Source organism: Tachypleus tridentatus, unplaced genomic scaffold, assembly GCF_004210375.1.
Source record: "Tachypleus tridentatus isolate NWPU-2018 unplaced genomic scaffold, ASM421037v1 Hic_cluster_2, whole genome shotgun sequence".
NCBI classification, from domain to species: Eukaryota; Metazoa; Arthropoda; class Merostomata; order Xiphosura; family Limulidae; genus Tachypleus; species Tachypleus tridentatus.
The window spans coordinates 47,142,666-47,194,815 of NW_027467782.1; the positions used below are offsets into that span (position 1 = coordinate 47,142,666).

At 35.6% G+C, this 52,150-nt stretch overlaps 1 protein-coding gene across 2 annotated transcripts; it reads right to left on the reverse strand.

Moving 5' to 3' along the window:
- Nucleotides 1–2,400: 2,400 nt before the first annotated feature.
- Nucleotides 2,401–20,566, reverse strand: LOC143243044 (venom protease-like). Of its 2 annotated transcripts, none has more exons than XM_076486679.1 (9): nucleotides 20,397–20,566; nucleotides 19,589–19,668; nucleotides 16,422–16,618; nucleotides 14,912–15,140; nucleotides 8,862–8,935; nucleotides 7,244–7,359; nucleotides 6,045–6,325; nucleotides 3,354–3,493; nucleotides 2,401–3,224 (listed from the first exon to the last, which is right to left on the reverse strand). In XM_076486679.1, the coding sequence occupies exons 1-9, from the start codon at nucleotides 20,399–20,401 to the stop codon at nucleotides 3,063–3,065; spliced, it is 1,284 nt and encodes a 427-aa protein (XP_076342794.1). In that variant the 5' UTR covers nucleotides 20,402–20,566; the 3' UTR covers nucleotides 2,401–3,062. The 2 variants fall into 2 exon arrangements, with proteins under 2 accessions (XP_076342794.1, XP_076342793.1); XM_076486678.1 differs by having other exon boundaries at nucleotides 8,862–8,938.
- Between the last annotated feature and the right edge of the window lie 31,584 nt (nucleotides 20,567–52,150).

Consider the following 52,150-nt stretch of genomic DNA (forward strand, 5'->3'; position numbering starts at 1 on the left):
GGGAAAGGAGGGGAGATTATATGTTCATCTGTAACTTTGAAAGCTATTCGAACATCTTCATGTTTCAGACGTGTTTTTCTAGTACATTTAATTTTTTGTATATTATACAGGGTGGCCCGTAAGCCCCTACCCATCCATATGTTATAAAAAGCATTGTGTCTAAACAACGTTATAACCCTCACGATGAGTTGAAGGCAGCTGTTACCGCGACATTTGGAACAATAACCCCTGCTATGTTGAGGAAAATGTCTCACAGAACATGGCGTCCCATAATATTATGTAGCGACAATGAGGGACAGCACACAGATACACTGGATATATAAGATATATGGATGGGTAGGGACTTAGGGCCACCCTGTAGTATCTTACAGTTTATTTTAAGAAACTCCATTTACTTATCTATTTATTTATTTTCTGGTGTTTAAGAGATATCTTCGGTACTGTTAAAAGATTTTGTAACGCCAAAATTTAAGATTGAATCGTATATTTTATCAGAATACGAGGTCGTGTATTTATTTCGAAATTCTACGAAGCGATATAAACACTTTTCTTCAATTTAAATTGGCCCGGCATGGCTAAGCGCGTTAAGGCGTTCAACTCCCGGTCGCACTAAACATGCTCGCCGGGGGGGGCGTTATAATATACGGTCAATCCCACTATTCGTTGGTAAAAGAATAGCCCAACAGTTGGCGGTGGGTGGTGATGACTAGTTGCCTTCCCTCTAGTCTTACACTGCTAAATTAGGGACGGCTAGCGCAGATAGCCCTCGGGCAGCTTTGCGCGAAATTCAAAACAAACAAACACTTTAAATTAGCTAAACCGTACTTTAATGTGTGCATGAAACGTTATAAAAGTACTCGCATTTTGTATCCATATGCGAAACCGTCCAATCTACAAAGTTTCATAGTGAATACTCTGTCAAAACAATCTATCAAAGAATACCTAATAAAACTATCTGACGCCGTTGAGAGGGGAAGGCAGCCAATCAGAATCATGCTCAGAGATTGACCGACACTCATTCCAGCAGCATTGTGGGGGCTGCATCTGTTTCATGGTATTCCATAGTTTGGAACCTCACTAGGGAGCGCTGACATCAAACTTGAAACACAAGGCAACCCACATTTTGGAGATATAAATATATGCTTTAACAGTAACAACAGTGATAACTGGTTTTGTAGATGTGATGACACTAGTTATTAACAGTGATAACTGGTTTTATAGGTGTGATGACACTACTTATTAGCAGTGATAACTGGTTTTATAGGTGTTATGACACAACTTATTAGTTGTGATAACTGGTTTTATAGGTGTGATGACACTACTTATTAGTTGTGATAACTGGTTTTATAGGTGTGATAACACTACTTATTAGCAGTGATAACTGGTTTATAGGTGTGATAACACTACTTATAAGCAGTGATAACTGGTTTAGAGGTGTGATAACACTACTTATTAGCAGTGATAACTGGTTTTATAGGTGTGATGACACTACTTATTAACAGTGATAACTAGTTTTATAAGTTTGATGACACTACTTATTAACAGTGATAACTAGTTTTATAAGTTTGATGACACTACTTATTAACAGTGATAACTAGTTTTATAAGTTTGATGACACTACTTATTAACAGTGACAACTAGTTTTATAAGTGTGATGACACTACTTATTAACAGTGATAACAAGTTTTATAGGTGTGATAACACTACTTATTAACAGTGATAACAAGTTTTATAGGTGTGATAACACTACTTATTAACAGTGATAACTGGTTTTATGGGTGTGATAACACTACTTATTAACAGTGATAACTGGTTTTATAGGTGTGATGACACTACTTATTAACAGTGATAACTGGTTTTATAAGTTTGATAACACTACTTATTAACAGTGATAACACGTTTTATAGGTGTGATGACACTACGTATTAACAGTGATAACTGGTTTTATGGGTGTGATAACACTACTTATTAACAGTGATAACACGTTTTATAGGTGTGATGACACTACTTATTAACAGTGATAACTGGTTTTATGGGTGTGATAACACTACTTATTAACAGTGATAACTGGTTTTATAGGTGTGATGACACTACTTATTAACAGTGATAACTGGTTTTATAAGTTTGATAACACTACTTATTAACAGTGATAACACGTTTTATAGGTGTGATGACACTACGTATTAACAGTGATAACTGGTTTTATGGGTGTGATAACACTACTTATTAACAGTGATAACACGTTTTATAGGTGTGATGACACTACTTATTAACAGTGATAACTGGTTTTATAGGTGTGATGACACTACTTATTAGCAGTGATAACTGGTTTTATAGGTGTGATGACTCTACTTATTAACAATGACTGATACTTAGTTCGTACTAGAAAGAAAACACATATTGGTGGATAACACGTTTATTTTGTCACGAAACCAGTTTCGTAGTTAATATAATATTTAATATGAGACAGTATAAACTAACTTTTATACAATTCTACAGGCTTAATGAGATATCTAATCGAATATATATTACATGAAAATATGTCAAGGAGCTACAGTAAAATTGTAGTAAACAACCAGATACAGAACTGTTTATCTTCACACCAGGTTATAAGTCATCAGTTATCTATTTTCAGGACATCTGATATGAGTATTTTCACCTGAAGATGACCTAAGAAGGTCACAATGTTATTGTGTACTGCATTTAAATTAAAGTTTTAACACCCGTAGCAGCCGTATTGAGAATACATTTTTACTTCAAGTAGGTGTCTCGTTATCACTGAGTCATTACTGAGTGAACCTGCATGCCACTTTTTAAAATGTATACAAAAACAACAGCTGGTAATCCGGAAGCTATTATTATATAAATTCAGTAATTTATATATTTCTGTTTTTAAACATTTTAATCAATATATCGCATTGATTACGGTTTGTTTTTGTAACATATTTAGAAAAGGTTAATGAATATGTTTTATAGACAGTATCATATGTGCGATAAAAATATTTAACTGATAAACAATCACTATCATTGCCAACCCAACAGAGAAGAAATTAATTGAGAACTCACATCTCAACATTTTTTGTTACCCAGTCTATATACTCTGTAATTCGAGTGTAAACTCCGGGATATCCAGCTTGGGCACATCGACTGCCAAACGACACCACACCGACCAAAGTCCATTTTCTGTTTCTATTTCTAACCATTAGGGGGCCTCCTGAGTCTCCCTGTCATGACGTAGGTGTATAATGATTACGTAATATTTTAATGCTCATCAAATTGTTAAAAATATAATTGAATAATAAAACGTACTATTAAAAACGTGAGAAGGTGAACAGATATTTTATTTAACGTACCTGACAAGCGTCTTTCCCGCCTTCAATAAATCCTGCGCATAAAAATCCGCTCGTGATTCGTTGGAAATACCTTCGGTTACAATCGTCATTGTCCCAGATTGGCATGGAAACTTGGTGTAAAGCGCCACTGTTGCGCCCTCCTGTGTTCATAATAATAAAAATTATTTTCTCGAGTTAATATGATACCAGGAAGAAAAAAACTAAACAGTTGAAAATAAAGTTATTTTAGTTCTCGGGAAATTTTGCTTTAAACCAAAACTAGTCTAGTGTACAAAATTATTATGAGCACAACGAAGACATCCATATGTTTAGTTGTCTAGGACACTGACGTCTAATTTTAGGTTTTTAACCACCAAATTAGCGATGTTTGCATACCGTTCTTTAGTGGTAGGGATCCATATATATTAAAAACCTTATGTTTTTGCCTGTAACAACCCTCAATGTAAAGAACTTAAAAAATGTTTAAAATCATCCATTATCTACACACAGTTCACAGGGGATTCAATCGGTAATAGTAAAATTACTGTACAGGATTTGGACAGAATCTAATATTATGAGGTCTTCCCTTAAGTAATAGTTTTATTCTCTTTAGGCCTATTACTTTTCAGCCATAATGTATCATTGATACGACAAGAGGTAAACATTACAACTACTTTGATTCCCTTGAGGTAAACTACATTTATAAAATGATAGCTTTATTGTAGATATACTTTAGGGAAAAGAGTGCATGTGTCAACATAGAATAAACCAAACGAAATATAAACTTTAAAACCCAGCCATTTCACCGTATTGCGTCAGAAGTAACATACAGTATAGATACTTTAAGATTCGTAAGCCAAAATTCCACCTAGTGGATGAAGTGCGCGAAACTATTAATAAGAATTTTACTTTCTAGAATTATTTATCCAAATTTTACGACACATGTGAAACTATTTTGACATTTTAGGCGGTCTGGCATGGCCAGGTGGGTTAAGGAATTCGATTTGTAATCTGAGGGTCGCGGGTTCCAATCCCCGTCGCACCAAACATGCTCGTCCTTTCAGCCGTGGGGGCGTAATAATGCATCGGTCAGTCCCACTATTCACTGTTAAAAGAGTAGCCCAAGAATTGGTGATGGATGGTGATGACTAGTTCCCTTCCCTCTAGTCTTACACTGCTAAATTATGGACGGCCAGCGCTTACAGCCCTCGAGTAGCTTTGCGCGAAATTCAAAACAAACAAAATTTTGACATCGTAGGCTAAAACCATCCATAAGACATACTTTAGTTTATAACGCCACCACCTTTTTTTAGATTCTCAGCTACAAAAAAATAAAGTTTGATTTTTTGACAATAACTTCCAAACTTTTACTCATAGACTAGTAAAATCTTTCAACAAGGCTTAACGACCATTGGGTGTGCAAGTCCTACAAGATAATACGAAGTGCGTACAACATAAATGGTTTTCCCCAGGCTTGTAAAAATTTTTTTGAAAGGAATTACACAAAGAATTAGCTACATTCTATTTTAATATGCAAATTAGCAAGTCACGTGAAAGACCACAGTCGGGATGGAACGGGATGAATCAGAACTTTATTTTGATGTTGTTACGTAGGAGGTGTAATACCACAAAAATTAATCACTGTTGAAAGTAGTATCTAACAGCTATTTCAAAAGTGAAATATTCATACACTCCGACCATAAAGATGTCCCTTGTACTTTACTGAATTGAAAAACGAAGGAATATCGATAAGTTGTGTATCAGGACTATTTTAAGAGTTGTGTATCAGGACTATTTTAAGAGTTGTGTGTCAGGACTATTTTAAAAGTAGAGTATCAGGACTATTTTAAAAGTTGTGTATCAGGACTATTTTAAGAGTTGTTTATCAGGACTATTTTAAGAGTTGTGTATCAGGACTATTTTAAGAGTTGTGTGTCAGGACTATTTTAAAAGTAGAGTATCAGGACTATTTTAAAAGTTGTGTATCAGGACTATTTTAAAAGTTGTGTATCAGGACTATTTTAAGAGTAGAGTATCAGGACTATTTTAAGAGTCGTGCATCAGGACTATTTAAAAAAAAAAACTTTCATAACTGGTTCTTCTGTTGTAATAAGAATCCACGAATATAAATGTCAGTGTCAAAAGCCGTCTACGTGCTCCAGGTTACATTATGCAACGTAATGAAGAAGACTATCCGCCTGGTGAAGCGACACAAGTCACGTGTACACATAGCAAAACCATTCAACCATCAGATATATTCAGCAGGTGGAAAATGAAACGAGTTTTTGTAGTATTTCATATGAATACAAATTGGTCAAATCACCCATGGATCTCTATGTGATTGAACTGTTGAAACAAGCGCTACAAACCGTCGTTCTCATATTTTAGATGGATTTTAGAAAGCATGCAGAAACTATGTCTACTTGTAACATGACAACCTTTTGACAGAACCTTTTGCAAAGTAAACTATAATGCAAAGCTATTATCAGGATGCACGGCCGTCAGGTAGAGCATCACCGGTATGGACTGTAACATCATGGTGAGATTTTGAAATCGTTTTATTATAATGTACTAAATCTCTCTAATCTGCTGGTCTGTAGACCTGTATTGACCAAATGACCAGAATCTAAAGTGTGCTAAAATAATAATGGCTTCCTTCCTACACCCAAACTGTTACCTTTGTAATGATTGACATACGTACCGATTACTTACCATAAGATGTGGTTCCCCAGCCTAACACAGTTCCAATCTGTCCGACCAAGTCGATAGGACGAAACTCGTCTGGGGTTGGTAAACAAATAGGATCTATGAACGTATTAAATTGAACTTGTTCCTCTAATTTGATGAGACCAATGTCGTTATAAAATCCGTTTCTAACGAACTGTGGGTGTTGAACTGAACTCTGAACTCGATATTCACGTGGAGCACCAAAGTCTTGATCAGAATACAGATGGTGATCTCCGAGTCGTACCCTCATCTGACTCGGGCTGTACCTAGAGTTTAACACAGAAATTAGTCTGTTTTCCTAGCCAACTGAGTCAACCATCAATGTAACAATCGATAGAAATTTTAAAAAACAGAGAAAACATAATAATGAAATGGAAGTTAGTAAAAATTTAAGTTTATAGAAGGATTTTAACCTGAAAATTTGTCTGTGTGGTTCGAAGTAAGTACAAAGCTACACAATGAGCCACCTGTACTCTGCTTACCACGGGTATCGAAACCCAGTTTCTTGCGGTCTGAGTCCACAGATATATTGCTGTACCTCTGGGGTAAGGGGCTGAGAGCCTGAATGTATAATGTACTGTGGTCATATATATCTATACATAGTGACCTTAAGAGTTCTACTTTGTCCACTTAGAAAGATTAGTTTGAACTGTTGAAAGCGATTGCGTTTTATTTTAATGTTTTATTATTTATTTTTATCTGTTGTGAAATGTCACGTTAATGCATTCTTTTATTTAACTTGTTTACTGCCAAGTATTTCAGTTACTACAATACAATTCTAATGCTTCTTCATTTTGTAACTTTTTTCGTGACGCCATTTTGGCGTCAATTTGTAAGTAGGTCAAATGCATGATGCTGACATCTAGCGTTGAAGTTAGGTATTATTGAGAACGAATTAACTCGCCCGTGGCACTGTGTTACCGATCGGCTTGGACGAGTTATGTCGTCTTCGGCACTGAACAGGTTAATGAATTAGTACAAAAATTACTATTTCTTCATCATTTTCTATTTAAACATATTTACAAATGAGGTGAAATATATAATACTATTATATTTATATGCTAATATAGTAATATCATGAACAGTGTGCAATATTACTTCACTCTCACGGTTTTGGTTTATGAAGTAAGTATATATAGATCTTGAAGATTAGGCTTCACAGTCTAATATCACGTAGGCCTTACTTGAAACCATTAGGATGCGACAAACAGTGAGCTGCTGTCACGATAACATTGTCGCTGACCAGAGCGCCTCCACACCAAAATTGTTTTCCCCGTCTCGTCTGCAAAAATATTGCCGCCTGTAGAAAAAACGAAACATATTAAACTATACAGTTACGTTGACCCGCAAGCAAGAACTCATAACACCTTCAATAGTATTTTATAGTTTCCACAATATTTATCGTCTAATTTTTTATGAATATTAATTATTATATTTTTTCTTCGTAACTTCTTACATTTGTTATCACCATAAATATTTATATTTATTTTGAATTTCAGCTGATAACGTCAGTGTCTCCAAATTTAAATAAAGTACCTGCAATTACTACCCCTCTCAAATATGTTAAAAGGGTTCATTATACTAAGATAATAGTTTCCGTTTTCTTTTAGTCTTGCACTGCTAAGTTATATATGGCTAGCGCAGATAGCTTTGCGCAAAATTCTAAAAAACAAAGTAGCTAGTCATAACCACACACAGCCAACTTTTGGTTTACAACAAATAAGACAGGTGGTTAAGGCCATCGACTCGTAATCCGAGGGTCGCAGGTTCGAATCCCCGTCATACGGAACATGCTCGTCCTTTCATCCGTGGGGACGTAAAATGTAACGGCCAATCCCACTATTCGTTGTTATATATTTTTTTGAATTTCTCGCAAAGCTACACGAGGGCTATCTGCGCTAGCCGTCCCTAATTTACCAGTGTAAGTGTAGAGGGAAGGCAGACAGTCACACCACCCTCCCTCAACTCTTAGGCTACTCTTTTACCAACGAATACTGGGATTGACCGTAAAATTAAACCGCCCCCTCGGCTGAAAGGGTGAGCATGTTTGGTGTGAACGAGGCTCAATCCTGCAACCCTAAGATAATAAAGAAAAGATACTAAGTGAGGTATTGAAATACTACCTGAGATACCAGTTGAGATTTTTGTAACCAGTTGAACACGTATAATAAAGAAGAGATACCAAGTGAGGTATTGAAATACTACCTGAGATACCAGTTGAGATTTGTGTAACCAGTTGAACACGTATAATAAAGAAGAGAAACCAAGTGAGGTATTGAAATACTACCTGAGATACCAGTTGAGATTTTTGTAACCAGTTGAACACGTATAATTTTTGACAGTTTAATCAATCTGACAAATGGTTAAGATTAACTTAAATAAACAGCGAGTCAAAATAATGTTAATTTATGGTTAGAATAATAAATATATACTTAACTAAAGCAAGGGGCGTAGCTAGTACTACAAAGTGGGTTTCTTCCCCGGAAAAATATGGACCTTTTTGTTCTGCAGTCAAAAAATGATAAATTAAGTGATCCACAGAACATTTCTTTAATCGGGAAAAATGGACCTTTTGGATTTTTTAGAATATTGGAGTAGTAGTTCAACACCCCTTCACCTGTCCATGATCCTGTGTTCGAATCAAATAAAAAACTTAAACATTACAAGACCAAGGTGCTTGTATGTTACTATTTCTATATCATCTAAAATAACTTGCCCAATTCCTGCAGGTTTATTTTGATATATTAAACATCAATATTTGATGAGTTACATAGTTAAAGAATGCATTTGTAAAGTTCATACCATCCATGGCCACTGCCCCGGATTTGCTTCGTAGCCTCCAACAATTCGAGAATTTCGACTTTCCAAGCCACATACTGCTGTGAACAGAAAGTATTTTGTATTTTAGTATGCGAAACTATGGTGTCTAAAGAATTAATACGCTATGAACGTTTAAGTTTTGTTAGACACAAATCAACTCTGATCGGGTATCGAAATTCGAATTTTAGCGGCGTAAGCCCCCAGACTTTCCGCTGAGCCACTGGGATGTCTGGATTATAGAGCTAGCGATTTGGTGTCATTATTAGACGGTGTTAGTTGGTCGTCGTAGTAATAAGTTTAACCCTTAAATGGCGGACATGTTTTTATATCGCTCGCTGTTGGTAGAGTTACTTGAACGTTTTGTTTGATACAACATTGTGTGTGAAGAAGTCATGAAACCTGTAAGGTAAAATCTCTCTATAGAGAATCCCAACAGCACGGACTAGGGTTGATTGTAATATTTAAAATGTTTGTTTTAGCCATATGTTTGTAATTAGGTATCACGTTACCGATGAAATTGTGGATCCAAACCCACTTTAGTAAATAAAAATATTTTTAATAAACTTAAACATCTAGTTGCAATCCATATTAAATCCATTAGTAATTTTACGGTTAAAGTCAATAAATGTTTGCGATCATAACATTATACTACTGAGCGCCACCTTGTGTTTGGTTGTTTTATTTTTATATTTTTTTATTTTTTTTTGAGGTAGAGAAAAGCTATTTTGTCATATAAATAATGTGAATGTAACTGATACTTGTTTATAAACAAGACTGATAGAAAATAAAACACGTAAGTATTGCCCTCTGGTGAGGTCAAAGGTACCTTCAACTGTAAATCTGACGTTTAAGAAAGTGATAACAATAATAAATATAGGGGGTTTCACACTCGCACACTCAAATGGAACTTGGTGAAAACGTTATCTTTTAAACAAATATATTCACTAAACCTACTCAGAAACACAGAACCTAGTATCAAGACTTCCCACCAACTACAAACATGTATGAATTAACATTTCTTGTTGTTAGAATCAACAGAGCTCCCCTGGTGGCTCAGCTTGATATTTTCTTTCTTAATCATAAAGATATGTAATGGTCTAAGTGTTCTATACCTATCACATGTATCGAAACCCTGTGGGCAGCTCAGCTAGAAGGCTCATAACTATAAAAATGGTATTCGATGTCAGAGATGGGTACAGCTCAGTAAGCCTACTCTGGAATTACCAAGAATGATAGGTTTTATATTAGTAGCTACAAATGCGTAAATGTTTGTTGAAGTCAATTGTAAGACTGTTTTAAGTTTGTAATGAGGTAATTACCTAAACTACACAGAAAATCATAGAAATATATCTTTCACATTAATAAACATTGAAGGCAAAATATTATGTGTTCATACGTCACATTTTCTAAACAAATGTTTACAATAACCTCACTTTGATTAGATCCCTCAAGGACATTTATGGTATCATATTAACAATAGCCTTACTTTGATTAGATCCCTCAAGGACATTTATGGTGTCATATTAACAATAGCCTCACTTTGATTAGATCCCTCAAGGACATTTATGGTATCATATTAACAATAGCCTCACTTTTACTAGATCCCTCAAGGACATTTATTGTATCATATTAACAATAGCCTCACTTTGATTAGATTCCTTAAAGACATTTATGGTATCATATTAACAATAGCCTTACTTTGATTAGATCCCTCAAGGACATTTATGGTGTCATATTAACAATAGCCTCACTTTGATTAGATCCCTCAAGGACATTTATGGTATCATATTAACAATAGCCTCACTTTGATTAGATTCCTTAAAGACATTTATGGTATATTAACAATAGCCTTACTTTGATTAGATCCCTCAAGGACATTTATGGTGTCATATTAACAATAGCCTCACTTTGATTAGATCCCTCAAGGACATTTATGGTATCATATTAACAATAGCCTTACTTTGATTAGATCCCTCAAGGACATTTATGGTATCATATTAACAATAGCCTCACTTTGATTAGATCCCTCAAGGACATTTATGGTATCATATTAACAATAGCCTTACTTTGATTAGATCCCTCAAGGACATTTATTGTATCATATTAACAATAGCCTTACTTTGATTAGATCCCTCAAGGACATTTATGGTATCATATTAACAATAGCCTTACTTTGATTAGATCCCTCAAGGACATTTATGGTATCATATTAACAATAGCCTCACTTTGATTAGATCCCTCAAGGACATTTATGGTATCATATTAACAATAGCCTTACTTTGATTAGATCCCTCAAGGACATTTATTGTATCATATTAACAATAGCCTTACTTTGATTAGATCCCTCAAGGACATTTATGGTATCATATTAACAATAGCCTCACTTTGATTAGATCCCTCAAGGACATTTATGGTATCATATTAACAATAGCCTTACTTTGATTAGATCCCTCAAGGACATTTATGGTATCATATTAACAATAGCCTTACTTTGATTAGATTTCTTAAGGCAGTGGTGCACAAAGTCCGGCCCGCGATGTCCAACGAGAAAGTCAAACATAAAGAGTTCGCGCCTGCGCGAAGATTAAGCGCTATAGAAGAATATGCATTAGATTAGATACTAAATGGTTCCATATTTGTGTCGAGCAATACAGAAAATTTAATAAACAAATCTCTTTAATGTATAGGTATTTAATCATTGGCGCAATGACGTAATATTTCCGTAATTACGAAATCTCACGCGTTCCAATTGTTCTTCGAGATTTACTTATGAGCCCAATTTTGATATTATTTCGTAACAAAAATGGCAGCTAATCGTAAAAGTAAAGTTGACGACGAAAATCGACAGTTTCATGATGATTGGACTGCGCGATACTGTTTTGTTCAACAACAGAAGAACGTGATTTATCTGCTGTGTCATTCGACAGTCGTCCAATATAAAGTGTCGTTGTGAGTCGAAGCATAAAGATTTACACAACGTTGTCTGTGATGAACGAACAGCTCGAATTGAATCTCTGCGGCGGTTGCTGAATCACCAGCAGAACGTTTTCTCAAAGCAGTCAGCAGATTTCGGTGCAGCTTGTGAGGCCAGTTACGATATTTCATTGATGATAGCGAAATCTGGCCGACCGTTCACTGATGGTGATTTTGTCAAGCAATGTATGATTACTGCATCGGAAAAGTTGTATCCGAAAGCAGTTCGCAAGCTACAGACGGTGGCTCTGAATCGTATGACAGTTCAACGAAGAATTTCACACCTCTCAGCAGACGTGACAAGGCAGCTTACAAATAAAGCAGCCAACTTTGTCTGCTTCTCTTTGGCAGCAGACGAGTCGACTAACATCAGTTCAACATCACAGCTACTAGTTTTTGTTCGTGGTGTGTCGTCATCGTTTAATATCACAGAGGAACTAATCGGCATGGGTTCCATGAAGGGTCAGACAACTGGGTCTTCTCTATTCGAGGAGACAATACGACTGTGTAGTTGTGTTTCATTAGATTTCACGAAACTGGTAAGTGTGACAACTGATGGAGCACCAGCCATGACCGGAGAAAGTAGCGAGCTGGTAGCGATGTTGATGAAGCATCGAGGAAAGCAGGACAGACAGTTGGTGAAGTTGCACTGTAATATTCACCAACAGAACCTGTGCAGTAAAGAACTTGGTTTTTAGGCACTGATGGCATCAGTGACGAAAACCATTAATTTCATCAAATCACGAGGGCTCAATCACCGTCAGTTTCGAAGTCTTATTGAAGAAATTGATTCAGACTATGGTGACCTTGTGTATCACTGTGAAATACGCTGGCTGAGTCGATGGAAGATGTTCAGAAGATTTTGGGAGTTGATTGATGAGGTGATAGAATTCCTCAGAAGCAAGAACAAAGACAGAAGTGATTTCCATGACTGATCCAATTTGATTTGACCTTTGTGGTCGACATGACACAACACTTGAATGATCTGAATTTGAAGTTGCAAGGTCAAAAATCGACTTGTCTGTCAGCTTGCAAGTCACGTCTCAGCTTTCAGGACAAAGTTGCAGTTGTTCCGGCAGCAAGCAGCATCAGGTAACTTCGTGCACTTTCCCACTTTTCAGTCACAGCTGCAGAAGAATCAGGACATTGACACAAGTTTATGTTGGGAAGCTAGATACTTTGATTCAGTCCTTCAACTCACGGTTTCATGACTTTAATCAATGCAGATTGTTGATGAAACGTTTTGCTGATCTGTTCAGTGTGTCAGTGGATGACTTGTCAGCAGAATATCAGGTCGAACTTACTGATCTCCAGGCATCTGACTACGTGCTATTTACCGAGAAAACAGTTTCCTTGACTTCTACAAAACGTTGCCTGATACATTTGCTAATCTGAAAGAGAAAGCACTTGTCCACACCAGCATGTTTGACAGCACGTACTGCTGCGAACAGGCTTTCTCGCATATGAAACTGAACAAAAACAACACTCGCAATCAGCTGACTAATGATCATCTGGAAGCAGTCTTGCGTCTTTCAACGTCAAGCATCAAGCCGGACATTTCTAAGCTTGTAGATGACATGCAGAACCATCCATCGCACTGACTTTGTGACAGTTGACGTATCATAACATTTCTTAGACAATTTTCTCGCATTGACTAGATCTCTCTAGGTCATTTATGGTATTATAATAACAACTGCCTACTTTGACTAGATTCCTCAAGGACATTTGTGGTATTATAGTAACAATTTTCTCACGTTGACTAGATCCCTTAAGGAAATTTGTGGTATTATAATAACAATTGTCTCACTTTAACTAGATCCCTTAAGGACATTTGTGGTATTAAAATAACAATTTTCTCACGTTGACTAGATTCCTTAAGGACATTTATGGTATCATATTAACAATAGCCTCACTTTGACTAGATTCCTTAAGGACATTTATGGTATTGTAATAACAATTGCCTACTTTGACTAGATCCCTTGAAGACATTTGTGGTATTATAGTAACAATTGCCTACTTTGACTAGATCCCTTAAGGTCATTTGTGGTATTATAGTAACAATTGCCTACTTTTACTAGATTCCTTAAGGACATTTGTGGTATTATAGTAACAATTGCCTACTTTGACTAGATCCCTTCAGGTCATTTGTGGTATTATAGTAACAATTGCCTACTTTGACTAGATCCCTTAAGGTCTTTTGTGGTATTATAATAATTTTCTCACGTTGACTTGATCTCTCAAGGTCATTTATGGTATTATAATAACAATTGCCTCACTTTGACTAGATTCCTTAAGGACATTTGTGGTATTAAAATAACAATTTTCTCACGTTGACTAGATTCCTTAAGGACATTTATGGTATTGTAATAACAATTGCCTACTTTGACTAGATCCCTTAAGGTCATTTGTGGTATTATAGTAACAATTGCCTACTTTTACTAGATTCCTTAAGGACATTTGTGGTATTATAGTAACGATTGCCTACTTTGACTAGATCCCTTCAGGTCATTTGTGGTATTATAGTAACAATTGCCTACTTTGACTAGATCCCTTAAGGTCTTTTGTGGTATTATAATAATTTTCTCACGTTGACTTGATCTCTCAAGGTAATTTATGGTATTATAATAACAATTGCCTCACTTTGACTAGATTCCTTAAGGTCATTTATGGTATTATAGTAACAATTGCCTCACTTTGACTAGAACTCTTAAGGACATTTGTGGTATTATAGTAACAATTGCCTACTTTGACTAGATCCCTTAAGGTCTTTTGTGGTATTATAATAATTTTCTCACGTTGACTTGATCTCTCAAGGTCATTTATGGTATTATAATAACAATTGCCTCACTTTGACTAGATTCCTTAAGGTCATTTATGGTATTATAGTAACAATTGCCTCACTTTGACTAGAACTCTTAAGGACATTTGTGGTATTATAGTAACAATTTTCTCACGTTGACTAGATCCCTTAAGCACATTTGTGGTATTATAGTAACAATTGCCTCACTTTGACTAGATCTCTTAAGGACATTTGTGATATTATAGTAACAATTGCCTACTTTGACTAGATCCCTCAAGAACGGGTTTCACTGGATTCGAAGGTTGTAATGTCAAGAAGAAGGGAGTTTTTTCTGTTGTGATTATGAAAGGCTTTCTTGTTGTTTTGGTTGTTGTGGGTCTCGGTGTCGTTGTGGTTGTTGTCGACGGTTTGACAGTTGTTGTTGACGTAATCGATACGGTTGACGAGACACTTGGTCGAGGTCTATCATTGTTGATGGAGGATACTTGCTGTAATAATAAAATATTTTGTAATTAACAATACCAATCAGCACGAGCGTACAACAAATCTCATGGTAAATAAACAGCTTTGTTCAGAGTTGATCTACAATAATCCGTTACTAAACATTGGAATATATACATATTTTCGCACTTTCTGGATAACTTATTGCTATAAAATGGTCTTTCAGGAAATGTTAGCATCCATCGCCCATAGGTGGCTGGCTCGAATACCCTAGTGTTTGGTATGGTAACTAGAAATTGTCCGGCTTTGTGCAAGGCTATTTTGTTTTACGATTATTGACCGAGAAAGGGACAAACAAATAAATAAAAAATACCCTGAAATACGACGTACTTTTATTTTTTAATACAATTTTTGGTTGCATCGCCAGAGTTGGTTGTCTCGATTAGTTTCATTTTCATAAGGTAACTGGAAACTGTCTGTCGGTGCGTACGGATGACTCTGTTTATGATTTTTTTATTCAAAATGGGGAATGAAAACCTCATGAAATAGGACACATTTCCAGATGTTTATAGACTGCCTCCCCCCACAAGTACAGCGGCACGTCTCCGGATTTACAACGCTGAAATCAGAGGTTCAATTCCCCTCGGTAGGCTCAGCAGATAGCCTTTGCTATAAGAAGACACATACACAGGTTTATAGACTTTTAATTTGAAGATAAAATTTGTTAATTGGTTAAATTAATCAATTATTATATTCTACAAAGTAAGACATGTTATTGTTATCTAATGAGGTCATTACGAATTTAATTACAAAAGATTGAATGGAGAGAAGACGATATCTGACGTCGTCCGTCATACTGTTTCCTCAATGTTTACCCTCAGCTAATATATGTGTATTTTCATTCTTTCATTAATACATTACACATATGATAATTTATGTGAATAATTTATCGATTCAGGTAATAGATTTCAAGCTTGACGTTTGGTTTCTTATTGCAAAGCCACATCAGGCTATCTGCAGAGTCCACCGAAGGTAATCGAACCCGTGATTTTAGCCTTGTAAATCCGTAGACTTACCACTGGATCAGCAGGGGACAGATTTCCACTACAAAAAATAATTATAAAATCAGGTTTGTTTTGTTTTGTTAATATAATAAATATAAATAATTAGTTACTGGTGTTTCTTTTCAAGATACAATTTCCAAGCTTTCATAATTGAAATTTATTTCTTTAGATAAATTTTATTAAACTGTAAATAACTGAAAAACTGAAATTCAAAAACCAGAAATCTTATCTGTTTCTCTGGAAGGATAAGAACATCGAATTTACTTGACTTATAGGGCAACAAATTCCAGGTATGACGTAGAAACGGAAGCATATGGACTGTCGGAGTTTATTCAAGTCGAAGATTAGATAAGAACAGTTGGCTATGTTTCCACAGACACCTTTACGACCATCTGGTGTTAAACAGCTGTTGACATTCGAGATTCCTGACTGAAGGAAACTGCCAACGTCACCCAGGACAACTGAAAGTAATGACGTCACGTTAAGACTTGGCTTTAAAAACTGTAATAACTACTAGCTGTTGTTTTCAGTGACGGACTCTATGTATCTTTCTGTTTACATGACAACGTATTCAGGATAAAGGAAAAAAAACTCTGAAATTATGCTTTAACTACATTGGAAAATAATTATTAAGTTCACGTGATCTCAAGGAAGAAATACGAAGCCACAAACCATGTTAATCGAACAGTTACTTTAGAACGGTATTGTAACCACTGAACCTAGAGTAACAACGTGATTGGTGTTAGTAAAATCAAATACTCACTGGTTGTTATATCTTTTGTATTGTATACAAACTAAATACAGTGTACAACATAAAGTATTAACCACTGACTACATATCGTGTACAACATAAAGTGTTAACTACTGACTAAATACAGTGTACAACATAAAGTATTAACCACTGACTAAATACAGTGTACAACATAAAGTATTAACCACTAACTAAATACAGTGTACAACATAAAGTATTAACCACTAACTAAATACAGTGTACAACATAAGGTATTAACCACTGACTAAATACAGTGTACAACATAAAGTATTAACCACTGACTAAATACAGTGTACAACATAAAGTATTAACCACTGACTAAATACAGTGTACAACATAAAGTATTAACCACTGACTACATATCGTGTACAACATAAAGTGTTAACTACTGACTAAATACAGTGTACAACATAAAGTATTAACTACTGACTAAATACAGTGTACAACATAAAGTATTAACCACTGACTAAATACAGTGTACAACATAAAGTATTAGCCACTGACTAAATACAGTGTACAACATAAAGTATTAACTACTGACTAAATACAGTGTACAACATAAAGTATTAACCACTGACTAAATACAGTGTACACCATAAAGTATTAACCACTGACTAAATACAGTGTACAACATAAAGTATTAACCACTAACTAAATACAGTGTACAACATAAAGTATTAACCACTAACTAAATACAGTGTACACCATAAAGTATTAACCACTGACTAAATACAGTGTACAACATAAAGTATTAGCCACTGACTAAATACAGTGTACAACATAAAGTATTAACCACTGACTAAATACAGTGTACACCATAAAGTATTAACCACTGATTAAATACAGTGTACAACATAAAGTATTAGCCACTGACTAAATACAGTGTACAACATAAAGTATTAGCCACTGACTAAATACAGTGTACAACATAAAGTATTAACCACTGACTAAATACAGTGTACAACATAAAGTATTAACCACTGACTAAATACAGTGTACAACATAAAGTATTAACCACTGACTAAATACAGTGTACAACATAAAGTATTAACCACTAACTAAATAATTGTGCATGCGTAACACCAATATTTCTCGAACACTGCCGAATGAATTTGGACGAAAGCTAGTATACCTTTGAACTATGTCCCATCTTTGAAGTGGTCAGTTTTTGAAGGGTTAAGATAAAGGCCACGAAAATATAAATATCCCCCTCCTGTTAACCACAGATTTCTCACACTTTGTTTTTCTCTATAATTCACCAAAACATGATCGGATTTTGACGAAACTTGATGTACGTATGTTGAGTATTATTCATCATTGTCCTTCCATAAAAGGCCTGGCATAGCCACGTGGTTAAGGCACTCGATTTGTAATCCGAGGATCACGGGTTCGAATCCCCGTCATATCAAACATGCTCGCCCTTTCAGCTGTTGGGGCGTTATAATGTGATGGTCAATGGTGAAAGAGTAGCCCAAGAGTTAACGGTGGGTGTTGATGACTAGCTGGTCTCCCTCTAGTCTTACACTGCTAAATTAGGGACGGCTAGCGCAGATAGCCGTCCTGTAGCTTTTCGCAAAATTCAAAACAAACCGTCCACTGGTAACGACGGACTTACTGACACGTTTTCCAATTTTTTGAGGGACAAGGGTATACGCTGTACTAAGCGCCATCTAGTTTTATATTATAATTTAATTCTAGTCACGTATATCTGGGAATGCCATACAAGGTTCTTTGTCTGAAGTTCACATATTTATTGACGTTGCAACAAGCCAAACACAAACCAAAGATATTTTAACACCAGCTTATTCAGATCAGAAAACTAACAAAAAAGTGTTTCACATGATTGAAAGTAAACAAAAGTTAATAACTCGCTTTCACTGTTTAAAATTATTAGGTTTTGAAAATTATCTTTCTGACGAGGAACTAACTGTTTCGCTTCATTGTACAGAATCACGAAAACAGAAGCCAGAAAATAGTGTTATATATATATATAAATAATAACATAGTTGTTTGTAATGTACCATCGACTATGAAAGTATGTCTGTGGCGGTTACTAAAAAGACCTATTGTTTCACAACAAAAAGGGATGCTGTAACTGAATTTCGTTTAGATTTGAAATTAACTCGTGTAAGTCAGAAATTATATTCTAAGACTTGGGGGCGGAGTTATATTGTAAATCCATTTTAACCCGATGGATCTAAAACTGTTTAGCGTATCACGCTTTCTATGAAGTCGAGTCCCACTGTCTTCTTTCCTCTAGTTACACTTTGTGAGCCAAACATAAGATTCCAATAAACACTAAATTCATTCAAAATCGAAGTACGAGCCAGGTGGGTTAAGGCGTTCGACTCGTAATCTGAGGGTCCCGGGTTCGGATCCTAGTCGCACCAAACGTGCTGGCCCTTTCAGCCGTGGGGGCGTTATAATGTTTCGGTCAATCCCACTATTCGTTATTAAAAGAGTAGCCCAAGAGTTGGCGGTGGGTGGTGATGACTAACTGTCTTCCCTCTAGTCTTGCACTGCTAAATTAGGGACGGGTAGCGCAGATAGCCCTCGAGTTGCTTTGTGTGAAATTACAAACAAATTACTTCCACCCTCTTTGTAAGTCCTAAAATAATGCATTTTGATACAGAAAACAAGTGTTATTACAAGTACTTACGTTGTCTTTTCTTCAGGTGGCGCAAAGTGAGAGTTTTGCCAAAAACAGCGAGGAGAACCAAAACCCAGAATCCACCAAACCTGGTTGGAGAAAACGAAAACCAAAACTGATGAGATGACTTGTATCTAAAAACTACGTTAACTTATGATATTGTTCATGTAATTTGTTGCAATAGTTCGAGTTGTTCTGTTAATTGGTAATTACATTAATATCTTTGAATATTCCAGTGGACGAAAAACTTGGGTGAAACGAAAAGTCGATATTGCAAAAATAATATTTAATGTCGTATTTATACAAATAATAAGATAGTGCACAAGGTGTTCTGAAACTCTGACTTTGTAAAGAAATGTTTTGCGCAATGATACACAACGTACTGTTTGTTCTGTGTCCACCAAGGGTATGGAAGCCAGGTTTTTAGCGATGTAAGACTTCAGACTTATTGCTGGGCCACAAACTGACAAAGGTAACATGAGTTGTGTTTTAAAATCCTCGTAAACTGAAACAAAACCCTTGAAGCTGTTTTTTTATCTACTTTTGTTTCTTTTTTTCCCTAGGGGGCAGCAGTAAGTGCACGGACTTGCCACGATGTAGTCCGGGCTTCTAGCCTCCGCAGTGGACACAGAAAATAATCCAAGATGGTTTTATTATAAGACCAACAAACAATCGCTTCTGAAACACCCTCTATATTAAAAGATCGAATCCTAGAGCATAGCTTGAGCGTGGGAACATAGATCGTTTTGAGGTCAAGCAGGAATTTTTTAAGTTATCCAATAACCTCAGGAGATTTGAAAAACGTAAATATGATTACCTCATCTTTCAATCGGGCATGTCGGTGGACAGACAAATACGGCCTTGTCCAGTTGATCATCTAACACTGACCATCTGCATACTTCTTACGTCGGCCATACACATCCAGAATTTATGACTTTTTGGAAATTCTAAACACAGTCTTGGATGCGCTAGTCAGCTCAGCTCAAGATGTAGGCCTACTTACAGGTGACAGAGTCAGTGCTCGTGCTAGTGACCCACATTTTCTTCGTCCTAGGGTGGTTGTCCGCCAATAGTAGCTACGCTCCACAGAGAACGGGATTAATAGTTTCTTCTTTCAACTTTCTAAACCTGTATAAGGTTTACCCCAACCCCCCGAAAGAAGCGGTCAGTGACAGTGCTTTTGTCTCATGAGAGGACTTCAGAAACCGTCATTGATGTATTTGTTAAATATATATAATTAAACTAAAATGTATATAAACATAAAATAGAAAACAATTACACATATATATATTTACTATAAATATTGCAATTTCTAATCTTTTATCAAACTAATTAAAGATTTGTTAACCTGTTTCATTTCTACCACAATGACAATCGTTCGTATTTTTCCACACAAAAAATCGACAATTTAACAAAGCTCACCAGGTGACGCGGAAGTCTGAATGATACAATATCCTGCGATTGGCTAAATGGCTTACGAAGTTCGCGCAAGCGCAGATTAGTATGTATGATTTTCGCTGTTACAGGTCGCATGCCACCCTGGAACAATGTTGCTTATACCACATGTTTTTGTGTTTGTTTTTTTTCAAACTCTAATTTAACATCTGAAAATATCTTCCAACCTAGTTACGTGCTTCGGCCATACTGAAGTGATCATTTTATTATCAGTGATGTGTACTGTTGCACTCGTTGGTCGCGCTGTTTAATTACACGACTTTATCATAGATGGAGCTTCTAAACTAATTGATTTTTTTTTAATTGCAGAACTTGGCGTCGTGTTTCAATGATAAACGCTTGACTCTCCATAAGAATGTTAGGCCTACGAACCGTGAAATCCAGATCCTTTATGTGTCCGAAACAATGGAAAATTGCACACTAGGCCTACATCGGCATAGAAATGTCTGTAGTTCAGAAACCATGTTCTGAATAAACAAAGCTTGTGTATGATTTCCTTTAGCGTACTTATCAATTTATTATATATAAAAAGAAAGGTATATAACAAAATAAAAAACCATGACGATCCATAATTCGAGTGACTGAAACACTGTGGAACCATTTCTAATCAACTGATGAAAAATATGTTGTGTTTTTTATGTTTGCCAGCTACAATTGGTTCCATTTTAAGAAAAACTGCCACTCACACAAGTAAATCACGTGGCTTACTGTGACGTCACAGCTCGTCTTAATTAATTTGAAACTGTCGGATTGTTAGAGCTTCTGAGTGATATTTTTATTTACTGCTTGTCAGAGGGTTAAAGATACAGTCACCTGAACGTGATACATAAAACATACGAAGTCTCTGGTGTTTCGAAACAGATCACACCAGTATATAAACATATTTATATATTTAATTGGCACTACCAATTCTATACTGTATGATTGAAACAAATAAACCCAAGAGCTGATTACTATAGCATACTCGGTCATCTATCTTATACTTTCTTTAATGGTGGGTTTTTTTGTTAGTTTTGAATTAGGCCCAAAACTACAAGAAGGCTATCTGCGCTAGTCGTCCTTAATTTATCAGTGTAAGACTAGAGGTAGAGCAATTAGTTACCACCCCCAGCCAACTTTTGGTCTACTCTTTTCCAACAAATAGTGGGATTGATCGAACGTTATAACGCCCCCACGGCTAAGCATGTTTGGTGTGACGGGGATTCGAACCCGCGAATTACGAGTCGAGTGTCTTAACCACCTGGCCATGGCGGGTCTATAATGGCGGATGCTTGATTTGTGTCCCACTTTAGTCTACCTTAACCATCTGGCCATGCCAGGTCTACAATGGCAGATGCTTGATTTGTGTCCCACTTTAGTCTGCCTTAACCATCTGACCATGCCAGGTCTATAATGGCGGATGCTTGATTTGTGTCCCAGTTTAGTCTGCCTTAACCACCTGACCATGCCAGGTATATAATGGCGGATGCTTGATTTGTGTCCCAGTTTAGTCTGCCTTAACCATCTGGCCATGCCAGGTCTATAATGGCAGATGCTTGATTTTTGTCACACTTTAATCTGCCTTAACCACCTGGCCATGCCAGGTCTATAATGGCGGATGCTTGATTTGTGTCCCAGTTTAGTCTGCCTTAACCATCTGACCATGCCAGGTCTATAATGGCGGATGTTTGATTTGTATCCCACTTTAATCTGCCTTAACCGTCTGGCCATGCCAGGTCTATAATGGCGGATGCTTGATTTGTGTCCCAGTTTAGTCTGCCTTAACCATCTGACCATGCCAGGTCTATAATGGCGGATGCTTGATTTGTGTCCCACTTTAATCTGCCTTAACCATCTGGCCATGCCAGGTCTATAATGGCGGATGCTTGATTTGTGTCCCAGTTTAGTCTGCCTTAACCATCTGGCCATGCCAGGTCTATAATGGCGGATGTTTGATTTGTATCCCACTTTAGTCTGCCTTAACCACCTGACCATGCCAGGTCTATAATGGCAGATGCTTGATTTTTGTCACACTTTAATCTGCCTTAACCATCTGGCCATGCCAGGTCTATAATGGCGGATGCTTGATTTGTGTCCCACTTTAGTCTGCCTTAACCACCTGGCCATGCCAGGTCTATAATGGCGGATGCTTGATTTGTGTCCCACTTTAATCTGCCTTAACCATCTGGCCATGCCAGGTCTATAATGGCAGACGCTTGATTTTTGTCCCACTTTGTCTGCCTTAACCATCTGGCCATGCCAGGTCTATAATGGCGGATGCTTGATTTGTGTCCCAGTTTAGTCGTACTCACGTTCTTACAATTTAGTTTCAAGTGCTGTTAGGGGATAATTCCACGTAATATTACGTGATTTAATGCTAATGTCAGAACAAAAGAGGAAGAATCCATATATTCATTGATGGTGTTTTCTTTTATTTTGTGCATCATACATCATGTACATAGAAACATGTTTCATGGAGCAATATTAATGTTTCCTGGAACATAAATGTGTTTCATATAAACATGAGGATTTTGACTTTCCTCAACATTCCACTAATTTATTTAAACGGGTTGCTTTATATTTTACTTTAAATACATGAGTTATTTAACCTTCCTGATCACTGAAGTGATTTTAAAACTATGATGTTTCCGATTCTTCAAGAACCGATCGTGGTCTGATGGTTATTGAGCTAAGACTACGAATCTGACAATTCACGGTTTGCGACCCGTTGTTTCAAAAAATCTGCTCGCACTTGAAGGTTGCAGGTACTCCGTAAGAGTGTAGTTAAATCTCACTGTTACGTCGGAAATTAGTAACCATAGAGGGCGCTGTTAACTAGCTGCTTTCCGTTTAGCTTCTCATTGATAATTATGGAAAACTATACGTTGACAGTACTTGTTTATTGTTACTTAAATAATCCCCAAAGAGATTATAACTTGTTTCTATTCAAAATGCATAACACCACTGTATGAGGACCGATATATCTCAGAAAATAGAAAAATGGTCCACAGGTTGCTCAGAGATAATTTATTGTGTTTGTAGTTAAGCGCAAAGTTACACAGTGGGATATTTATGCTGTTTTTACCACGGGTTTCGAGACCCGGTTTTTTAGCATTACGAATCCGCAGACTTACCGTTGTTCTACTGGAAGGTGCTCAGTGATGAGCTTGAAGACTTACTCTACTAAACTTTAGGTTCGATCCCTGATATCGACATAGCACATCTTTGTGTTTAACAACACGTAACGAGATACATAACTTACAAGAGATGTAAACTAATTGGATGCTTTGTTTACTGTACTTTTCAGGGTAAGCACTCAACCCTAACACCAAGCACATTCTTTACAAATCGCTTTTTAATTTTTACACGAAGGTTTTATATCCATATCGTTTTTTTAAAAAAATGACAATAAGTTAGAGCTGATATCAACTTATTTACAATAAGTTGTGGATACGTTTTCGTGATGTGAATCAAAAGTTGCAAATAAAACAATACATTCGATACACACTTTTAGAACAGTGATGCTGCCATCTATTGATTTGCAATTAAATTAATTTAAAAAAGTATTCTACATGAGAGAAATTTTTCGGATTAGTCCACTTTTGACTTTTAAATATCACAACTTACAAAGACTTGATAAAGTTTTTAATTGCATATTTTTCATAAATTAGAAACTAGCGTGACTATGTAGTTATAGTTAATAAGAACCTTTGGTTCAGTTTTCACCTTAGTTCGGTAGATGAAACTTTCGAATCTCAGGAAGTGTGTATGTTTGTGTTTTCTTATAGCAACATTGCGCTATTTGCTGTGTCTGCCGTGGACAAACGAACTCATGAGATTTGCCGTTGTTTCACCAGGGGACTTTAAGAGATAACAGTTTTTGTGGTTTTTTTTTAGTTAAGCACAAAACTACACAAGGGGCTATCTGTGCTGTGCCCACCACGGGTGTCGAAACCCGGATTTTAGCGTTGTAAATCCGCAGACATATCGCTGAGTCACAGCGGGAGATAACAGACAGTTCGATGAGTTGAGACATATCAGTAATTATCTCATTCCGATAACGAATTACTCTCGACAATAGGGCATAATACAGGGTGTTCGGAAAGCCACTGTGCAGTTTTGTAATCAGCATTCATTCAGCCTATTTCAAGCCAGCAACTGATAGCGGTGTTTAGAAACAAAATAAGAAGGATCCAAGCCTGTATTGATGCCAACAGGGGTCACTTTCATCACTGTTTATAATTGTCATTCATATTTACCTCCTGTATTCTATATTGAAACATGTCTGTTAATAAATATATAAGTGCACAGTGACTCTCCGAACACCCTAAAAACGTTAGGAAATTCTATTTTGAAATGTTTATATTTGTATCGTTTAATTATAATTCGTTATGTTTTGTATTATATTTAACACATATTATTTTTATTCGTGTATTATTATTGTTAATATATTTTGTATTTCACTGTTTTATTTCGTGCTCTTGTTTGGAATATCTCAATGTTTCTGAACATCATTTCTTCCACAAACAAGTCTCTTTGTAAGCCTTTCTTATTTAACAATTACAGTTTCCTCTCTGTCTTTTATTACTTCTCTTGAACTCCCGAGTGACACAGCAGTAAGTCTGTGGGTTTACAAAGATAGAAATTGGATTTCAATACCCGTGGTGGACAGAGCACAGATAGCCCATTATGTAGCTTAATTACAAACAAGCAAAAACTTCACCCGGATGGTCAGTGGAAGGTGTATTAACTTACAACATTAAAATCTGGGGTTCAATTCCTTGAATATCCTGGTGGTTAGGGAAATCACCGCGCAATCTGAGAGTCGTGGGTACGAATCACCGTCAGTAAACAGGCTTGCCCTTTCTGTCGTAGGGACGTTGGTAAGAGAGTGCCCTAAAACTTGGCGGTAGGCATTGTTTATTAGCTGCCTTATCTCTGGTCTATCATTGTTAAGTTAGGAACGTGTAAAATAAATAGGCCTCGTGCAGTTTGGAGCGAAACTCAAAGCAAACAAATCTGTCAAACTCGCGGTTGACAGGTAAGATAGTGCACTATGTGGCCTTGCTTGTTTTTTGTTTGTTTGTTTAGAATTAAGCTCAAAGCTACACAATGGGCTATCTGTATTCTGCCAACCACGGGTATCGAAACCCGTTTTTTTGCACTGTGAGTCCACAGACATGCCGCTGTGCCACTGGAGGGCGTTTGGCTTTGCGATGAGAGAAATAAACAAACACTTTTTTTACGACAAAGAACTCATTAAATATGATAAAATACAGTTTCGAAACGGCTTGAAAGAAACGGCTTGTAAGATTCGACAAGCCTATGTCTTCATCAGCTTTATTTCATGTCATTTAATACTGGGTCAGAATTTTAGGTCACGTGTTTAAAAGCACGTGGTATACACTACAGGAATAATAACCACAAGAAGAATAATCAACAGTGGACATTTATTGTATGCCCATATCAAAGGTCAAGTTTCCGAAAACGCTTGGGTTAACGAGTTGATTCTGCGTTCTTGTTCATATCGTGCGCTTTCATAGTTTTCACCCCCCCCCCTCCCACACACACAAAACAACAAACAATAACTGTACTTCCACTGTACAATAAACTAAAAATTGTTTTACACAAACTAAAAAACGACAGCACAAACAAACAGAGGTCTTCACATGGTTGTCACGCTACTTTTATAATAATGGAACTATACGCGTGATAAACCATTTACACTGAGCTAATGTTCCGTAACTCAAAAAAGCCCTGTAAACAAGTGTGAGCGTAATTATTTTTGTGTGTCGCCATCTGTTAAACGTTTTTGTAGTTAGTGGAGTGAAAAGTTGCTACTAAAATAGGTCTCCACACTACTTTCTTGGACGAGTTTGTGTGACTTTACGCTTGATTTTTACTGTTCCTTTGGAAAATTACGCTTGCAGAAACAGTGTTTATCAAAAGAGGGCGCACAAGTTTCCCAAGAGACATAGCGAACATTTTAGAAAGCTATGAAGTCTGAGATTAAAGCACCGTGTGTTAAGCCAATAAAAAGGACGGAACACAATAATCCATGATTATTTAAGCAATTGGCGTTAATCAGAGATAATATTAAAAAGAAAGGTAATAGCGTAAAAGACAAAACAAAATTACATAAATAAAAAATAGGTGAGACATCTAGCGATAAACTAGTAAACCAATAATTACAACATAAATCAGGGCCTGAAAACATTTGTAGCAGACATTACCTAAGTGATGATAGAACCTTCTTGTAGCTTATCCCTTATAATTAAGATAATTTATTATAACATAATTGTTACAGTTTTTGGTAAACGTATTTACCCAAATTTGGCATTTTTTGTCACTTAAATAATTCAGTAAAAGCTTGTTTTTAACAAAAGTTTCTGTGTTAATTCCAGTGAGAAGCTATCATTCTTATCGGTATATATACATATGCTGTTGTCGCGCAATTATTTAATTTATTTGTTAAAAACATTTGGCTTAAAAATGTTCCACATGTGATGTCACGTACCTCAGTGTGTCAGTGACTGTGAGATAATGTTTATCTATAACTAAAACAAAAACAAATTGACAGGTAACTAACATAACGCAGCCGTATTAAACACGTGTATTTAACACACTGTATTTATAAATTAACGAATTATCTGAGCTCAGTATCAAGACACATTTCTTTTATTTCTTTGACGTTGATGACAGTGGAGTAAATAAAAAATGAGGTAACAAAGACTTGTGTGTTTTTTCATGACAGCCCATTAATTAAATGAATTTAAGTAACCGAAAGTGGAATTATTTGTTAATAAATCGATAGCCTTAACGCTGCTGCCCTCTATGTTCTAAAATGTTAAGAGGAAAATAAATTTAAGTGACCGAAAGTGGAATTATTGTTAATAAATCGATAGCCTTAACGCTGCTGCCCTATATGTTCTAAAATGTTAAGAGGAAAATGAATTTAAGTTACCGAAAGTGGAATTATTTGTTTCAAAGAATCTTCAAGGAAATACTTTTCTCAAACTAATCTAATATTCTGTAAATAATACTTAATATTTAAAGATGTCGTATCTGTCGGTCAACAAGTAACCGCTAAGAAGTAAAGTTTACCAGATTACGACAGACACGATGAGTAAAATGTTACAAATATAGTTATGAAACTTTTACCACAAATTGTCCAATGTGACTCCAACTCAGAGCTGTGTTCAAAAAAACTTTTATATCCCTTCTGTGTTCTAAAAGTCGAAGCCCAAAAAGCTTTTCACTCAACAGATGGTAGAACATTACATATTCTCAACCTGGTAACGAGGGACATCTACATTTATAAAAAGTTTTATTCGTTACCCTGTCAAGCCGTCTCCAATCTTGTGTTCATCTTTAGGTATGGTAAGACTTCTATGTTGGTTATTTTTCTTGTGTTCATGTTCTGAATGTTTATGAACGGGCCTCGTACATATTGTCCAAAAAATATAAACACTGACATTCAACACCTAAACCAGTTTATTCTAACTTCTTAGGGGATAAATTTATATTACTTTAGGAATACCTTTTACATATATTTCTTAAAATCACTGTAATGACAGGTAGAAATCATCTTTCGAATAAGGTCTCCAACAATACTGGTGACAGGAAGAAATCATTTTACGAATGAGGTCTCCAACAATACTGATGGCAGGAAGAAATCATCTTACGAATGAGGTCTCTAACAATACTGGTGACAGTAAGAAATCATCTTACGAATGAGGTCTCCAACAATACTGGCGACAGGAAGAAATCATCTTACGAATAAGGTCTCCAACAATACTGATGGCAGGAAGAAATCATCTTACGAATGAGGTCTCCAACAATAGTGATAACAGGAAGAAATCATCTTACGAATGAGGTCTCCAACAATACTGATAACAGGAAGAAATCATTTTAGGAATGAGGTCTCCAACAATACTGATAACAGGAAGAAATCATCTTACGAATGAGGTCTCCAACAATAGTGATAACAGGAAGAAATCATCTTACGAATGAGGTCTCCAACAATACTGATAACAGGAAGAAATCATTTTAGGAATGAGGTCTCCAACAATACTGATGACAGGAAGAAATCATCTTACCAATGAGGTTTCCAACAATACTGGTGACAGTAAGAAATCATCTTATGAATGAAGTCTCCAACAATACTGGTGACAGTAAGAAATCATCTTACGAATGAGGTCTCCAACGATGATGGTGACAGTAAGAAATCATCTTACGAATGAGGTCTCCAACGATGATGGTGACAGTAAGAAAACATCTTACGAATGAGGTCTCTAACAATACTGGTGACAGGAAGAAATCATTTTACGAATGAGGTCTCTAACAATACTGGTGACAGTAAGAAATCATCTTACGAATGAGGTCTCTAACAATACTGGTGACAGGAAGAAATCATCTTACGAATGAGGTCTCCAACAATACTGGCGACAGGAAGAAATCATCTTACGAATGAGGTCTCCAACAATACTGATGACAGGAAGAAATCATCTTACGAATGAGGTCTCCAACAATACTGGTGACAGTAAGAAATCATATTATGAATGAAGTCTCCAACAATACTGGTGACAGGAAGAAATAATCTTACGAATAAGGTCTCCAACAATACTGGTGACAGTAAGAAATCATCTTATGAATGAGGTCTCCAACAATACTGGCGACAGGAAGAAATCATCTTACGAATGAGGTCTCCAACAATACTGATGACAGGAAGAAATCATCTTACGAATGAGGTCTCCAACAATACTGATAACAGGAAGAAATCATCTTACGAATGAGGTCTCCAACAATACTGATGACAGTAAGAAATCATCTTACGAATGAGGTCTCCAACAATACTGATGGCAGGAAGAAATCATCTTACGAATGAGGTCTCCAACAATACTGATACCAGGAAGAAATCATCTTACGAATGAGATCTCCAACAATACTGATGACAGGAAGAAATCATCTTATGAATGAGGTCTCTAACAATATTGGTGACAGGAAGAAATCATCTTACGAATGAGGTCTCTAACAATACTGGTGACAGTAAGAAATCATCTTACGAATGAGGTCTCCAACAATACTGGCGACAGGAAGAAATCATCTTACGAATAAGGTCTCCAACAATACTGATGGTAGGAAGAAATCATCTTACGAATGAGGTCTCCAACGATGATGGTGACAGTAAGAAATCATCTTACGAATAAGGTCTCCAACAATACTGATAACAGGAAGAAATCATCTTACGAATGAGGTCTCTAACAATACTGGTGACAGGAAGAAATCATCTTACGAATGAGATCTCTAACAATACTGGTGACAGGAAGAAATCAACTTACGAATCAGGTCTCTAACAATACTGGTGACAGGAAGAAATCATCTTACGAATGAGGTCTCTAACAATACTGGTGACAGTAAGAAATCATTTTACGAATGAGGTCTCCAACAATACTGGCGACAGGAAGAAATCATCTTACGAATAAGGTCTCTAACAATACTGGTAACAGGAAGAAATCATCTTATGAATGAAGTCTCCAACAATACTGGTGACAGGAAGAAATCATCTTACGAATGAGGTCTCCAACAATACTGGTAACAAGAAGAAATCATCCTTCGAATGAGGTCTCCAACAATACTGGCGACAGTAAGAAATCATCTTACAAATGAGGTCTCTAACAATACTGGTGACAGGAAGAAATCATTTTACGAATGAGGTCTCCAACAATACTGGTGACAGGAAGAAATCATCTTTCGAATAAGGTCTCCAACGATACTGATGGCAGGAAGAAATCATCTTACGAATAAGGTCTCCAACAATACTGGCGACAGGAAGAAATCATCTTACGAATGAGGTCTCCAACGATGATGGTGACAGTAAGAAATCATCTTACGAATGAGGTCTCCAACAATACTGATGACAGTAAGAAATCATCTTACGAATGAGGTCTCTAACAATACTGATGGCAGGAAGAAATCATCTTACGAATGAGGTCTCCAACAATACTGGTGACAGTAAGAAATCATCTTACGAATGAGGTCTCCAACAATACTGATGACAGGAAGAAATCATCTTACGAATGAGGTCTCCAACAATACTGATAACAGGAAGAAATCATCTTACGAATGAGGTCTCCAACAATACTGATGACAGTAAGAAATCATCTTACGAATGAGGTCTCCAACAATACTGATGGCAGGAAGAAATCATCTTACGAATGAGGTCTCCAACAATACTGATGGCAGGAAGAAATCATCTTACGAATGAGGTCTCCAACAATACTGATACCAGGAAGAAATCATCTTACGAATGAGATCTCCAACAATACTGATGACAGGAAGAAATCATCTTACGAATGAGGTCTCCAACAATACTGGTGACAGTAAGAAATCATCTTACGAATGAGGTCTCCAACAATACTGGCGACAGGAAGAAATCATCTTACGAATAAGGTCTCCAACAATAGAGATGGCAGGAAGAAATCATCTTACGAATGAGGTCTCCAACGATGATGGTGACAGTAAGAAATCATCTTACGAATGAGGTCTCCAACAATACTGGTGACAGGAAGAAATCATCTTACGAATGAGGTCTCCAACAATACTGATGACAGGAAGAAATCATCTTACGAATGAGGTCTCCAACAATACTGGTGACAGTAAGAAATCATTTTATGAATGAGGTCTCTAACAATATTGGTGACAGGAAGAAATCATCTTACGAATGAGGTCTCTAACAATACTGGTGACAGTAAGAAATCATCTTACGAATGAGGTCTCCAACAATACTGGCGACAGGAAGAAATCATCTTACGAATAAGGTCTCCAACAATACTGATGGTAGGAAGAAATCATCTTACGAATGAGGTCTCCAACAATACTGATAACAGGAAGAAATCATCTTACGAATGAGGTCTCTAACAATACTGGTGACAGGAAGAAATCATCTTACGAATGAGGTCTCTAACAATACTGGTGACAGGAAGAAATCATCTTACGAATAAGGTCTCCAACAATACTGGTGACAGTAAGAAATCATCTTACGAATAAGGTCTCCGACAATACTGGTGACAGTAAGAAATCATCTTATGAATGAGGTCTCTAACAATACTGGTGACAGGAAGAAATCATCTTACGAATGAGGTCTCTGACAATACTGGTGACAGTAAGAAATGATCTTACGAATGAGATCTCCAACAATACTGGCGACAGGAGGAAATCATCTTACGAATAAGGTCTCCAACAATAATGGTGACAGTAAGAAATCATCTTATGAATGAGGTCTCTAACAATACTGGTGGCAGGAAGAAATCATCTTATGAATGAAGTCTCCAACAATACTGGTGACAGGAAGAAATCATCTTACGAATAAGGTCTCCAACAATACTGGTGACAGTAAGAAATCATCTTACGAATAAGGTCTCCAACAATACTGGTGACAGTAAGAAATCATCTTATGAATGAGGTCTCTAACAATACTGGTGACAGGAAGAAATCATCTTACGAATTAGGTCTCTAACAATACTGGTGACAGTAAGAAATCATCTTACGAATGAGGTCTCCAACAATACTGGCTACAGGAAGAAATCATCTTACGAATAAGGTCTCCAACAATACTGATGGCAGGAAGAAATCATCTTACGAATGAGGTCTCCAACAATAGTGATAACAGGAAGAAATCATCTTACGAATGAGGTCTCCAACAATAGTGATAACAGGAAGAAATCATTTTAGGAATGAGGTCTCCAACAATACTGATGACAGGAAGAAATCATCTTACGAATGAGGTCTCCAACAATAGTGATAACAGGAAGAAATCATCTTACGAATGAGGTCTCCAACAATACTGATAACAGGAAGAAATCATTTTAGGAATGAGGTCTCCAACAATACTGATGACAGGAAGAAATCATCTTACCAATGAGGTTTCCAACAATACTGGTGACATTAAGAAATCATCTTATGAATGAAGTCTCCAACAATACTGGTGACAGTAAGAAATCATCTTACGAATGAGGTCTCCAACGATGATGGTGACAGTAAGAAATCATCTTACGAATGAGGTCTCCAACAATACTGGTGACAGGAAGAAATCATCTTACGAATGAGGTCTCTAACAATACTGGTGACAGGAAGAAATCATTTTACGAATGAGGTCTCTAACAATACTGGTGACAGTAAGAAATCATCTTACGAATGAGGTCTCTAACAATACTGGTGACAGGAAGAAATCATCTTACGAATGAGGTCTCCAACAATACTGGCGACAGGAAGAAATCATCTTACGAATGAGGTCTCCAACAATACTGATGACAGGAAGAAATCATCTTACGAATGAGGTCTCCAACAATACTGGTGACAGTAAGAAATCATATTATGAATGAAGTCTCCAACAATACTGGTGACAGGAAGAAATCATCTTACGAATAAGGTCTCCAACAATACTGGTGACAGTAAGAAATCATCTTATGAATGAGGTCTCCAACAATACTGGCGACAGGAAGAAATCATCTTACGAATGAGGTCTCTAACAATACTGATAACAGGAAGAAATCATCTTACGAATGAGGTCTCTAACAATACTGGTGACAGTAAGAAATCATCTCACGAATGAGGTCTCCAACAATACTGGCGACAGGAAGAAATCATCTTACGAATGAGGTCTCTAACAATATTGATAACAGGAAGAAATCATCTTACGAATGAGGTCTCCAACAATACTGATGACAGGAAGAAATCATCTTACGAATGAGGTCTCCAACAATACTGATAACAGGAAGAAATCATCTTATGAATGAAGTCTCCAACAATACTGATGACAGGAGGAAATCATCTTACGAATGAGGTTTCCAACAATACTGGTGACAGTAAGAAATCATCTTACGAATAAGGTTTCCAACAATACTGATGACAGGAAGAAATCATCTAACGAATGAGGTTTCCAACAATGCTGGTGACAGGAAGAAATCATCTTATGAATGAGGTCTCCAACAATACTGGCGACAGGAAGAAATCATCTTACGAATAAGGTCTCCAACAATACTGGCGACAGGAAGAAATCATCTTACGAATGAGGTCTCCAACGATGATGGTGACAGTAAGAAATCATCTTACGAATGAGGTCTCCAACAATACTGATAACAGGAAGAAATCATCTTACGAATGAGGTCTCTAACAATACTGGTGACAGGAAGAAATCATCTTACGAATGAGGTCTCTAACAATACTGGTGACAGGAAGAAATCATCTTACGAATAAGGTCTCCAACAATACTGGTGACAGTAAGAAATCATCTTACGAATAAGGTCTCCGACAATACTGGTGACAGGAAGAAATCATCTAACGAATGAGGTCTCCAACAATGCTGGTGACAGGAAGAAATCATCTTACGAATGAGGTCTCCAACAATACTGGCGACAGGAAGAAATCATCTTACGAATGAGATCTCCAACAATACTGATGGTAGGAAGAAATCGTCTTACGAATGAGATCTCCAACAATACTGGCGACAGGAAGAAATCATCTTACGAATAAGGTCTCCAACAATACTGATGACAGGAAGAAATCATCTGACGAATGAGGTCTCCAACAATGCTGATGACAGTTACCGTTTTACTCATTGTTATAAAATTTGTTTGTTTTGTTTATGAAACTTAGTTTTAAAAAGCGTTAAGAAAGTGATATATATATTCCCCACATTAGATAATTTTCCACCTAAACAAAATATATAATAATTACATTAAAATTAATCTTGTTCGCACAAATTACTGCAGTTGTTAATACAATTGGTGATATAAATAAAACTCCATTAGAACTATGTTTATCGTAATGTAGTTAGATTGGTTAATCCTGGTATTGATCGAAAGGTCTGGCTGGCAATGAAGATAGTGCAGATGTAATGTCGTTGATGTTTTATAACATGTTCTAGGAATTATGTGTGTCCATTGTAGCGAAAGAATCGCTGGTTGCGGCCTCTAACGGAGAAAAATGTTTAATAAAGTTGTACAGTGAGCGTTGGAGTAAACTCTGTGTACAAAAGATATAATTTATACACGAGGTTACACAAACGGTGAGACTCACAGGAGAAAACAGCGACGATATTACATGAATGATTATAGGAGAAGAAATAGCGAGTGCATTACATGAACAACATTGATTCAAATAGTTTTAAAATTTTGAAAGTATGGCATGTTGTGAACGAATGTGAATCAGTGCCTCAACAAGGGATGGGGTCACCCTCATACCATACTTATATCAACACACTGGGGCCATCCTCATACCGTGTTTATATCAACACACTGGGGCCACCCTCATACTGTGCTTATATCAACACACTGGAGTCACCCTCATACCGTGCTTATATCAACACACTGGAGTCACTCTCATTCCGTGCTTATATCAACACACTGGGGTCACCCTCATACTGGGCTTATATCAACACACTGGAGTCACCCTCATACCGGGCTTATATCAACACACTGGGGCCACCCTCATGCCGTGCTTATATCAACACACTGGAGTCACCCTCATGCCGTGCTTATATCAACACACTGGAGTCACCCTCACACCGTGCTTATATCAGCACACTGGGGCCACCCTCATACCGTGCTTATATCAACAAACTATCTGGACTGGTTTCTTTATTTTTCTTTGTATAAAAACAGGAGCATTTGTTATAATTATAATTGTTCCTGTTGAGGTATTATCTACAGAAAGGAAACAATTACTAGTCTGTACCAGGTATGGTCTAGATCAGTATTTCACTAGTCTGTACCAGGTATGGTCTACATCAGTGTCTCACTAGTCTGTACCAGGTACGGTCTAGATTAGTATCTCACTAGTCTGTACCAGGTACGGTCTACATCAGTATCTGTCTAGTATGTACCAAGTATGGTCTAGATCAGTATCTCAATAGTCTGTACCAGGTATGGTCTAGATCAGTATCTCACTAGTATGTACCAAGTATGGTCTAGATCAGTATCTGTCTAGTATGTACCAAGTATGGTCTAGATCAGTATCTCACTAGTATGTACCAGGTATGGTCTAGATCAGTATCTGTCTAGTCTGTACTAGGTGTTGTCTAGATCAATATCTGTCTAGTCTGTACTAGGTGTTGTCTAGATGAGCATCTGTCTAGCCTGTACTAGGTATTGTTTATATCAGTATCTGTCTAGTGTGTACTAGGTGTTGTCTAGATCAGTATCTGTCTAGTGTGTACTAGCTGTTGTCTAGATCAGTATCTGTTTAGTGTGTACTAGGTATTGTCTAGATCAGTATCTGTCTAGTCTGTACTAGGTTTTGTCTAGATCAGTATCTGTCTAGTGTGTACTAGCTGTTGTCTAGATCAGTATCTGTTTAGTGTGTACTAGGTATTGTCTAAATCAGTATCTGTCTAGTCTGTATTAGGTATTGTCTAGATCAGTATGTGTCTAGTCTGTACTAGATATTGTCTAGATCAATATCTGTCTAGTCTGTACTAGGTATATTCTAGATCAGTATCTGTCTAGTTTGTACTAGGTGTTGTCTAGATCAGTATGTGTCTAGTGTGTACTAGGTATTGTCTAGATCAGTATATGACTAGTCTGTATTAGGTGTTGTCTAGATCAGTATCTGTCTAGTGTGTACTAGGTGTTGTCTAGATCAGTATCTGTCTAGTGTGTACTAGGTATTGTCTAGATCAATATCTGTCTAGTCTGTACTAGGTATATTGTAGATCAGTATCTGTCTAGTTTGTACTAGGTATTGTCTAGATCAGTATCTGTCTAGTATGTACTAGGTGTTGTCTAGATCAGGATCTGTCTAGTGTGTACTAGGTGTTGTCTCGATCAATATCTGTCTAGTGTGTACTAGGTGTTGTCTAGATCAGTATCTGTCTAGTGTGTACTAGGTGTTGTCTAGATCAGTATCTGTCTAGTGTGTACTAGGTGTTGTCTAGATCAGTATCTGTCTAGTGTGTACTAGGTGTTGTCTAGATCAGTATCTGTTTAGTGTGTACTAGGTATTGTCTAGATCAGTATCTGTCTAGTGTGTACTAGGTATTGTCTAGATCAGTATCTGTCTAGTGTGTACTAGGTGTTGTCTAGATCAATATCTGTCTAGTGTGTACTAGGTGTTGTCTAGATCAGTATCTGTCTAGTGTGTACTAGGTGTTGTCTAGATCAGGATCTGTCTAGTGTGTACTAGGTGTTGTCTAGATCAATATCTGTCTAGTGTGTACTAGGTGTTGTCTAGATCAGTATCTGTCTAGTGTGTACTAGGTGTTGTCTAGATCAGTATCTGTCTAGTGTGTACTAGCTGTTGTCTAGATCAGTATCTGTCTAGTGTGTACTAGGTATTGTCTAGATCAGTATCTGTCTAGTGTGTACTAGGTGTTGTCTAGATCAGTATCTGTCTAGTGTGTACTAGGTATTGTCAAGATCAGTACCTGTCTGGTGTGTACTAGGTGTTGTCTAGATCAGTATCTGTCTAGTGTGTACTAGGTATTGTCAAGATCAGTACCTGTCTGGTGTGTACTAGGTATTGTCTAGATCAGTATCTGTCTGGTGTGTACTAGGTATTGTCTAGATCAGTATCTGTCTGGTGTGTACTAGGTATTGTCTAGATCAGTATCTGTCTGGTGTGTACTAGGTATTGTCTAGATCAGTATCTGTACTAGGTTGTGTTTGAACCGCATGAGTTAATGTTTTGTTGGTAATACAATACACCAGTATTTGTATCCTGGCGGCAAATATTTGATAGTTTTAGTGAGTCAGAAAAAGAACTTAGTTGTTGAATCATTTAATGGATTAGGTTATTTTCAACATGTCAGAAAAAATTCCAGCCCTAAGTAACACCTAACATTTGAACATACGTGCTTTACTTACACTGTCTTTTAATAGTATCTTCAGAATTCCTAGTCAGCTTTACGGAAGACGAAATATTGTACGATTGACATATGCTTCCGTTCAACATATCGACTCCTAGTTCCATTTCTGGGGTGCCGACAACAAGTAACTGTTTAGGAATGTCTGTTTCACTTGTCTTAGAAATTCTTTGTTTTTTTTCGTGGAGAAATACCCATGATTCCACGCGTTCAGAGAGATTAAGTCGATTCCCGGGAAGCTCAGATTTTCAGTAGATGTGTTTTCATCCCGTGTCTCAATATCGAATTGGAATGTTTCACCGTTAAACAGCGGGAATGTATGTGTGTAGGTAGCAGCGTGAGTTGGTGATGGCCGCTGTTTAAGGTTTGATGAAATCAGATTATGTGTCTGTCCTTCTCTGTCTGTAGTGGTCCTATCAACAGCAGCGTCAGTCTATTTCTTTATACAAATTCATATATCACAAGAAAAACCAAGTACATTTATCCCAATATTGAAATTTCTTATCTCTTCCAAGATAAGTGGAATATCCACCTTGAAGGTATAGAATATTTCGTAGATATAAAAATACATTGGAATATTTAAATTAACCATAATACTTACGACAAAATAAGATATTTATTGGTTTTAGCACAAAGGTGCACACCGTAAGTTATTTACAATGTGCTCACCGCAGGAATCGAGCACCAAATTCTAGCGTTATAAGCCCTGAAGTTTACTCGAGATAGACTTAGGGGTCTTAAACAGATAGTTAAGTAATGCCCCTCATTGGGCCAATGGTAGGTTTGCAGATATATGACACTAAAAATTAGTTTTCGATGTCTGTGTTGGGACAAGCAGAGAATGTCATTATATGGTTTTATATTTGATGACAATCAAACCGAACGTGAATAACCCGAATTCGAAGCAATGCCATGTTGTTTTATACTTTTATTTTAAAACACTAGTGATATGTTTTCACTGTTATTTTATACGCTACATGTAGATACGGTTCGTTTTTAATTACTTCACAATCACAGTAACATGATCTATGTGATAAACGTACGTAATTCTCTTGTTGTGAAAACGAGAAATGTCCGTGTGATTCTGAAGTCCTTTGGCAAGAAGATAATTCGAGTGTGTGTGTGTGTTTTCTTATAGCAAAGCCACATCAGGCTATCTGCTGAGCCCACCGAGGGGAATCGAACGCCTGATTTTAGCGTTGTAATTCCAGAGATATACCGCTGTACTAGCAGGGAGCACAGATAATTCGAACATGTATATTTTGTTTTGTTTGTTTGTTTTTGTATTTCGCGCAAAGCTACACGACGGCTATCTGCGCTGCTTGTCCCTAATTTAGCAGTGTAAGGCTAGAAGGAAGGAAACTAGTCATAACTACCCACCGCCAACTTTTGGGCTACACTTTTACCGACGAACAGTGGGATTAACCTCACTTATAACACTCCCACGACTGAAAGAGCGAACATGTTTGGAGCGACGGGGATTCGAACCTTTGCTCCACAAATGTCAATTATAAAGGAGTGGACAAACAAATGAAACATTTTAAATGTAAAATAACTAAAGTTCCTCCACAATCACAAGACTTATTGTTATGGTTATGGATTCGGCTACGCATTGTACGAAAAAAATTCAAAATGACTTTGACGTATTAGTGGATTTAACATTAGATTACTTTACACTGTATTGTGTAAAGTATTAGTGGATTTAAACATTAGATTAGTTTACACTGTATTGTGTAAAGTATTAGTGGATTTAAACATTAGATTAGTTTACACTGTATTGTGTGAAGTATTAGTGGATTTAAACTTTAGATTACTTTACACTGTATTGTGTGAAGTATTAGTGGATTTAAACTTTAGATTACTTTACACTGTATTGTGTAAAGTATTAGTGGATTTAAGCATCAGATTACTTTACACTGTATTGTGTAAAGTATTAGTGGATTTAAACATTAGATTAGTTTACACTGTATTGTGTAAAGTATTAGTGGATTTAAACATCAGATTACTTTACACTGTATTGTGTAAAGTATTAGTGGATTTAAACATTAGATTACTTTACACTGTATTGTGTAAAGTATTAGTGGATTTAAACTTTAGATTAATTTACACTGTATTGTGTCAAGTATTAGTGGATTTAAACTTCAGATTACTTTACACTGTATTGTGTAAAGTATTAGTGGATTTAAACATCATATTACTTTACACTGTATTGTGTAAAGTATTAGTAGATTTAAACATCAGATTACTTTACACTGTATTGTGTAAAGTATTAGTGGATTTAAACATCATATTACTTTACACTGTATTGTGTAAAGTATTAGTGGATTTAAACATTAGATTACTTTACACTGTATTGTGTAAAGTATTAGTGGATTTAAACATCAGATTACTTTACACTGTATTGTGTAAAGTATTAGTGGATTTAAACTTTAGATTACTTTACACTGTATTGTGTAAAGTATTAGTGGATTTAAACATTAGATTACTTTACACTGTATTGTGTAAAGTATTAGTGGATTTAAACTTTAGATTACTTTACACTGTATTGTGTAAAGTATTAGTGGATTTAAACTTTAGATTAATTTACACTGTATTGTGTCAAGTATTAGTGGATTTAAACATCAGATTACTTTACACTGTATTGTGTAAAGTATTAGTGGATTTAAACTTTAGATTACTTTACACTGTATTGTGTAAAGTATTAGTGGATTTAAACATCAGATTACTTTACACTGTATTGTGTAAAGTATTAGTGGATTTAACATTAGATTACTTTACACTGTATTGTGTAAAGTATTAGTGGATTTAACATCATATTACTTTACACTTTATTGTGTAAAGTATTAGTGGATTTAACATCAGATTACTTTACACTGTATTGTGTAAAGTATTAGTGGATTTAACATCAGATTACTTTACACTGTATTGTGTAAAGTATTTGTGGATTTAACATTAGATTAATTTACACTGTATTGTGTAAGATATTAGTGGATTTAACATCAGATTACTTTACACTGTATTGTGTAAAGTATTAGTGGATTTAACATCAGATTACTTTACACTGTATTGTGTAAAGTATTAGTGGATTTAACATCAGATTACTTTACACTGTATTGTGTAAAGTATTAGTGGATTTAACATTAAATTACTTTACACTGTATTGTGTAAAGTATTAGTGGATTTAAACATCAGATTACTTTACACTGTATTGTGTAAAGTATTAGTGGATTTAGCTTTAGATTACTTTACACTGTATTGTGTAAAGTATTAGTGGATTTAAACATTAGATTACTTTACACTGTATTGTGTAAAGTATTAGTGGATTTAACATTAGATTACTTTACACTGTATTGTGTAAAGTATTAGTGGATTTAGCTTTAGATTACTTTACACTGTATTGTGTAAAGTATTAGTGGATTTAACTTTAGATTACTTTACACTGTATTGTGTAAAGTATTTGTGGATTTAACATTAGATTAATTTACACTGTATTGTGTAAGATATTAGTGGATTTAACATCAGATTACTTTACACTGTATTGTGTAAAGTATTAGTGGATTTAACATCAGATTACTTTACACTGTATTGTGTAAAGTATTTGTGGATTTAACATTAGATTAATTTACACTGTATTGTGTAAAGTATTAGTGGATTTAACATCAGATTACTTTACACTGTATTGTGTAAAGTATTAGTGGATTTAACATCAGATTACTTTACACTGTATTGTGTAAAGTATTAGTGGATTTAAACATTAGATTACTTTACACTGTATTGTATAAAGTATTGGTGGATTTAAATATCAGATTACTTTACACTGTATTGTGTAAAGTATTAGTGGATTTAAACTTTAGATTACTTTACACTGTATTGTGTAAAGTATTAGTGGATTTAAACTTTAGATTACTTTACACTGTATTGTGTAAAGTATTAGTGGATTTAAACTTCAGATTACTTTACACTGTATTGTGTAAAGTATTAGTGGATTTAACATTGGATTACTTTACACTGTATTGTGTGAAGTATTAGTGGATTTAAACATCAGATTACTTTACACTGTATTGTGTATTTTCAATTATTTTATTAGTATATGGAGGTAAAAAGTTAATAACTGCGGTCAAAGTTTTTACATATGACAAATACCAATATGTTGTCAATATTGGTTGCTGTTCTTGATCTGTCCGCTTGACACCTGTGGGTAATTGAGTCTGTAGTACACAGCCGCTGATATACATTTGATATTATCTCATAGTTATTTGGTAACCATTTAGCATACAACGTAGTAGGAGCTAGGACTTGTTGGTGAGATTCTATATTACTGAAAATTGTTCTTTAAGTGAATACTTTGAGGTTATTTACGTAATTTTAGTTTAAAACATAACAATATAAAATGAATTCATTAAAAATTTAAAGAACATTATAGCTTGAAGTTTTCCAAGGTTGTTTATCATTGAACATGCTATTTAATTCAAACTAATATTTGGTACACACATATGAATTAGAACAGCATTCCATGATTTTGGTTTCATTGTTGTCACTTATATAATTAATTTCAGGCCATTTCCAGAATTAATAACCAAAACGAGAATCCATCATGACAAAACATAAATTAACTTCTAACAGCCACCCAATCCTATCAGTTCCAGTTCAGCCCACAGGGTCACTGACTCTTCATTCATTACTTACTTTAATCAGACTTTGGACAAATGCCAGTATGTCACCACCCTCTCCTGACCATTTTGTTTCCGCAGTGTAATGAAAGTGCTGGAAATGTACTGGATATCTCTTAACTTCAAAAATTAGTAAGTTAAAGAAATTATCTCTGTGTAGAATTATTTTTAATATTAGAAAAATATTCACACATCCATACAAAGTGACATTTACCATTTTAAACACACATCCATACAAAGTGACATTTACTATTTTAAACACACATCCATACAAAGTGACATTAACCATTTTAAACACACATCCATACAAAGTGACATTTACTATTTTAAACACACGTCCGTACAAAGTGACATTTACCATTTTAAACACACATCCATACAAAGTGACATTTACCATTTTAAACACACATCCATACAAAGTGACAATTACCATTTTAAACACACATCCATACAAAGCGACATTTACCATTTTAAACACACATCCATACAAAGCGACATTTACCATTTTAAACACACGTCCGTACAAAGTGACATTTACCATTTTAAACACACGTCCGTACAAAGTGACATTTACCATTTTAAACACACGTCCATACAAAGTGACATTTACCATTTTAAACACACATCCATACAAAGCGACATTTACCATTTTAAACACACATCCATACAAAGCGACATTTACCATTTTAAGCACACATCCATACAAAGTGACATTTACCATTTTAAACACACATCCATACAAAGTGACATTTACCAGTTTAAACACACATTCATACAAAGCAACATTTACCATTTTAAACACACATCCATACAAAGTGACATTTAAACACACGTCCATACAAAGTGACATTTACCATTTTAAACACACATCCATACAAAGCGACATTTACCATTTTAAACACACATCCATACAAAGTGACATTTAAACACACGTCCATACAAAGTGACATTTACCATTTTAAACACACATCCATACAAAGTGACATTTACCATTTTAAACACACATCCATACAAAGCGACATTTACCATTTTAAGCACACATCCATACAAAGTGACATTTACCATTTTAAACACACATCCCTACAAAGCGACATTTACCATTTTAAACACACATCCGTACAAAGTGACATTTACCATTTTAAACACACGTCCATAAAAAGTGACATTTACCAGTTTAAACACACATTCATACAAAGCGACATTTACCATTTTAAACACACATCCATACAAAGTGACATTTAAACACACGTCCATACAAAGTGACATTTACCATTTTAAACACACATCCATACAAAGTGACATTTACCATTTTAAACACACATCCATACAAAGCGACATTTACCATTTTAAACACACATCCATACAAAGCGACATTTACCATTTTAAACACACGTCCGTACAAAGTGACATTTACCATTTTAAACACACGTCCATACAAAGTGACATTTACCATTTTAAGCACACATCCATACAAAGCGACATTTACCATTTTAAACACACATCCATACAAAGCGACATTTACCATTTTAAGCACACATCCATACAAAGTGACATTTACCATTTTAAACACACATCCATACAAAGTGACATTTACCATTTTAAACACACATCCGTACAAAGTGACATTTACCAGTTTAAACACACATTCATACAAAGTGACATTTACCATTTTAAACACACATCCATACAAAGCGACATTTACCAGTTTAAACACACATTCATACAAAGCGACATTTACCATTTTAAACACACATCCATACAAAGTGACATTTAAACACACGTCCATACAAAGTGACATTTACCATTTTAAACACACATCCATACAAAGCGACATTTACCATTTTAAAGACACATCCATACAAAGTGACATTTAAACACACGTCCATACAAAGTGACATTTACCATTTTAAACACACATCCATACAAAGTGACATTTACCATTTTAAACACACATCCATACAAAGCGACATTTACCATTTTAAGCACACATCCATACAAAGTGACATTTACCATTTTAAACACACATCCCTACAAAGCGACATTTACCATTTTAAACACACATCCGTACAAAGTGACATTTACCATTTTAAACACACGTCCATAAAAAGTGACATTTACCAGTTTAAACACACATTCATACAAAGCGACATTTACCATTTTAAACACACATCCATACAAAGTGACATTTAAGCACACGTCCATACAAAGTGACATTTACCATTTTAAACACACATCCATACAAAGTGACATTTACCATTTTAAACACACATCCATACAAAGCGACACTTACCATTTTAAACACACATCCATACAAAGCGACATTTACCATTTTAAACACACGTCCGTACAAAGTGACATTTACCATTTTAAACACACGTCCATACAAAGTGACATTTACCATTTTAAGCACACATCCATACAAAGGGACATTTACCATTTTAAACACACATCCATACAAAGCGACATTTACCATTTTAAGCACACATCCATACAAAGTGACATTTACCATTTTAAACACACATCCATACAAAGTGACATTTACCATTTTAAACACACATCCGTACAAAGTGACATTTACCAGTTTAAACACACATTCATACAAAGTGACATTTACCATTTTAAACACACATCCATACAAAGCGACATTTACCAGTTTAAACACACATTCATACAAAGCGACATTTACCATTTTAAACACACATCCATACAAAGTGACATTTAAACACACGTCCATACAAAGTGACATTTACCATTTTAAACACACATCCATACAAAGCGACATTTACCATTTTAAACACACATCCATACAAAGTGACATTTAAACACACGTCCATACAAAGTGACATTTACCATTTTAAACACACATCCATACAAAGTGACATTTACCATTTTAAACACACATCCATACAAAGCGACATTTACCATTTTAAGCACACATCCATACAAAGTGACATTTACCATTTTAAACACACATCCCTACAAAGCGACATTTACCATTTTAAACATACGTCCATACAAAGTGACATTTACCGGTTTAAACACACGTCCGTACAAAGTGACATTTACCATTTTAAACACACGTCCGTACAAAGTGACATTTAAACACACGTCTATACAAAGTGACATTTAAACACACGTCTATACAAAGTGACATTTACCATTTTAAACAGACGTCCGTACAAAGTGACATTTACCATTTTGAACACACATCCATACAAAGCGACATTAACCATTTTGAACACACATCAATACAAAGTGACATTTACCATTTTAAACACACATCCATATAAAGTGACATTTACCATACGTTTCAGGTAATCTTTTATTAGAATAACTAAGTAGTTAGGCAGTTCTATCACAGAGTTTTAAACACACATCCATACAGTTACATGATTCAAGTACTTTCTCTACATTCATACATCTATACTAAAATACTATTAATAGCTCACTCGGTATCTGATACACTCACTAAAGAACAAGCAACTACATATCAAAAAACTTCCAATACGCTCACTCATGTATCAATATAATTTCAATACACTCTCTAAATAACATATATATATATCAATTTATTTCCAATACGCTCTCTCAAGAACAAACATACATATCAAATTAATTCTAATACACCCTCTAAAGAATAAACATCTATATATCATATTATTTCTAATATACTCCAGAAAAGACAAGAATAACTTTGTTTGTTTGAAGTTAAGCACAAAGCTACACAAATGGCTATCTGTGCTCTGCCCACCGCTGGTATTGAAACCCGATTTCAGTTATAAGTCAATAGATATATCGTTGTGCCAGTGGGGAGCCAAAAATAACTCAATTTCATTATAATCTACGTTTTTACCATTGAGACTTCGTCAATATTAAATAGCTGTATCTTAGCCCTATTGAGTTTAAAAAATATTTTTAGACCTTTTAAAAATAGAAATGGTTTTAAGTATATATACATAAAAATAAAAATGGTATTAAGCCTATATTACAATACAAATATTATTAAGCCAACTTAAGAATACAAATGCTGCTAAGCCTAATTAAGAACACAGATGCTGCTAAGCCTAATGAAGAATATAAATGCTGCTAAGCCTAATTAAGAATACAAACAATCATAGAGCTATTTACTTTTCTGTGCATTTATGTTTGGCTATATAGTGTCTTGGGAATATTAACTCTCTTTACAGATTTCCAGAGGTCTGCTCTTTGGTTTCAGTTGTGTCGGGAATTTTTTTTTGCTGATAAATTTTTGAAAAATGTTGCTGCTACAGTTAAGATCTTACATATCCTTTGGTACTTTATACTGCTGCTACAGTTAAGATCTTACATGTCCTTTGGTACTTTATACTGCTGCTACAGTTAAGATCTTACGTGTCCTTTGGTACTTTATACTGCTGCTACAGTTAAGATCTTACATGTCCTTTGCTACTTTATACTGCTGCCACAGTTAAGATCTTACGTGTCCTTTGGTACTTTATACTGCTGCTACAGTTAAGATCTTACGTGTCCTTTGCTACTTTATACTGCTGCCACAGTTAAGATCTTACGTGTCCTTTGGTACTTTATACTGCTGCTACAGTTAAGATCTTACGTGTCCTTTGGTACTTTATACTGCTGCCACAGTTAAGATCTTACGTGTCCTTTGGTACTTTATACTGCTGCCACAGTTAAGATCTTACGTGTCCTTTGGTACTTTATACTGCTGCCACAGTTAAGATCTTACATCAATTTGTTAGATTAATACGAACCTTTAGGAAAGCAAACTTTCCTTCTTGAGTGGTGAGTTGGGATTTCTATAAAAGGTAAGATTTGCAGATTATTGTAAGGGTCTTCAATATTCTCGTGAATATATGTAGTGCAGATCACCATGACAACATGGGAGTGTTTAATTGGCTTTCGCTGGGAATATAGCAGGATGTAGTTGTCTTCCATCATAGGGAAATACAGGACTGGGACAATATAGAGAAGTCTAAAAATCAAAACAGTTTATGTGAGAAGAAATAAAAAAAATGATTGTGTTTGTGGTACCATAACTTTATAAACTAGGAATCGTGTGGTTTCCACTTCTTTCTTTTTAACTGATGTAACCCTAACTGTCTCTGTGAACTTAACGAACGTATAATAGCTGCGATGAAGTTGAAACTATACGGAACGTGAAACAAAGTATTCTAAGCATTGGTCCACTTTTCTGAGGTACTTGTATAATCCAGAAAAAATATATGGAACGTGAAACAAAGTATTCTAAGCATTGGTCCACTTTTCTGAGGTACTTGTATAATCCAGAAAAAAATATGTGGAACGTGAAACAAAGTATCCTAAGCATTGGTCCACTTTTCTGAGGTACTTGTATGATCCAGAAAAAAATATGTGGAACGTGAAACCAAGTATTCTAAGCATTGGTCCACTTTTCTGAGGTACTTGTATAATCCAGAAAAAAATATGTGGAACGTGAAACAAAGTATTCTAAGCATTGGTCCACTTTTCTGAGGTACTTGTATAATCCAAGAAAAAATATGTGGAACGTGAAACAAAGTATCCTAAGCATTGGTCCACTTTTCTGAGGTACTTGTATAATCCAGAAAAAATATGTGGAACGTGAAACAAAGTATTCTAAGCATTGGTCCACTTTTCTGAGGTACTTGTATAATCCAAGAAAAAATATGTGGAACGTGAAACAAAGTATCCTAAGCATTGGTCCACTTTTCTGAGGTACTTGTATATTCCAAGAAAAAATATGTGGAACGTGAAACAAAGTATCCTAAGCATTGGTCCACTTTTCTGAGGTACTTGTATAATCCAAGAAAAAATATGTGGAACGTGAAACAAAGTATCCTAAGCATTGGTCCACTTTTCTGAGGTACTTGTATAATCCAGAAAAAATACGTAGAACGTGAAACAAAGTATCCTAAGCAATGGTCCACTTTTCTGAGGTACTTGTATAATCCAAGAAAAAATATGTGGAACGTGAAACAAAGTATTTTAAGCAACAGTCCAGTTTTCTGAGGTACTTGTATAATCCAGAAAAAAATATGTGGAACGTGAAACAAAGTATCCTAAGCATTGGTCCACTTTTCTGAGGTACTTGTATAATCCAGAAAAAATACTTGGAACGTAAAACAAAGTATCCTAAGCAATGGTCCACTTTTCTGAGGTACTTGTATAATCCAAGAAAAAATATGTGGAACGTGAAACAAAGTATTTTAAGCATCAGTCCAGTTTTCTGAGGTACTTGTATAATCCAGAAAAAAATATGTGGAACGTGAAACAAAGTATCCTAAGCAATGGTCTACTTTTCCGAGGTACTTGTATAATCCAGAAAAAAATCGTAATTTTCTTTCATTTTACAATTTTTTGTGATTTTGTGATTCAGTAAAAAGCAAGTTTTTGTGGTTTACAATTATTCATCTAATTATTTCTGTTTATCCACTTATTTATTTGAGAAATGGAGACAATAAAACAAGTTCCATTCCAAACTTTTCTTTACGCGGTAAACATATTATTAACTGTTTTCCATCAAAACAAGTTTTTAAATTGAAAATAACATTGCATTTTGTTATTACATTAAAAAGTCATTTCTTCTTTTAAACAATGCAAGGAAAGATGAACCACGCACAACAACATGTTTATTCATGAAGTTTAGAAGACAATGTTCATTCTTAAGATGTGTACCCCACATAATTGTCTTTAAAGCCGAACAAGATCAAACTATTTAAATTATTATGATTTGGTTGTCATTTTATGTTTCGTTCAAAGCTACACGAGAGCTATCTTCGGTAACCGTCCCTAATTTAACAGTGGTCGACTAGAGAGAAGACAGCTAGTCATCACCACCCACCTCCAAATCTTTGACTACTCTTTTACCAACAAAGAGTGGAATTAACCATCACATTGTAAGCCGCTACAGCTGAAAGGGCAGGTATGTTCGTTGAGGTGGATTCGAGCCCGCGATCCCCAGATTAGGAATTGAGCGTTCTAAGCACCAGACCATATTATACCTAAATTATTATGATACGTATTCCGTTTATTCAGTATTCTAATGAAACATTCTTCATACAAAAGTCTAGCATAAATAGTATTTTGTAAACCAATTATAATTACTGAGTTTCAAATTTCACCACCAGTTGTTGTTCGTTACTGAGCACAAGGCGACAGGATTGGGTTATCTATGTTCTGTCCACAACGGATATCGAAACCCGGTTTCTAGCGGTATAAGCTTACAGACATATCATTGTGCCATTGGGGGGGTCGGGCAAACGAAATTAATAGTGCAATCATCACATGGTATTTCCAGATGATCACCAATACAAGTATTAACCAGGCCAAATACTGGGTGTCCAATGAGATCGGATGAGACCTGGTGGAATGATGGTTATTCACCAATAGATATTCCAAGAATCAGAAGTTTGGTTCGTTTTGAATTTCATGCAAAGCTACACGAGGGCTATCTGCGCTGGCCGTCCTTAATTTAGTATTGTACGACTAGAGGGAAGGCAGCTAGTCATCACCTCCCACCTCCAACTCTTTTACCAACGAACAGTGGGATTGACCGACACATTATAACACCCCTACGACTGAAAGGGCTAGCATGTCTGGTGTGAAGGGGATCCGAACCCGCGACCCTTGGATTACAAGTCGAATGCCCTAATTACCTCGCCATGCTGGGCCAAAACCGCAAGTTAGCAAACCTCTTGATATCAAAGTTATTGGATTTGTTCTAAAACATTTTACAAAAAAGTAAAAAAAATCTCAAAGTACAAAACACATTTATACAAACTCATGATGGTACCCATACCAGCCGTTTTAACTGATATATTTTTCTCTACAAGTGGGTTTTCCCGTCATCACAGATGGCACCCATCATTATAAAGGTCATAAAGTCTAATAACAATGAATCTGAATTGATTTTACAGTAGTAGGTAAATAATACGGGAATATCCAATCACTTATTTCAAATTGGTTAGTCCTAACTGTATTTCAGTAATTTGTTCTGCTAGTTTTACATTTTCCATAAAAATAACCAGTTTGACAATTTTGTAGTTTCGTTTGGCGGTGAAATTAATACTCATTGGTTAACTTGTGACTGTGTTCCTGTTTTGATATTCGAATTATTAATCAATACAGGTAAGCTTTTATCGCCTTCTAGCGAGAATGTTAAACATACTGCGATACGCAACTGCATCACGAAATACGTGATAAGTATTATACAGATATTTGATTCATTATCAAGTTTAGAAAGTGTTCTCTGACTGCTCTATCTATCTAGTGGTTTAAACCTTTATTTGTTACATCAATTTATATATGTAAAAACGGCTGGTATGGGTGCAAGTGGGTTTTCTCGTTGTCACGGATTAAATCAATTTAGTTTCTAGGAAAAACCTTATATAATTATTTTTATTTTTACATGTTGTTATTTTCAATTAAGCACAAAGCTACACAATGGGCTATATGTACTCTGCCCACCACGGGTATTGAAACTTGGGTTTTAGCGTTGTAAGTCCGCAGACTAGGGGCCTTTTTTTTTTTGTTTACGTGTAGCATATGTTTGATTATAAAGCGTGATATTATATCTGATGTTTGTTTTGAAATATTGACATTTTTGGTCATATCTAGATAACTATGTGCGTAACTATCTATAAAACCAGGCTGGCTAAAAATGCTTTTATTATATTTAATTCGTTTTGGGAAAATTCATGTCAACTAGCTGTTTCGTTAGGGCGAAAAATATAATTTTACTAAATTATTAGTTTATACAAAATGCGGAATCTAACCATTAATATTAAACCATGAGTATGTGTGAGTGTATGTAAATACATTTCTAAGTAGTGATGTTGTTAAGTGCCAGAATATGATAAACATTAAAATTGATAAGTGATGTTCCGTGATAAACATTAAAATTAATAAGTGATGTTCCGTGATAAACATTAAAATTGATAAGTGATGTTCCGTGATAATAATTAAAATTGATACGTGATGTTCCGTGATAATAATTAAAATTGATACGTGATGTTCCGTGATAATAATTAAAATTGATACGTGATGTTCCGTGACAAACATTAAATCTGATTATTGTAGCGACTGTCTGGTATTTTGAGATTCACTTCGGTAATGTAAAGGTCTGAAGTGCAGTCGACAATTCCACAACCATTGTTGTTGATGGAAGAAATAAGATATTGTCTCTATATTTATATTATTAGTCTATATGTTTCAAGGAAGTCAATACACAGTATGTATAATATATATAAATATACAAACTATTCATGAAGTTCTAGCCAGTACGACATTGCTGTATTTATCGTGACTGTTTGTAATCAAACCTGTATAAGGGTTATCTATATGTGCTGAGCTTATCAGGAGCATCGAAACATATAAATTCACAACTTTATTACTTAGTTACTGAAGGGGGAGAGACTATAACCTGTTTACTACAAATAGATATGTAAAATAAACTGGGTAATTACATTGATATTACAAATAGACGAATTCATTACATCGAGATAGATGGAAACGACTTAAAATATAATTTTTATATCTTTAAAGTATATTTCTACTAATGGCCCGGCATGGCCAGGTGGGTTAAGGCGTTCGACTCGTAATCTGAGAGTCGCA

Bases quoted from the DNA above. Each gene is read 5' to 3' on its own strand.
- LOC143243044 (XM_076486678.1), bottom strand. The intron at 15,141-16,421 runs GTAAATTCGATG...TTATTATTACAG, and splicing joins TTTGTTGCCCTATAAGTCAA to CAAGTATCCTCCATCAACAA. The intron at 3,225-3,353 runs GTACGTTAAATA...ACGTCATGACAG, and splicing joins GCGGGAAAGACGCTTGTCAG to GGAGACTCAGGAGGCCCCCT.